General features: G+C 53.2%; 1 protein-coding gene across 7 annotated transcripts; it reads left to right on the plus strand.

Annotated features, from left to right (window-relative positions):
• Positions 1-3,679: 3,679 nt before the first annotated feature.
• Positions 3,680-45,022, plus strand: MTMR1 (myotubularin related protein 1; the record flags this gene model as incomplete). 7 transcript variants are annotated; one of them, XM_084258856.1, is made up of 18 exons in its annotated part: positions 3,680-3,834; positions 8,606-8,711; positions 13,997-14,020; positions 14,587-14,613; positions 16,077-16,130; positions 19,657-19,732; positions 21,267-21,361; positions 21,500-21,607; positions 25,023-25,124; positions 25,684-25,767; positions 26,568-26,717; positions 27,594-27,782; positions 30,152-30,337; positions 30,718-30,924; positions 35,137-35,229; positions 39,953-40,066; positions 43,216-43,392; positions 44,861-45,022. In XM_084258856.1, the coding sequence occupies 18 exons, from the start codon at positions 3,680-3,682 to the stop codon at positions 45,020-45,022; spliced, it is 2,109 nt and encodes a 702-aa protein (XP_084114982.1). The 7 variants fall into 7 exon arrangements, with proteins under 7 accessions (XP_084114982.1, XP_084114983.1, XP_084114985.1 ...); XM_084258857.1 differs by having other exon boundaries at positions 16,077-16,127; XM_084258859.1 differs by lacking the exon at positions 16,077-16,130.
• Positions 45,023-70,444: the final 25,422 nt, after the last annotated feature.

Consider the following 70,444-nt stretch of genomic DNA (forward strand, 5'->3'; position numbering starts at 1 on the left):
TGTATGATTGACTCCACACTTTTGTCCATAATTGTTCCGTCTGCTTCGAAGGTCTTAACTTCTTCACCTGATCAAAGAGTACTCATCTGTAGGGTAAATGAGTTAATCAGGCTTTTTACGTCCTCCCGCCACTAGCCTCTGCCGGCACCTGTGGTCTTGCAGGCCCTCCCATGATTATGGGCACCTGGGCCCTGAGCACGGGCGCGTGCATGTGTAAGTGCGGACACCTGTGCTGAGAAGCGAAGGCTAAAAGATGGTGTCATTCTGAGGCAAGAGTGAGACTAATAGGAGACTACGCAAGACTGAGAGGGAGCGCGCCAGGGAGAGGTGAGAGGGCGTGGAGACTCACAGGGCCAGGGAGGCTGCCTGCCTGCTTGCCCACTGGACAGCCTTTAAGTTTCAGCCTTGTGTAACGTTTTCTAGGAAGGCTTCTTAACCCCTCCTCCCCCAGATGTGTTATGTGTTCCGATAGTCCCACACAGTCACCTCCATCCTAGCATTTAAGAACCTGTAAGGGCATCCCTCATTTGTGTGTTGACTTGACCTGACCATGAACTTCTCAGGCAGGGATTTGTCAGATCCCATCTCTGTACCCTAAGTGCTCATTTGCTTAACTAAAGTGAAAGTGTAATAGTGTGACGGTGAGTTCCTCTTTCACCTACTCCTCCTTGAAGAATGTGCTACTTAAAATATGTTTAAAAGTCCACCATTTTCTTCCTGACCAATCTGTGTGACTTGGATGTTTGCTGTTCCTTGGAACAAAGTACTTGAGTGAAAGTGGCAACTCCATTCATTTGAACTGCTGCAACGTGTGCCAGAGACGGGTCACTAAACAGCAGACACTCATATCTCACAGTTCTCGAGGCTGAAGAGGGCCAGATCAAGGTGCTGGCGGGGTCAGCTCCTGGGGCAAGCCCTCTTCCTGGCCTGCAGACAGATGGCCTTCTCACCGTGCCCTCACGTGGCGTTTCCTTGGCACCTGCTCTGAGAGAGCGAGACCAAGTTGTCTGGTGTCCCTTAAAGGTACTAATTCCATCAGGTCAGGGTCCTGCCCTTACAACCCCCAAAGGCCTCTCCAAACACCATCACCTAACTGAGCATTAGAGCTTCAACATATGGGGGTGGTGGAGGGGGAACACAAACATTTAGTCTGTAATAGCGGGCTAAACATTTTTTATTAGCTTTTTTTAATATATATTTTTTGTTTTTTGTGTTTGTTTTTTTAATTTTTTTTAAGATTTGATTTATTTATACAAGAACCGGGGTACAGGCCAGATGTGTGGGAGGGTGAGAGGATTCACCAGAGACAGAGCGGGGAGCAGAACAGGCAGACTGACTGAAATACACTGCTGAGGGGAGCAGCGGGCGAGACAGGAGAGGTCTGCTGCGCCATGTGGGTGTCTCCAAGGCCAGCCAGGATCGAACCGGCACTGCGGAGGCTGCAGACAGCTTCACAGCGCTGCGCTCAACCGCCTGCGCCACAGGGGAGGCCCATAAACATTTGACGGTAATTCTGGAGAACCCAAAGCCTAAAGGAAGTGGAACTCCAGCGTGTCAAGATCTTTCCTACTTCCTCCCAGCCTTCTTCAAGTTGGGGCCCTTTCACCCTATGCTCATCCACTCTTGGGTATAAGGCAGCTGCTGAGGCACCAGGAATCCAGGTCTCAAGGTTTAGTCTGAAATTACTGGGTGGGCAGGGTCTGGGATGGCAGCTGGTGCCTCTCTGTCTACAGCCCCACCTTTCATCAGGAAGCAAACCATTTTCTTTATATTTTCCTGGCCACACTTGGGTCAGAGGTGTCTGTCCCTACACGGGGCGGTCCAGCTAAGGGGCTTAGTCATTGTTTCCACTCCAACTGAGACGGGAAGGGTCCTGGCACAAAGACAGAACTTTGCTGTTTCTGTTGTTTTTATCAAGCTGATAAACAAGAGGTTAAACAACCTGAAGACTGTGGGGCCAGACACCCGCTGCCATCAATTTCCTTGGCCCATGGGTTTTATTACTAATTTCCCCCAGCTTGTGCATTCCTGAGCTATTTCTTTACAGCTTATCAAGTTGGTTGTTGCAGAAGGTAGTAACACCCCTTGAGAGCAGACTGGTTTAAAATGGAGCTGCTGGCACAGGGCCTCTGAGAGATAGTCACCCAGAAGGTGGTCACCAGCCTGTTCAACCATGGAGCTGTAGCTGAGTGGTGCCCACTATTAGCAACAATAAATAGACTCCAGGCAATGGACAGAGATTGAGGCTGTAGAATGAGGCTCTAGGCAAGCCTACGGCCCTTGCTTTCTCAGCCAGTAAAGTTTATTGCCTTTGTTCTCAAATGTCAGTCATAATCCTACAAAAACCCCTGGCCTTGGCACCTGAGGAAGTCTCTTATGCCCAAAGAGGTGTCCAGAGTTCTTTTCTGGGTCTTTCCCTAATCAATAGGCTCTGATTCCCGGCCTAGCCTGGCCAGTGTCTGTGGAGGCCTCTTTTCAACCTTGGCCAGAGGGCCTCAAGAGCCCTTTCCCTGTGTGGGAGCAGGGTACCTTGGTCCATCCGTCTGACTCCCAGTGGGTGGAACAGTGGGCAGTGGGTGGTTTACTCCCAGCAGGTCCTACTGTGTCGTGAGTGAGTGGGATCCGGCCCCCCCGGATCCTCCCCCTTGTCCAGGGACACTACCCCAACAAAATCACTGTCCAGTGACACAGCCTTGAGAGGGGATGAGCTGGTAGGTCATCAAATCCCAGCAAAATGAGTATGGATGGAAGCCTAGTGCAGGAAGCAGAAGTCCTAAATGCTTTCCTCATCAGATATTGGCTTGATTGTCCTGGTGGTGATTTCACCAGCCGAAGTTAAATGTTACTACTCTTAATATAAACCAAGGGCGGAAGTTCTGAGGGTGGCATCAGAACACTCGGTTGCCCTACAGATGGCGGGGAGGTGGGTTTGTCGGGGCGGCAGGGCGGAAGAATGGGTGGGGGAGGAATAGCTGAAATGTGTGCCCTTGCTCAAGCTTCAAGATGTCAAGTCCAGGGACGCCCCGGGTGGGGGGCGGGGGGGGCGGAGCAGGGCCTGGGCGTCCCTTACTCCCCAATTTCACTAGGAAGGAAACTTGAGAGAAACAAATCGTTTGTCATCCTTGAATTTCCCTCAGGTTTTTAAATAGCCCTGGCTGTCTAGTCAATGCGGTTGTTTACCGAGCAAATCACGTCCTGCAAAATCCGGTTGTAGATTTTGACCCCAAGGGGCTTGGGAGCGGTCTAGGAAGAGTCCCGCCCCCGCGCCCCGGCTCCCAGGCGGGCGCCCGGGCGGGGTCGAGGGGACGCGCCGGGACCCGCTCGCCTCGGCCCCCGCCCCTCCGCTGCCGCCCCCTGCCATTCCGTGCACCGACGCCCCCCGCCCCGCCGCGCGCCCCCTCCTCCCCACTCCCGGCGCCCCGCCCCCGCCCCGCCCCCGCCCCGCCCCGCCCCCGCCGCGCGCCCCCTCGGCCCCTCCCGGCGCGCCGCCCCGCCCCCGCGTCGCCCCCCCCCCCCGCGCGCGGCCTTGTGGGTACCGCGGGGCCGCCAGGTGACAGCTAATGGCGGCGGCCGCTCGAGCCGGCGAGCGGTGACGCGGGGCGCAGCCGGTAGCGCGGCGGGACCTCCCCGGGCGCAGCTCCCCTCGACGGCGGCTTCCCCGCGGCGGGCTCAGAGCGCCATGGAGCGGCCGGCGGCGGCAGCAGCAGCGGCGGCGGCGGGTAGTGAGGGCGGCGGGGCCCCGGGCCCGGGACCGGCGGGCGCTCGGAGATCCACTCGGGTCGCCGGAGGCCCCTCCGCCGGCTCCCGGCAGCCCAGCGTGGAGACCCTGGACAGGTAAGCGGGGCCCGGGCCGCCGCGGCCGCCCGCGCCGCGATCCCTAGGGCCCCGCGCGAGGCCTGGCGGTCCCTCCTGGCGACCCCCGGCCCGGTCCCCCGGCCGGCCCCTCACTCCCGTCCTGCGCGCCGGAGCTCCCCGCACCCCGGGAGCTTCGCTGCCGTCCGGCCTCCCCCGCGCCCCCGCCTTCTGTCTCTCCCGGCCGCCAGACTGTCCGCGGCCGGCCGCCCCGCGCAGGGAGGACGTGTCACCCGGGGCTCCTCTGTCAGGAGGCTTGGCCGCCCGTGGTCTGAAGACCCAACTGCCGCCGCCGCTGCGCGGATGTCCGCTGGCGCGGGGCGCGTGCTGGTGGGGGGCGGCACCCGCGGCTGTCGGAGCGGGCGCAGGTGCAGGCGGACCTACCCTGGTTGGCAAAGCTGGCTTGGCAAAGTGCCCGGCGGTGCCTGCACGAACGCACAGGGCTTCACCTTTCAATTCCTCAGCCTTGCAGGGAGCCGGTGGGTGGTTTTCGGGAACAAAAACGCCCATCCCTCGGTAGGCAGTTGCAGAACCAAGATCAATCAGCTCCTGGGAGGGCCAGCTCAAGGCTCGTGGCCCAAGGCCTGGGCCGGCCCACAGCCCGGAATATCCCGTTTCTCCACCTCTGGCCGTGGCGCTGACACGGGTGCAGTGAGTGAGGCCAGGGGTGTTGTTGTAAGGTGCTGGGGCGGCCACGCATGTTCCTTCCTGCCCGTCTTAGTCATACCAGTGCCATGAACTTGGGGGAGTTTCCAAAGGCAGAGGAACAACAAGAAACACTCCTTTTGTCTCTCCCTCAGTGTGATGACAGGGTATTTTCTGGAATCGCCAATACTCAGCCTCACTGAAGGTGAACGGCAGCTCAGAGGATGCAGGGAAGGGGCAAGATCCCACTCCTCTGCCAGGTGGGGGTCAGAGGCCAGCAGGAGCCCCAAGCCCAGGGCGCTCTGGTTCGCCATCTTGTGGGTCAGATGCAATCACAGCTGCCGCTTAGGTGGAAGGTGCTCAGTGCCACGGCTCTCCCTGGCAGTCCTCCCAGACGTTTTTAAAGAATTTCAGGTTCCCACCCCTGAGATTCTGACCCAGGAGCTGGTGGGGGGTGGGGTGGGGGGTGGGGTGGTGGGAGTTATTTCCTCCCAAAGTCCTGTGGTACTTGGATATGGGGTACTTGGTTTCTTTTTCCGAGGTGGCAGTGGGGTGGGGCCAAATCGGGGAGCATACACTAAGCGAGGTCCTCTGACACTCACACTGAAGGGTGAAGAATGACAAGTTGGTTACTAGTCGTGCTGGACAGGGCGTTTGGGCCCTGGTGAGCAGAAGACATGAGCGCAGATGCGGGCAGGTCCCGAAGGGGCTTGAGTGCCTTCCTGGGGACTTGTGCTGGGGCAGGGTCCTGCATTCTGCATGGCCAGAGTCGGAACCCCCTCCAGTGCTCCATGGACATGCAGATTCTGGGTTCCCACTCTAACCCTTAGCACCCCCCCCCCCGCCCCGGGACAGAGCCGGGACCTGTGCTTGTCATGGCTTCAGCATGGGTGGTGTGGACCGTGCAGTCTGGCCCAGGGCGGACCTGATCTACTCTGGCGCCGGTGTCGTTATTAGCGACATCCCCCTTTGACTCACAATAGTGCCTTCGTTCCCATGAAAAATTGATATGGTCACCCTGGCTCTGCAGACCGCAAAAGGACTTCCTTCAGGGGAGCTGCAGGATGGGGTTGACATGGAAAACGACTGCTCTGCAGGAGTGAGGCAGATGGAGGCAGGGGCCGGCTTAGCGGGTTTCCAGGTGTGCACAGCTCAGTCATTTGTCCTCCAGGTACGAGCGCCTGCTCCATGTCAGGTGCTCTGCTGGGCCTGAGGACATAGCAAGGGACACACCCCGGGCCCCGCTCTCACAGAGTGGATGTTTGGCGGGAGAGGTAGACAAAGAGCAAGTCAGCTGTGTTCTCTGCTCCGTGGTGATGGGGGCTAGGGCACAAACATCAGCTGGGAAGGGGGTAGACATGCTGGGGTCCTGCACCTTGGGAAGGAGTTGTATTTTAGGTAGGAGGGTCAGGCAGGCCGAGCTGACAAAGGTGAGTAAGGCCCCTAAAGAGGCGAGGGCACTAATCATATTGATAGCTGGGGCCAGAGTATTCCAGGTGGAGGCCTGTGCACTCCGGGGTGAGAGGGGAGTGAAGAGTTCAAGGGTTATCAAGGAGGCCGGCGTCATTCGTAGGGACGGAGGGGACAGCCGGGGGCGGTCAGAAGTCACAGGGGCAGCTGGTGGACAGTCAGGGCACCTTGGGAGTTTGGAAGCAGAGGAGCAGCCTGCCCTGGTTGGCTTCGGTGAGCGCTCCAGGGCTGCTGTGTGGACCACGGACTGCAAGGGCGGGGCAGAGCAGAGAACAGGGGTTGGCGGCCTTGCAGTCAGGGAGGGAGGAGGGTCTGCTTCTGGATACCACTGGCAGGAAGCCTCCAGGGTGGAGCCTATAGGGTTGGCTAAAGACTGGTTGTTGGGCAACAGAGAAGAATCAAGGAGCCCCCAGGTTTGGGCTCATGGCAAAATGGTGCTGCCAAAGAGGAGCCGCAGTGGAGCCGGATGAGGAAGCTAGCAGGCTGGCAGCTGAGCTTGGCGGTCAGGACTCGCCGGCGGCCGGCTGGGTATCCCGGAGCAAGTGTCAAAGAGGCAATAGGCGCATCTGAGCCTGGAGTTCAGGACTGGTGTCTGGGCTGCAGACCCAAACTGGGGCATCATCAGCCTGTAGATGGGGCTTGAGTTCACAAAGCAGGAGGGGAACACTGACTGATGGGAGTCTGGGAAAGGGAATTGGAATAGGCAGATGGTCAGGACACTCACCCATGGGCGCCCCAGCGTGGTGAGCATTCGAGGTGAGAGTGAAGGGGTGGGCTCCAAGGTGAACCCCGGCTTGGGACCCGGGTGGCCTGGGTGACTGGCTGTGCTTTTCTCTGACTTGGGAAATACAAGCGGTGGGCGGGGTAGATAGGTTGGGTTGGCAGGGCCTCTGGACCGTGGGCCTCCCCAGGCTTCTGAATACTGTTCTTCTCTTGATGACAAAGCTGCGGTCCTGCAAGAGGATGTGGCTTGCTCAAGGCCACAGAGCGAGCTGGTGACAAAAACAGGACTTGAATTCAGGCCTCCTCTCTATCAGCCACTCACGCTAGCAGGCTGTTCGGAGCTGCGTTGACTGGGACTTCTCTGGTTGCCGGCGGCATAAAACAAGTCATTCTAGTTCAAGCCAAGAAGTGTCCTGCCTGACATCGCCCCTGCAGATGGGGCTCCAGAGCTGCACACTCTGGTCAGGGCCCCTGTGGCTGCTTAGTTCTTATCTCCGGTTTTTATCTCTGTGGGTTCCCCAAGGTGGGGGTGGCTTGGGGCATGGGACACATCCCTGAGCACCACAAGGGTGGGTTCCAAGAACTTGAGCCAGATGGCTCCCCTACAAGGGGGCAGGAGGAACAGGGGTTCAGCCCCCTCCTCCGCTGGGGAGCCAGGAGTCAGATGGCAGCCACAGGTCACCCCCAGGTAGGCCCCTGCTGTTGGGTTTGCAGTCTGGGTAGGTGCTGGCAGAAGGAAGCACAGCCCCAAGAAGCGTGATGAGAGCAGGCAACAGGGGTGAACTAGTCTCTAACACGGCCCCAAACTCCTCCCTTCCTCTTCCTTCCCCCGCCCCCAGCTAGAAATTGTGCTGATTCTCACCTGTGATGGGAAGGCCTGCCTGAGTTTCAACCCCACAGGCGGCACTGGGCAGGCTTGATGAGAGACTGCAGTTCAGACCACTAGTAGAAGACGGCAGTGGCCTGGCACCTCCTGGTATGCCTGTGTGGTCTGTGGGGTCAGGTGAACACTGCTCAGCCACTTAGCAGTCAGGTGACTGTGGTTCCACCCTGGCCCCCAGCTTCCCGGGCTGTTCAATGGGTCACGTGCACTTGGGGACTGGTTTTGGGGGTGGGGGCTGAGTGCTAGAGCACATGCAGGCAGGAGGTGCCACCGTTGCTGTGTGCTGGTGTGTGCAGTGCACCCCTCAGCGCCATGAGCTTGTTGGGCACTCTTGGTTGTGCCCTGTCCTGGAAGGAGGGCCCCAGTGGAGCTAGATGCAGGCTGGTGCCTCTGTGCCTTAGTTTCCTCATGTCAGAAACCAGTTGGCTAGTGCCTGTTCTGCCTCCTTACCACACCATGCTTCTGAGATAACAGACTAGAAGAATCTTTTGCGAATTGTCAAATCACTTATAAAACCTAAGGCAGCCTCACGACCACAGGCGAGACATCATTTTTCTAGTCTGTTTAAAATCATAGTTAACTTTGTTCCATTAAGAGTCACTTCAATTCACTTGGAATTACACTATTTTCTAGATTCAAAACTACCAACAAAAAAGAATATTTAAAAAGCATATGCTATAAGATAAATATTTCACTTTAGAATTAATTTTCTGTATATAGAATGTTAAGAATGTTCACTGTCATTGTAATAGAGTAAAGTTCAACTCCACGAAATGATAGGGAATGGCATGCTTGGCTCTCTATAGTGTCTAGAATCTTAAACTTGAAAAAAGTTAGTGGCCGTATTTAAGATCAGCATGGAGCTAGTTGTCAGTGTTTTAGTTCTTACATTAAATGTAAAGGTAACTGAGTACTCTAATAAAAGTTCATTTTCTAAAAAACGAAATGTGCATATATCCCTAGTAAGTGCTCATTAGTCTCACCTGGAGCCTGTGTGTATTAAAATTTTTTTAATAACATGATTTCTTTTAGTCCTACAGGATCTCATGTTGAATGGTGTAAACAGCTTATAGCTGCCACAATTTCTAGTCAGATTTCAGGTTCAGTGACATCAGAAAATGTATCCAGAGATTACAAGGTAAGCGACACTGAGTTCTTAATTCATTTCTCAATATGCCAGATAGCCAAGAAGACTTGCAATGTTAATTCAAGGGCATTTTGGCCCTCTGATGCTCATTTGGCCATTTGCTTAGAAATGAGGGCGAAGGGTTCTCTGTTGTAAGACCTGAAATTTAGAAGAGGAATTTTACTGGAATCTAGTATATGTGCTCATAGTTTTATAATTGAAAGGTAAAGGTGTCTTTAGATTATGATCATTCTTTAAAAAATCCAGTTCCATTATTTTAGAATAAATGTGTGTATTTTCTTTGTTAATATTATGAATTTTAGAAAATATGTGATGTACATTCTGCATTTCCGTGATACTAGAAAGAAAAAAAAAAAGAGAGAGAGAGAAAACTAGCAGACTCTCAAAGGAGTGTTGTATGGGTACCTTCAGTTTGCAATCCCAACCGAAGTGAGACATCTCTTCTAGGATTCCTTGCTTATTCTAAAGCTTAGAGTGATAAGCTCTTTGTCAGCAGAGACTGGGGCGCCTTTGCTCCCCCCTGGTGCCCTAGCACGGTCCTAGAACATAACGTGTGCAATAAATACTTGTTGGCTCATTTAACAAATAAATAATATGCCTGGCCCTTTTTCTTGAGGCCCCACACAAACTGTTTTAATGTGCGTAAGCTGTTAACAGGTGCCCGAGCCATGTTTACTTTCAGTAGTAGTGTTTGCTTGGATGGAGGTTTCAGGTTAATGTAGCCATTTCTGCGTGCTAATAACAAGATACTTGATTTTCACAAGTATGCCGTGAGGCCTCCCTCGTCAGCCATGTCTGAAAATCACAGTCCTTGCTAGACAGCACATCTTGCAAACACTGGAAGAACAGCAGTAGAAGTCCTGTTCATTCATGATAGCTGCCCCTCGCTTAAGGCCTCTGACCTCAGTTCCTCCTCAGGCTATACTGTAATAAGTATGGAAACTGCGTCAGGAGGTCTCACCATGGAGAGTGGGCTGTCCTGCTGGAGGGCTGGGTTGTAGTTAATAGGTTTCCCTGTGCTCTGCTTTTCACGTTTGCCCACTTAGGAGCTGAGGCTCTTGGTCCTCAAACCCCATCTGGGCGAATAGGCTATCCCCAACCGAGGGAAGTGTTTGCTGTCACCGAGGCCTCAGTCACCGAGGTGACTGAGCAGCTGCTGACCCTGCAGCCGGATTGCCCTCTTGCCCCTGCCCTTACTGCCCACCCTCAGAGTGGAGAGGCTCGGGGACCCACGTTAGCAGAGCTCAGCGCTCAGAGCTGCAAGGGGTCTTCTCCACCGACAAGAGGCGCTCGCCGCAGGGGCGTGGCGTGGGCGCCGGGTGGCTTCTGTGAAAGCCCGCGTGTGGGTGTGCGGCTCTGGCCGCCACGTGACCAGATAGGGTGGGCCCCAGCGGATTTTAACATGCAGCAGCTACAGCTTTTGACTTTAGTCTACTCACACATATTGTTGGCAGGATTAGCTCGTGTTGGAGTGGTTTAACAGATGGTATTCAGGAAAAAATAAGCCTTTTCTGTATTTTGGAAATTGAATTTTAAATATCTACAGCAGATTATAGCTGAATCCTTTGATGAATTGCTGTATGAGAGCGTGTTTATTATTGTCTTTGCTCTATTTGCCCTGTGGCCAAGTCTGCAAAGTTGGCGCTAAAGTTATAATCCAGGAGTTATGTTTACTTAAAGGAGAGTTTTTTTTTTTTTAATAATGAAAACATGTTTCTAAACCACAGGAATACTTTTACACCCTGCTTATAAAGTGATTCTTAAAATCAAGTTAATGAGATGTGCTTTGGGGACCCTTCTGGCCTTGAGGCCATTGTGTGGGGCTGTCCCTGAAGGTCCAGATACAATTTCTTGAGGATTTATTTGTAGTCATCAGTCCAGGATACTGAAGTTGTCTATTGTACAAGTATCTTATTTGAAATGCACGCTTGCGGGGGTGGGGCATTGATAGCATAAAGCTCGTGTCAGTAATTGCAAGGAGCAGGCAGTGCTTCTGGTGGGGAAGTGGTGTTTGTGGAGCAGCAGGCTGCTGCTCGGCTCTGCATCACCAGCCTCCTCACTTTCTGGCACATGCTGGTTTTGTAATACTTTTTGACACATTCATGTCTGCTTTAAAAACAACCCAGTAAAGTGGCTTTTATTTTAATCCCCATTTAATAGACGAGGAAACTGAGACTCAGAGAGGTTAAGTGACTTGCTTAGTATCACACAGTTAGACTTGGGATTTGAACCCAAGACCTCCTATTGGAAAGTTAGTGAGTGTTTAAATTTTGTGTGCCCCCTACACACGCAGTGGCCCTTGGGTCTTTGCGTGCCGGCACTCCCTGGTGTGCCCGCAACAACGCAGCCTCCTGGCTTCCCACCCCCTCAGTGTGTGGGCATCTCCGAGGAAAGTAAATGCCTCCTGGATTTCTTAACGTACCATAAAATTTGAAAAACTAGCTTCCTAGATTTAGATCTGTTAAAATTGGTGATGGGCCATGCATTTCTGGTACATTTCTACAAATGTGCATCATTAACATCTGATGTTAGATTTGGAGGACAGTTGTTTTATTATTTAAGCATATTTTCAATTGACAGCTGTTAAACCCCCCAAGAGTGGGAAGAATGTCACTGGTATCACCTGAGGTGAGTTTAGACGCCGTGGCCAGGTTTTGACAGGCTTTGTAATTATTTTAATGCATATGCAAAGAACTAGCACATCAAACTCGTGATTTAATGGATGATACTGCTTAGAGTCTGGCAAAGTATGCAAAAGGAGGGCCTTTAAGTTAGTAGGAGGGCAAACAGGCCGAGGAGCTGAGCCTGGTGGTGCTCAGGCCGCCAAATTAAACTCGCAGAGTTGATTTGTGAACTGACAGAAATCTGGGAAACGCGTCCCTGCTGAAAGAGTAGGTAGCTGGTAGGTTGAACTGCCCCTGCTCTTATGCCGAGGCATCCTGAAAATCTGCCCGGTGGTTAAGACTGTTAGAAGAAGTGTAAAAAAGTGATCTGCTTTGTCCCTCTCCTACTACCAACTCAGTTACTTTTATTTTTTTCTGGGCTAACACAGACCAAACATCTCACCCTTGAACTTGTCAAAAATGTTAAGGATAAGATCTGAAGGTAATGTTCCACAGGTTAGGTGAAGTACTGGACTTACAAGCTGTAAGGAAACCTGACTAGGAACTATTAGTACCGACGGCGGCTGACAGGTGTCCGTTGTTTGGCAAGTGGAGCGAGGCTAGGACGAGGTGCCGCCCGCAGTTCTGCACCCTCCAGAAGCCTGCAGGGTCAGCGTCCTCATTTGTAAGGAGAGTTTGGATTGGAATATAAATCTCTAAATCGCTTTCTTTCTAGAATATTCTTCAATTCTGTTTTATCTAAAAGGGTTTGATTCTGGCCAGTCTTCAGGAAAGTAGAACATTACAGTTTTCATCTGGTCCCTCTCCTTTCTCTGGCTCTCCTGGGCTCCTCCCATCTTGGCCTCTCTGTTCTGCTGCTCCTGCGCCCTGGCTACCCTCTCGCAGTAACCAGAGCTCTTGTTTAAACACTGTGAAGTGAAGGGAGAAAATCGATTCCTGTACTCAGTTTAATGATTTACAGTGACTGCATTCTGGAGGCTCAACACAAAAGCCTTCCTTCCACATGCTCGGCCTTGGGTAATACAGCCTGAACTGAGTACTAACCTAGGGAAAGGCAAACTTATTTTCTCATCATTTTAAAAAAGTGTTTTCAAGGGCCTCCCGGGTGGGGCAGCGGTTGAGCGCTGGGTTGCGAAGCTGCCCGCAGCCTCTGCAGTGCCGGTTCGATCCCCGGCCCCGGGCGAGGGTCCCACATGTCGCGCAGACCTCTCCTGCCGCGCCCGCTGCTCCCCTCAGCAGTGTACTTCGTCACTATGCCTGCTCTGCTCCCCGCTCTGGCTCTGGTGAATTCTCTCACCCTCCCACGCTTCTGACTGTACCCAGTGCTTATATAAACAAATAAATAAATCTTTAAAAAACAAGTGTTTTCAATTGGCAAGTGGAGGAGCAGAGACGTGACCCCATTCAAGTTGTGCAGGTGCCACCCAGCGCTGAACGGACGCGGGGCTGGTCTGGTGTGCTTCTCACTGGGCGGCACATCTCGGGAAGCAGACTTGGATTTCGGGTTTTTATTGACATATGTGTCTCATTTTGAGGTTTTTGAAATCAGCCTATGCACGTGTTTTATTGATTTTCTGCTGGCTTTTTTGAGATGTAATGAATGGATGATAAAATGCACATAGTATTTCGGATTATTTTTAATGATGATACAGCCTCTATCCCGTGGTCTTTATCCTGAGTAAAAGTTAGACAGCTAATGAGAACCTTGGATGATCTGTTTCCATAGAACTTCTAGTGAGGAGATGACTGGCTTTCCGACTTGGGAATGGGGACCAGAGACAACTGGAGTCTTCCTCTGTCACCACTGTTGGCTTTTGCAATGCCCCAGCCACTCTGAGGGCTGTCCCTCTGCCCCGGGCTTCCTGGTGCACCCACTGTGCATACACTTCGGGGTGGCGGAGGTTAGGGAGGACAGCACCGGAAGCGGAAGCAGGCTCCGGCTCCGGCGTGAGAAAGCTTGCCTTCTCCTGGCGTGGTTAGCAGCTGCAGGCGGGGCCTGTGCCCCTGCCTCCCCCTCCCCCTGAGGACCAGCCAGCTACCTTTTTGCACTGGGTGCTGCCCCTTTTGGGGCAGTAGGCGCTGGGTAAGGGGTGCGCGCCTAGCTCTCCGTGGGGCCGCCACATCAGGGAGTTGAAGTCTGGAGTCCCAAGTACGACTGGAAATGTCATTTCAGTACAAGCCAGGTTACGATTTGTCGTAACCGAACTGCGCTCTGGGTCAAATGTGGGGGCTTTTGTGGATTTGGTTTTGTTTCTGTGGGAGCAGAACTGCCTTTTTATGCCATTGTTTCCGTGGGGAAAATACATCCAGTATTCCAGACAGACACAGGGACTGTTTCAAACCCAGCCGGCTCACAAGGCTTGTAATGGCGCTTGACAGAAGGAAGGGGTGTGGCGCTCGCAGTAATGTGTTGGTCTCAGCCTGAGGGTGGTGAGTTTCCCCAAAACATAGACCTGCCTGAAAATTATGGACAAATGTGTTAGGATTGACTTAATACCAAATAAAACTTAAAAGGGCAAATGTGTTAGGATTGATCGGCTTGGTTTTGTTTGGCGGAGGAGGAGGTTTCTTAGGGCATGGGTGTCTTAGGGAATGGCTCACAGGACGATAGCCGCGTGTCCATGACGATGATTTCTGTATTTTAACTGACAGGTTTTCAGGAGGCCTGATATAAGGGTAAGGATATTTGGCTTTCGGCAGAGGGGCCTCCTGCTCGTGTGTCTCTGTGCTTTATTGAACACTTAGTCTATTTAGTGCTCTTTACTTTCTCCCTGTTATTTACGAGCCACTCAGATCAATTTGCTCTGCTGTGTCAAAGCTTTAAGTGTTCACTAGAAATGCTTCATCTGTCATGACGTTGTGTGCAGCACAGCCGCTGTGTGCGAAGGCCAGACGCTAGACGGCGCTGCTCTGACTCTGTCTTTTGTCGCACGCCATGACTTCCAGCGAAAGAAAGTGTGTTAGTGACAGGGCCCACAGCGCTCTCCGAGCCTTGCCCCTCCTGTAACTCATGCTAAAGACTATAGCAAGGGCAGTTGCTAAGTGGTCAGGTGAGGGCCATCCTACCTAAATGAGATTTCAGGCCACCTTTGTGTTTATACGAATCCAAAAGCAGAATTAGTTTGCAGATAAATAGAGTGTAATCAGACCCACTTCGTATTCCTTAAAACATAGATGTAACTGTCACAGCTAGTGGGTCGTAGCTTGCCCTTCCCTCACGACTTTCCCTCCCTTTATTTCAGAGTATTCATAAAGCAAGACAAAGATCGGTAATGTGCATGCAGTGCAACCTGAGTTTCAGCTGTCAAAAATTAACCTATTTCCAGTCTGTGAGCAGTGTGGGTTTTGACAGTAATTTAATGACTTCGATTTAGCATGTTCAGTCTTATAAAGCCAATGGAATCATACAGAAATAAGCAGGTTAAGTCAGATTCTTGGTATTTTAGTTGGTTTGTCTTTGTCTACCCTTGCTTTTTTCTGCTCTTGGGGATTATTTTCTTTCACTGGTTCACATTGTTATACATCCATATTTGGCTTTACACTCGTGCATGGACTTGGAAATACCGGGTGCCATTGGTTTATTCATTCATTTTTCTGTTTCTAAGAATTTTGCAAAGAACGATAACGTTTTCTTTGTATTTTGGAAAGTGGAAATTTCAAGAAACTGGCTGCAATTAAAAAGTTGCACTGCTTTGAACAGCAGCAGTACCAGCTGTGTAGGACTGCACTCTGCAGGGGCATGGGCGTGTACTGAATAGCTATTGTCCTTCATGCAAAACGAAAAGTGGGGGATGCGGTAAACTCTTTGAAGCCTTCACTCCCTCTTCACTTGTTGCCTTTGGAGAAATAGTCTATGGAACCAAGGCTTGGTGAAGGAAACATTTATTCATGCTAAATTTTGATTCAGCCTCAAAGACTTGAAACAACTTTTCAAGGGGACTACAGATTTGATCTTCATTATCCATATTCTTTAGATCCCCAGTGACCAAGTCCAGTTTTTTAAATTTCAAAAAAATAATTGATTCTATGAGGAGATTAACAACAGTTTTCCTTTAAAGGAATTGGAAAACTTAAAGTCAGTTGACTTTTTAGCTGTTCGAAGCACGTTGATACTGTAATTAGAAATATTCATTATGGTGTTGATTCACATATAAGTAGTAATAGGTTATGTATGTGTATGCTGTGTCTCTTGGCATGTGACATGTGCATGCGCATGTGTGTGGGCATTTTGTTAATACCAGCGGCCTTGACCCCGGGCAATATAGTTCTCTAGAGCAGACGGACACTTGTGCATGCGTGTATATGAGCTGCCTTTGTATTCTGGCTTGGTTTGGCCCTTTACCTGGTTTCTGTGTTGTGCTTTATTTTCTGTGAGCGTATTATGTGTCTGATTTTTTCTCTTTGCCGTGAACATAGTTTGCCGGATTTAAAAAAGATAGTGTGTCCTTTGAAATCCATGATGTTTATTTGCCTTTCATCTTTTTACCTCAACACAAACACAGCAGATGCCCTGTCCTAGGCCCCGGAGGCTATAGGTGCTTGCCCGTTATTTCCTTTCCTGGGGGTTGGGGTGGGTGGGTGTTGAGACTTGCAAAGCTGTGACAGGAGTGTCGACTTTTATATGCTTACTGTCTCTTTAAAAAAAGAACTTCTGTCCTTTCACCTGTCTGTTTGCACGTGTTTCTCTTTCTCCTCTTTGCCTTTTCTTGTCCGTGCACCTGGTGCTGTGCAGGAGCCTCAGGAAGAGCACAATGGCTACCCTTCCGAAGCTGAAGCTGATCAGGTGGCAAGTTCTACATGTTCATCTGTTTGTAGCTACAGAGCGTGTATTTGGAAGCCATTTCATACTAGATCTCTAGGCGATAAGCAAAGCTTTCCAAATGCTTTCGCCACTACCGTAGTGCCCTCCTGTCCAAGTTCCGTAGATCCCATTATGACATTATTTGCAAGAATTGGTTTATCCAACATTTTGTCAAGCAGAAACCTGTTCCTCTGTGTTCCTGGGCATTCCCAGAAAGGTTTATTGATGAGGTTAGCCCGCCTCCTCCCATGACTGGGTTCTGAAGCACCTTTAAAAGACTTAGAGGCACAGGTGCCCGGGGACCCCTAGTGGTGAGGATTTGGCTTTTTTCACATTTGCGTGCTCCGTGCCCAGCACCATACCTGGTGGCTGGTAGGTTTTTGTGGAATGAGTCCCTGTATTTCATATTTATTCATCAGAAGGAAAAGCACTCCTTGAGTGCTTCGTCTTTCCTCAGTACCGCTAGACCCTCTGGAGTCTTTTAAAGCTGCAGAACATTCCCCCAAGCTTGTGTAGAAACTCCAGGTGTGACACTGCTGGGGGAAGAGCCCCAGAGAAGGCTGGCAGGAGGCTTTGGCCCAGCCCCATCCTCCACTGGGGACCCTGGAAGCACTTTGATGACCTGATTTGGAAGCCCCTGCCCTTGGCATGTGGTCGACACAGAAACTGTCCATTTTGCCGCCAAGGGTCGGGATGAGGGGCAAAGCCATGGAGAAAACAGGGCCATCCTGGTGGGCTGGGGCCCTCGGGCACAGACCCAGGCAGCTGGAGGGCCTTCAGCTTGGCCCTCCATGGTCCCCGGAATAGGGTTTAGATGGGAGCAGTTGAGAGCTGTCCTCAAGTGGACAACACTCAGAAGCCAAGAGGAGTGAGCGTGCTCACCTGATCAAACTCGTCCACACAGACACTCCATTCTCTGATTGTGCAGGACGTGGTTGGATAAATCAAGCGTCAAATCATGTTCCATGCAACTTGGTGGTTGCAGTCAAAGCCTGAGTCCCCTCTCCTAACAGCAGCTTTACGAGGGAAATGTGCAATGCCCACAAAACAGTGAGCCTTCAAAAACTGTTCTCTTGAATTCCTATGCTAAAGCTAAATATTTCCTGTGCAAAACAAACCTTTATGGGGAAAAGCAAAACAATGGAATCATTTCTTTGTTTTATCTGATAGTTGCTTTTTCGTCGCTTAAAAAACATATCTCAGATTTAATTATTACCAGTGGAAGTTTGTCTCACCACATTTGCCCCTCATTCAGGTAAATGCACAGGTGTTTCAGGCCAAATTTAACAGGACTCTCAGAAGAGGAGAGGAATGTTTAGCTTCAACCTTTATCTTGAGAGCTGTGCGCACCTCAGAAGACTCCCAGTCACGCCCTCTCCCATCTACAGCCTTTTATCCACGAGTCCTGGGTTGCGGACTTTAAAGCGCTTGATGTGGCTGGAAGTGGATCTGTTTCCTCCCACCACTTCCAGATTCAGCTGATCAGCTTATGTTAGTAAATAGATGCCAAAAGAACCTGTTCCTGTTTATTTTCAAGTGCCAATTGAGGAATTAAAGTTTATGTAATATATATGATTATATTTAGCCCTTAAAATAAACTCTATTAATGTCACATTTGAAGTAATTTAAAACCTGGATATTAAGGTAGCATTTTTGCTTTGTAACTAACTATACCATAGTTAGTCACTCGTTTGAGTAATAAAGCAGACTTTCAAACTAAGACTTTTATGAAGATTGGTGACATTTTTAGTGTTTCTCAAACTGGACATTTAAAAGTATAGCTATTGGTTTATACTTTATTGTGTAAAAGTATATTTCCAAATCAGATGTGAGTATAAAAATGGATCCTCAATTGCTTCTCCATGTCCCCTTTAGCAGCTCTCTTCCCACAAATTTTGGGTGAAGAGTGTCAGTGTGGCCTAAAAAATTTAAATGAGTAGAATTGCTTGGAGGTAGCCCTAAATCCTAATCTCTGTTCTTTCAAGGATGCATCTGGAGGAGGGGATGGAGGGCACCATCTGGCATCCTCCCTGTAAACAGACTGACCCTGACCACCGTTGAGCATTGAATTTGCTCTTTATATTTGACTTTCCCCCTCTATTTTATTAAATTGGATTAAACTGCTCTCTAGTGTTTTTTAAATTGACCTCTGAATCCTGTTAATAAAACATCAAAATACTGTTATAACTGAAAAACAACTATTTTGAATTTTTGATAATTTAGACTAGAGTTAGAAAAGATATCCATTTTTAATGTTTTGTTTCACCAAGTTATGCTGAAAGTTTAGCGTTGTCCATGCTGTCACCAAACACCCCTGGCCTCCCGGCATCAACAGGTATTTTCTGGAGAAAACTGCATGCTCTGGCGCCCTCTTGCGGATTCGGTGTGCAGTAACACTAAAGACTTGTGTCACTAAAAATGACCAATTTGTTTTCTTTAACTCAGCGTTTCCCAAACTTTTTTCTTTTAAAGACTTATTTATATCCCTTGGGAATTTAATGCTCTGTGAAACACAGCTTGGAAATTGCTGGGCTTTTGAACACCTCTTATTTGTGACACATCACATTGGAGATGCTAGGGAGAAAGTGACCAATTTCTGTGGCAACATCTCATGGGGCTGTAATACCTTAGAAGAGGCCTCGAATTCAGACTCTCTTCCCTGGAGATGTAGGCACCATTCCTCAGCTCCCCTGAGTTATCAGTACTATCCAACCAAGCTCAGAAGAGATCGACCAGTGAGCTGCAGCACCAATCTGGACATTTAGAAATGTGCGCATGTAGCTTCCTGGCCATCCCAGACATCCTGTTACCAATATCATATTGGCCAGGAAAGCTAACCACTCACTAGCAACTTGCAGGGTGAACTAGTTGGCTGGGAGGAGCTTGATCACCCCACCTGCTGCGCTGTAGTGGTTGAAATACTGCTGTCTGCCAGGTGAGGGCGCACTCTCACAGCCTGGGTTGGATGCACCCTGACGCAGCCCTTGCCAAGTCTTTGCTCCTCCGCTGTGTGCATATGTAGCACACAGGGCTGTAGTACAAAAGTCTAGGACCTTCCTTAGTAATGTTACTGCCCCCTCCCTAGCTACTTTTCATTAGACTTCAGGGATGCCCACATTACCTCATAAGCTGGCCCGTTTCTACAGTTAGCACCTACGCCACATGTTGATTTGATTTGTGTTAGTTTTCCGCTTAGAAGGTAACCTTTTTCTGCCCTTGTTTCCAGATTCGGGAGACACCTCATAATAGCTATCTGTGTAATGATTATAGTATGTGTCATGTCAAGCCATTTCTGTATTAATGCTTTCTAACTGTGAACTTTAAATATGTGTAACAATTTGCTAGAACATTCAGCATGGTGTCCTGTGATGCTGAGCTTTGAGATTGTCTTGTCAGGGGAGGGGCCTATATTTTGCACACTGCTGTAGCTTTGTAGCAAGAGCACAGGGCCCCCCCTTTCCCCAGGTAGACAGACGGAAGTGAGTCTTACTCCTGTTTGTTTTCTTGCCAGGCTCTGAGGGATGGAAATAAGCTGGCACAGATGGAAGAAGCGCCACTTGTTCCAGGAGAATCAATCAAGGCCATTGGTAAGTGTAACAAGTTCCCATGGCTGGTAGGGACCTGGGAAATGAACAGCACTTTATTTGCAAGCACAGGTGACGTGTGTGCTGGAGACCAGCCCGACCAGTTTAATCAGGGCGCAAATGGACTTGGTCTATTTAGTCTTACTAATGTCATCCTAAAAGCTCGAAGCTATGGAGGATCACTTTAAGCTCCAAATGAGTATTCCGTGGCGTTACCAGCAGGACCCGACTTCCCGACGAACTGAAAGTGATAAGACACTTGGAACCCTTCACTAGAAAGGAAGTGTACCCAGTGGTGATCCACACCACGTTTTAATGACAGTTCTGAGAATTTGACAAAGGAATTTTAGTGGATTTTAAGCTTTTTAGTGCAAGAAGAGGGCATGTGTTCTCAACCTGCATTTGGGGGTCATGGCCTGGCGGCCAGCAGCCTCCCTGGGCCAGGCGTTTGTTCCAGCAGGTAGACCACCTGGGGGTGGTGGCAGCTTCCCGCAGCCTTTTCGTTTCACAGTTGCCAGGCTCAGTGGCCCGGTTTGGCCGGCTAGGCCGAGTGTCGCCGCCGTCCCTCCTGGCTCTCCCACAGATGTGGCTCAGTCTCCGCGGACAGGCCTCGGCGTCGGGGACGCTGGCGTAGCTGGGCTCACCTCCTGGCCTCCCAGCACGTCTCCCACCGACAGTCCCGGTCTGTGTACCCCGCTTCGCCCCACTTGGGTGTGGAGCTCTGACTTTGGCATCTGGAACTTCATTCACTCCTGGTGGCCCTCTGGCCTCTCTGGCCCTTCCCCGGGGTTTCTAGTCCTCCTCTGCTGCTTTCAGAATGAGCTGTTGCCATTGCAGGGCTGAGTATGCCACGCCTCTGTAGCCGCCCGCCCGGAGGCAGGCTGCACAGACTTCATGCATACGACGGGAAGAGTTCAGACGCATCACCCACCGGGAACGGCATCGTCCCGGTCAGGGTAGTGAACATATCTGTCACCATCCAGAAGTTTCCTCGTGCCCCTTCATAGTCCCTGTCCGCCTGTGCCTCCTGCCCCACCCCAAGCACTAGAGACTAGTTGATGTGTTCTAGAAAGGTACTTGCTGGACATGTTCTTTTTTGGCAAGCTGCTTCCTCTCGGCGTGCGTGGTGTTGATGTCCCTACACTGTGGCGTGGGCCCTCAGCCCCCGCCCTTGGGCGGCTGCACCATTTGCTTATGTGTTCACCTGTTGACAGCTGTCTCGTTGCTTCAGTTTAATTAATGGGTTTCTGAGGATGATTAATTTATCATTCAGGAAAAATGTTAACCACCTGAACAAATGACAGTTGTAACTTACTATGGGGCTCTTTACTTAAAACCTCATTAAGTAGCAAATCAGAATTTTGTTTTAAAAAACGGGATTTTATTAGAAGACGATCCATCTGTGTCTGTATTTTTAAAGTACTAGCACATTTAAAGTTCCTAGAAAACTCGAATCATGATATGTCTATCTGGAGATGGGGTTAGGGCCGATGCCGCGTGTGTGTGCACGGCAGTAGCGCCCGGGTTTGTCTTGCAGTGAAGGACGTCATGTACATCTGCCCGTTCACGGGCGCCGCGAGCGGGACGCTGACGGTGTCAGACTTCAAGATGTACTTCAAAAATGTAGAGAGGGTGAGTGCTCAAGATCGTGTTGTGCTTCTAAGACCACTTCCGAGGGTAAACAAATGTGTTTTGACCTAGTGAAGACTTAGTGTCTGTAAGCTGTGTTGGCTGCCACTGGTGCGTGTGTATCTGAATTTTCAACCCTAGGATCCGCATTTCATCCTGAACGTTCCCCTTGGAGTGATCAGCAGAGTTGAGAAGATCGGGGCGCAGAGCCACGGAGACAATTCCTGTGGCATAGAGATCGTGTGTAAGGTACGTCCAGACACAAGTGGAGCAGAGCGGGCGGCGGGATCCGAGTCTTTCTGATGCCTTCCTCTGGTCTCCGAACTCAGAGGAACTGGTACCGCAGCCGACTCAAATGTTTTCAGGACAGATGTGTGTCAAGCAGTACCTGCCATTGCGTATGCCCCTGAAGGAAAGTGCTTCTCTCTCGCGGCGGTGTGCTGCTAGACATGGAGCTCTGGCCTAAGCACCAGTAGGATTTGTAACATTTCAGAGAAATCAAGCGCAAAGCAGAGATCAATATTTTTTCCAGTTTGTCATTTTAAGATTACTTTTTTTTTAGAACAGTGGATGGTCATAGACTTTGAAAGGGCAGCAGTATTGGTAAATTCTGTGGTTAAAAACTCGGCGAAGCTTCTTGTCGGTTCTGGAATGTCCAACTGAGCCACCCTTATTTTCGGTGTGTGCCCGTCTTCCAGTTAAGTAGAAGGGATGACCAGCCTTGAGGGGAGCACCTTAACTGACCTCTCTTCATCCCTCTGACATTACCCTGTGGAATCCAGCTTAATGACAAAGTACCGAGAAAGGGATCCACCTGCAGAATCATCAGGGTCCTTTCCAAAATTGGGGTGTGCATTCCTGCCATGTGTTTGCTGTGGTCACATCCCTGAGGATAGCTCCCCAGGTGGCCTGATACTGCAATTGAACCCACTTTTCTCACAGACCCCTTTACTAGTCCAGGTCACGAATCTGTTGGCCGGCTAGGCCCCATGAGCACTGCTTGGCGGTTCTCCCCCTGGAAATGCTTGTGTCCTTCTTAGGTTGGGCTGCGCTCGTGGAGCAGGCGAAGCAGCTGCAGAGTATCCTTTTTGTGGAGGGTAGCTTGCCTGGCTCTGCGGCTTGGGAGCATGTAGTTCCCCTGTCAAAGTTTTGGCACGGTCTGTAGGCTGGAGGGAACCTCCCTTCCTGCCCCCATGGACCCAGCAGCCACCTGCCCGCCTCCTTGCCCTCCCAGTCTCTGGAGTCGCTCACACTTGCCCCACTCACTGCCCCCAGCCAGCATCTTTACACATGCCCTTCCCTTCGCTTGTAACAGTTTGCGCCAGAGCAATCCTATGTGCAAATCAGCCTACCAGCATGATGCACGTGTGAGCAGTGTGGCTCAGAGCTGGGCACGCTGGAAGTCATGCTGCTCAGGTGGCTGTCCTGTGGCTGACTTAGTTAAGATAGTAAAAGAAAAAAAATCAGTTGTTCAGTGAGATTCTCCGTAATAGCAGCTTGGGAGGGTCAGTGCCACCTGCAAGAGCAGTCAGCCAGGGTGTCCTGGAGCCAAGGACCAGCTTTGATCTTGGCAGAATTTGTGAGCCCACAGCTTTCTGGTCAACCTGGTGCAACTCTGTCATCTGTTTTTCTTTCTCTGCGTGGAAGAGCTCACCTTCCTGGGGTCGGGCCTCACACTTCTGCTGCTGCTTGAAGTCATCACCAGTGAGCTGTTCAGGGATTTTCACACCATGTCCAGCAGTTTTGTAGGGGTGGCAAAGACACATTTCTGGTGTGTTCTACACAAAGGAACCTGATGGAGGGACTGAGGTCCAGTCCCAAGCAGCGAGCTGTTTTAGGAGAATCCCCCTCCTGCCACTGGTGTCAGCGAGGGTAATCGGAAGGGCCCAGGAGTGGGGCTCGCTTGCAGTTTTCTCACCTGCTACCGAAGGGTCTTTGCCCAGTGGCTTCCGAGGCCTGTCCTCAGCAGGACAATACCTAATCACTCGGGCACCGCCATTCTTGTCACCATCAACTGCTTTTTCTTTACAATCCTGGATTTAATGCTAAATATTTCCTCTCGTACATGGTCTCTCTGCAACACATGGCACACTGGGGATCTCTGGCAGTTCCTCTGGGTAGGACAGGTTTTGGCTGTGGGGCTTCCCCTTCTTAGGCACTTTGGCCTTGGGGTTCCCCTTCTTAACCTGGCTGCCAGCATCAGCGTTCTTGGCTTCAGGATTCTTCTCTTGAGTAGCCACATCTCATCTTTCTCGCCTGCCGTCTCGCAAGATGGGAAGGAGCACTTACTAAGCTATTTTTATCATGGGGATTAACATTTGCTAATAGCTGCTTTAAATTGTTTTCCAGCCTATAACGACTAGGGCTGTGCTCCCAGCCCTCAGCTCATCCCTGAGAGCCTGGTGAGGTGTGGGGTTTGGTTTTTAAATAGCTGATACCCAACTCAAAAGGTACAAAAGTTGTGTGGGGGGGAGCGTCAGGCTCCTTCCACCTAACACCCAGCCATGCTGCTCCACTCCCTGCGGGCCCCCGCTGTTCCTGACTTCCACATGCGATTGTACGTGTAGTCTGGAAATGTGAGCAGAAGCATACGACACCTGCTGTCTGACCCGTTCGTTTCCCCTTAATAGTATGCCTTGGGGTTCTTTGAGCTCTCTACATGAAGAGCTGCTGCTTGTTTGCAGCAGGTCCTTAGTACCCCTGAGCTGTGCTGCACTGTAATTAGCCATCCCCGATCAATGGACATTTAGCTTGTCTGTTCTTGTGCTGTATAAATATCACGGCAATAACTTCTGATTAAAGCTGTTGCTTTAATGTTCATGGTCATATTTATTCTCACATTTCTTCTAACAAACAGCACAGGAACATAGGTTTAAAAAAGGTCTGGGGGCAGAGGGCATGGATCAAGCCAGGCCAGGGAAGGAAGCACACGTCAGAGCCCCCTGACTAGGTGGCTCCTCCCCGCTTGACTTGCAGGGGTGTGTGGGGCCATGTTAAGAACTTGTGATCTTGGTAAGCAGCATTCTGAGTGCTGTCACGAAGTCACTGCGGGCCGTGGTCTCCATGTGACAGAGCCCTTGCCCCGAGGACAGGGAGAAACGTCGTGTTCCAGTGGGCTTCGAGTCCCATAGTTGCTTCACACTCACAGCTCATTCTGTGGCCAGCCTGCAGCCAGTGAGTGCACACGACCTGCCGGCACGTCTTTGATGCACTAACCTTATTCTTGGTTCCATCTGATGAGTTTTCTCCCCAACACGTCCCCTTGGCTTCAGTTTCCTTGATTTTATTTTTTTTTGTTTTCTTTTTGAAGTTTTTAATTATAATTATTACAACTGACAGTTTAGATACAGAATACAAGGAAATGGAGGAATCAAAGAGTGATTTCAGGGTAGAAGGCCAGGCTGGAGAAAAAAGTCGTTTGCTTGGATTTTTTTTTTTTTTTTAAATCAAGAAATGTGGCTTGAGAAAATCTAGGATCCTGACAACACAAAGTATAAAGATCAGATGTTTTGTTTGAGGTGATTTCGTTCATTGCCGTATGTTAGTTGGAGCAAGACAAGAGTGTAACATGAGAAATGAATAAAAATATTTACCTGTTTATATCGTGATAACTGGTCCACACTCAATGCGTGTTGAATAAATGAGTTTGATGATTGTTTGACAGGATATGAGGAACTTGAGACTGGCTTATAAACAGGAAGAACAGAGTAAACTGGGGATATTTGAAAATCTCAGCAAACACGCATTTCCTCTTTCCACTGGGCAGGTAAATACACCCAAATAAGCCTCTTTTGCATGCGTTTGTGGAAAATTTCATGTTTAATTCTTTTTTGTAACTTCTGTGTAATGATTAAGAAAAGCTGCCAGTTTGTTGTTTCAAAATTTACAGATTAAAATGAGAGTCTTGGGCCTCCCCGGTGGCGCAGCGGTTGAGCGCTGGGTTGCGAAGCTGCCCGCGGCCTCCGCGGCGCTGGTTCGATCCCCGGCTGCTCCCCGGCCACCGGAGGAGGGTCCCACATGGCGCGCAGACCTCTCCTGCCGCCCGCTGCTCCCCTCAGCAGTGTCCTTCGGTCCTTCTGCCTGCTCTGCTCCCCGCTCTGGCTCTGGTGAATTCTCTCACCCTCCCACACTTCTGACTGTACCCAGTGCTTGTATAAATCAATCAATCAATCAATCAATCTTTAAAAATAAATAAATAAAATAAAATGAGAGTCTTAATATATTCAGCTTGCCACTGGGTGACAAGCTTCAATGTTGGGTACATGATTTAGAGAAGAAATGGTGATGTGTATTTTGTGGTGTTTTTTTTTTTTCTTTATATCCAGACACTATTTGCATTCAACTATAAAGAAAAATTTCCAATTAATGGATGGAAAGTTTATGATCCAGTATCTGAATATAAGAGACAGGTAAAGTATGTTGCTCATCAAACTGAAAATAATAGGTTGAACATCTTTTTCTTTTGTAAAAGGTTAGAAATGTAGTGGAGAAGAAACCTTTTAAAAGATGGTGTATGTAGGTATGATCCACCCAGCTGGCAGGCTCTTCACTTGTGCATGCCTCTTTCCTCCAGACCAGACCCTTGCTACTGTTTGTCCCGATGTCAAGTGGGATGTGAAGACAGGGTTTAGAAGTGAGCCAGCCAGATAGTTTTTATAAGCTGTTCTGGTAACGAGTTGATGAGTAAGGATTAAGACCAGTGGTCTGAATTAGGGGTCAAATGCATGTTGCGGCCACATCGGCCTGACGGGAACTCCTATACCTCGGCACTCCTTGGTGTGTTGTCTGAAGATAGACCCACATGATATTTTCATGACATTTGAACTTTGTCCCCACCTTATATTTGGTATGGTAATTTATATACTTATTTTAGACACTTGTAAGAAGTTTGTGTCACTAAAGAATCTTCATGAGTGTTTTCAAAAATAACATTATGCTCATTCTTGAGAGAAAACACACAAGAGGTGGGACTTGAGAGCTGGTATGTAGTTTTCATTTTATAGCATGTTTGAAAATCTTTGTGCTTCATTAGGTTTTTAAAAATAGGTCAATATGGCTTATGTTAGATGAGTGTATATTTAAACAGGTAGCAGTGAATAACGTGCTATATGTGGAGTTTAGTAGAAACCAAGACTTGGATGTGGTTCGTGGTTAGTACTTGTTGAACGTGTAAAGGCATGCTTTGCCCCTTGTTTCTTCTCCCCTGTAGGGCCTGCCAAATGAGAGCTGGAAAATATCTAGAGTAAACAGCAATTATGAGCTGTGCGACACCTATCCTGCCATCATTGTTGTGCCAACTAGTGTAAAAGATGATGACCTTTCAAAAGTGGCAGCCTTCCGAGCAAAAGGCAGAATCCCTGTGAGTAATAAGTGCTGTCATTTAGACATGAATGAACCCTGCTTTAGATCTAATATGGAAAGAAGCAAAACGGGAAAAGCCTAGTGAGTAAAAGGCTGAGTAGAAAAATAAGCCTGACAACCTGAACATAGCTTTGCTTTTCAAGAACTACCTGATGATGTGAGAATTCTGTCTGCTCCGCCTCACCTTGCTAAGTACTGGGGGGCTTCCGGTAGCTGGGAACTGTAGTAGAGGAACTGGGGGCCACGAGATGGTGCGGCCTGCTGTCACTGCCTCTGCCTTAACAGTTAACATTGCTGGGTTCCCCAAATCCTCCTGGAGAAACTACCCTGTGTCTCAGATGCAGCGTGGAATGCCACAGCTGCACAGGGGGGACCCATTACAAAAATAAACATAGCCAGCAAGGCGGGGGTTGTGCTTAACAGCTTTATTGAGGTTTCAGTGATATATCAAAACCCCCTCATGTGTTTAATGCATAGAATTTGACAAGTGTGGACATATGCACACACCCGTGGTTCCATCTGCATCACCAGGGGGGAGGGGGAGGACACGCACACTTTTGAGCCCAGAACATGCAGTCCTTGCTGCCTGTGTCATTGTCGAGATACTAAGATGTCTTTAAACCAGGAGACAAAATAAAAGTAGTCAGTCCAATAGGAATGGGGCTTAATGTTAATAATAGTTTGACTTAGTTTCTGCATTTCTTAGCCACATCAAATTTTGGAGGTAGAAGTGTTGGCCTGATGCTGATTGGCCTGGCCCTCTTGCCTTGTTGAAAAACATGCAGAAGAAGCTGTGTTTGTGAAGAGACATTTACTAGCTCGTGCACATACCGTTTTCAGAACCCTACTAATATGTGTTGCTTACAAACACTAGGTGTTGTCATGGATTCATCCAGAAAGTCAGGCGACCATTACCCGCTGCAGCCAGCCACTGGTGGGCCCCAATGATAAACGCTGCAAAGAAGATGAAAAATATTTGCAGATGATAATGGACGCCAATGCGCAGTCACACAAGCTCACCGTCTTTGATGCCCGCCAGAACAGCGTCGCCGACACCAACAAGGTAAGTTCCCCACCGTGTTGTGGAAGTGGCATAGTGGCTTCAGGGCCTGGAATCTTCTGCAGGTTGAATCCCCTGTCCAGTTCCTCCCTGCCCGAAGCTGGGACCCTGTGAGGGAGCCCAGCGCTCCCCGGTGTGTGACTGTGCACCAGGCAGCGTCCCACGCGGGCTAGGGTCTCATCCCTCTCGAGGCTTCCTCACAATCTGTGCACTGGATAAATTAAGCAAAAACCCAGAGAGAGATTATTACGGAGCAACCTGGGCAGACAGCTGACGAGCCGCAAATAGCTCTTCTGAAATGAGGGGAACCGGGTCTGTCCGTCAGCTGGTTGCACCTGAGGAGTGTTTAGCTGTCTCTCCCATGAGGTTAGGGGATGGGGTAGGCACCACGCCTCTATCCCATTGTTCTTGGGGGGCCTTGGGAGCAGGTGGATGACAGTGTCCCATCACTGGCTTATCTCTGAAACACTGCTTTGTCCTCCTAGACAGATCTGGTCAGCCAGTTCTTGCCTTCCAGAACTTTCTGAAGCAACTTCAACCCCCTCCCCCACTCCCCTACCCCCCGCATTCCTGCCTGGGTAGAGTAGAAACCCTCACCACCCACTCCCCCTTCTCCTGTGTTCTGTGTCCTGGCACAGAGAAGGCACTCTTACTTTCTTCCAGAACCCCATGTTCTGATTGGCATTGGTCTCAGCTGCATCAGTTTCTAGGCAACCAGTCACTCTAAAGCTTGTTCTACTGGTTGATACCAACTCTGAGCTCGCGCTTGCTCTGTGCTGAAGTGCTTGGTAGGCAGATGGTCCAGCTGCACCCCCAGGCCCTGCTTCCTGCCCCTGAGCACTTAGCAGATCCTGTGTCCTCCCGTCCTTCTCCTGACTTTGTACCTGGCGGGTGGCTGGTGAGCTAACAACAGTGCCGAGTATCTTTGGCTGGGGGGGGGGGGGCAGGCATCAAGCTTTGTGTGGATTAGCTTTCATTCCAGCCACTTAGTTAGGGAGCAGTTAATCCCCATGTACCCTCTGATATTTTTATGGGTGAGAAAGCTGAGGGGCAGAGAGTGGGCGAGGCCCCTATGGCTACTTGGGTGGCAGAGCCAGGATTATGTATGCCCTGTCCCTGGGCCCTCGCTGGCTATGTGGGCAGTTGCCACCTGAGTCAGCAGTGTCCTCAGGGGCTGCCCAGGTTGCTTTTTTAGGAACGAAACTATGCCATGAGGGCAGGGTAGGGCGCTCCACTGTCCACAGTTGGTGTTTAGAAAGTGTTTCACTGGCAGTGAAGTGTCTCATAGTTCCGTGGCATGACTCAAAGGCTAAGCTGGTGAGCAGATTCTCAGCTCCTGCACTGACCCCCAGGTTGCCAGGCTTCCAAGCACACTGGCTCTGGGCCGCCCTGCAGTGGCCTCCCTCTGACCCCTCCCTCGGCGCTGCTGTGCACCTCGGCCTCCGCCAGCCCCCAGGCTTGCTCCCCAGCTTGTCCATGCCCTGCCCGGGGCCTGCTGCCCCGCCTCTCTTTCTTGGGCCGTCCCAGCCCATGTCCTGCCAACACCTTGGCTCCTTACCCTTAGGCACCTCTGCCTGGCCCAGCTCTCCTGCCCACTCCCTGGGCTGTGGGGTTCCAAGAGAACAAAAGGCCACCCCTGCTCCAGCTTGAGAGCTTCCCCCCAGTCTCCTCAGGGGCCACTTTGGCCCCTTTATAAAGACTGAGTGTCCAGGTCCCTGCCGCCCCCATGGCTCCAGGCCTGCCAGTGTGCCCCCCACTGTGTGCTCCCCACTGCGTGTGCCCCTCTCTTTACCCACCGGCCCCACCAGACTATGAGTGCCTTGAGGACCAGGTCTCCCCTCGTTCCTCACCGCTGCCCCAGTATTTAGCTCAGAGCATTCATAACCACTGAGTAAATGGTAGAAGAGTAAAGGAAAGTATGGGCTTTGGTTTCACTGATATGTGAATATCACCTCAATTTCAAAAAGCCCAGGAGGGGATGGTGGTCACACCACTGTCCAGGAGCTAGCTCCGCGGGGCTGTCCCCAAGGTGGCCATGGGACCCCAGGCTTTTGGCCAGAGAGGTCCTGACTCAGTAGTTCCCTGGTGCTCAGTGACCAGTGGCCCAGAAACAAGGCTCCTCCCCAAGGGCATTCTGAGGAAGCACAACCCTGCAAATGCCCTGACTTCCAGCCTCCAGAACCCTGAGAAGACATTCCCGTCGGTAGGAGCCCCTCGGCCCGGGTGCTGTGTTCCAGTGGCCACAGGAGAGGCAGCCAAGGGTGCAGGAGGCTTGTAAACAGCCATGTGGCTTGCTGCTTTCATGGTCTCGGGTGACACTGGAGCGAAGAGTTAACTCAGACGAGGCCACGCCGATCTTGTGTCTTCGGCAGGCGAAGGGTGGAGGATATGAAAGTGAGAGTGCGTACCCAAACGCGGAGCTGGTCTTCTTGGAGATCCACAACATTCATGTGATGCGGGAGTCTCTGCGCAAACTGAAGGAGATCGTGTACCCGTCCATCGACGAGGCCCGGTGGCTGTCCAACGTGGACGCCACGCACTGGCTGGAATACATAAGGGTAAGGGGCAGCCCGCATGGGCCTTCGGGTGAGACCTCTGTGCGCCCAGAGCTGTCCGTCATGTGTCTCTCAGCACGTCTCTGTGGACTCAGCAGGTGGCCTCGGGACTGGGCTCCAGGTTGGGGGGCGGCTTTTGTGACAATAAAAAGGGACAGCGGTGGCCGGAGGCAGGTTGTAACACTGTTTTCCGGGGCATTCGCAAAGGGCCCTGTTTGCTGCCATCGTTTTTTGAATGAAAGCTTCCCCCTGCGCTGCTCACGTGTCCTAGAGAGTCAGTCACATACTCGTTTGGCTAATTGACCAGAACTTCCAGCCCCCTCCCCCAAGGCTTTTGTGCTGGAGTAGAAGTGAGATGTGGCCTGGCCTCACATGCCTTTTAGATGCTTCTCGCTGGTGCGGTGAGGATAGCTGACAAGATAGAGTCCAGGAAGAGCTCGGTGGTGGTACACTGCAGCGACGGCTGGGACCGCACGGCCCAGCTGACGTCCCTGGCCATGCTCATGCTGGACAGCTACTACCGCACCATTCAAGGCTTCGAGGTGCTCATAGAAAAGGAGTGGATCAGCTTTGGACATAGGTTCGCTCTGGTAAGTGGGAGCAGCGGGTGCGTACTTGACTGTTTTGCTCTACCATCTGCACGTGCCTGTCACACACGACACGGACACACGCGTGCCTGGGCTTTCTGCTCTGCATAAGCTCTCTACGCCATACTAATGCCATGGGCCACGGCACCGCGCATTCCTGGTGGGCCATTCCCCTCTGTATTTTTTTGTGTAAGGGTGCCTTTTAAAAAATACTGCAAAATTCCTGTAACAGTCACCCATCTGAAGCGTGTAGTTCAGTAGCATTGAGTGCATTCACAATGACGTGCAGCCCCCACCCCCTCTGTCCAGCGCCAGGACATTTTCATCAGTCTGAAAGGAAACCCCATACCATGGCAGTCACCCCCTGTTCTTCCCTCCCTGGCAACCACTAATCTGCTTTTCAGCTCTCTGAATCTGCCTGCTCTGGGTGCCTCAGGTAAGTGGAGGCGTGTGTTTGTCTTTCTGGGACTGGCTTCTCTCAGTCGGCACGAAGTTGTCCAGGCGCCTCACGGAGCAGCATGTGTCAGCGTCTCGTGGCCGATAGTCTTCCAGTGTGTGTATTTTGTTAGTGGCGTGTCCATCAGGAGGTGAATGGATCTTTTCCGCTCTGCGAATGTTGTGACTAGCGCTGCCGTGAACGCCAGTGTGCAGGCTTGGCCATGCAGGCTGCACAGACGGGGCTTACCCAGAAATTTGTCTCACAGTTCTAGAGCCTGGACATCCAAGATCAAGACTGTGGCAGGTTGGTTTCTCCTGAGGCCTCTCTCCTTGGCTTGATGACAGCCACCTTCTCCCCTTCTCCTCACGTGGCAAGTGGTGTCTGTCCCATTTCCTCTTCTCATGATGTCCCAATTTCTTCTTCACCGAGACCCACCCCAATGGCCTCATTTTAACATAATTGCTTCTTTAAAAGGCCCTCTGTCCAGGCAGTCACATCCTGCCATACCGAGGGTCAAGGTCAATGGTTGAAGTTTGGTGGACACAGTTCCACCTGTAACAGCCTGATTTCACAAACGGGCATAAACCCAGGAGTGGGATCACTGGGTCATCGGGTGGGGCATTCTGGGTTACTGTTTTCCCCATTCTGTCTTCCCCTAAGTGGCAGCCACTTTCAGGTGAGTCGGACCATTGAATGGTTGGGGTTTGATCTGAATTGTGTACGGAATCGAAATAGCCCGATGTGTGCTTGGCCCCAGCATGGGAGGCAGGACGGTGAGCAGAGGACTCCAGTGGACAGGTGCCGCCTCTCTGCCTTGGTGTCCCTCCTCTGAAGTCAGGTGTGTGGGGGCCTGGGTTTCCATACCAGGTTCCCGGCTGGCACCTGCCCTGCCCCATGCTGTCTCTGTTTCAAACCTCATTGTGAGCCCCTTTGTTGAGTCTGCCCCCAGCAGGGCTGGGCCCTGGGGAGCAGAGAGTGGCATCTTCCCCGTGTTTGCCCCCTATCAGCTCTGAACACTCAGAGCCCGTTCGCTCCCTGTCTCCTCCCCAAACTGCGTTTTGGGGAGGGAAAGCTGGCAGGGCCTTTTACCAGAGGTGCGGGGGATAAGGCCACGTGGAGATCTAGGATGGTGGCAGGCAGTGTGCCAGCACACCTACAGTGCCCTGCTCCCATGCCCACTTGCTAACACCGGTGCTTCCCAAGGCCATATGGTCACAAGCTTTATACTGGCACCACTGTGTTTCCCACAGTCGTGCAAGACTCACCTGGTTTAACCTGCGGCACCCCGTGAGACAGGCGCTGTCATTGACACAGGCGGAAACTGAGGTTTCAAGAGTGTAAGTTACCAGCCTCAAGTCACCCAGCTAGTTAGGGTGGAGCCAGCGTGTAACCAGCAGCTTCCAGCTGCCCACCTGCTGGGCTCTGCCCCTTTTCCCTTGAGCTTCTATGGATGAGCCTGCTGAGCACCTGCTGAGGCTGGTGCCCAGCCTTGCTGGCCTGCTCCATCAGCTGCCTCATGGGCTGTTTTTTAACCCTTCCTGCCCCCGCTTCCTTCTCCCCTAGGTCATTCCCACTGGTCAAGAACGTGTTATTTATCCCACCCTAAAAAAATCAATCCTCTTGACCTGCCTTCCCCCTCTGGCCTTCAGCCCCAGGTATCTGTTCCTCTCCACAGCAGCGCTCCTTGATGCTGTTATATGTTCTCACTGTCGCCATTTACCTTCTGGTCAGTCTTGAACCCATTTCAGCCAGACTTCCTCCTCACAGCCCCGCCTGTCCCCAGAACTGCTCTTGTCACGTTGTCTCCGATGATTACCACACTGTCAGGTCCTCTTTTTGGTCTGAACAATGAGGCCTCATCTCACCTCCCTCACCTTGCCTCGTGCCCCGAACCTCAGCTGTGCCCATCCGCTGCTAGTGCCCTGGGGTTCCTCGCCGTGTCCCCACTGCCCCTAATGGACTCTGTCTGTGTCCACCCCAGAAACAAGCACCTCTCTGTCCCTTCAGTTTATCTCAACTGCAACCACCTCCATGATGGTGACGTGCGTGACTTTCCGTCCTCGTCCCCCCTTAGCCCCACCCTAGGACGACCTGCTTTGTCCTTTGTGGCCCAGCTCAGACTTGGAGGCCCTTAGGGCATTTTATCACCCTCATCATCTACCAGTTTCTCTCCCATGGCCAGACCAAAGGAATCACTCACAGGGCACTCATCCCTCTCGGTGCCCCGGGTGCCTCACCAAGGCCTGGCTTGCACTTGACACCATGCAGACGCCTGGACTCCGAGCGCCAGGCAGGATGCCTCATGCGCACTGTAGGAATCACTAAGTGGTTATTAGCAGAAAGAGCGAACCGTAAATTGTGAGCTGTCCGTGCAGATTCATTCCCTGCGTGCCCTAGTAGCCCAGCGTGGGGTCTGCGTACGCTGTAAAGGAAGCGCGGGCAAGGCGGCCCGGCAGCTGCTGCGAAGACGGCGTGGCGCTGCCTCACAAAATTAAAATCAGAACCACTGCTGGTGTAGACCCAAATGAAGGCAGAGACTCGAAGCAGGGACTCACGGTAGTCACACGCTCGTGTTCATCACAGCACGAGTCATGGCAGCAGCCCCAGTGGCCCTCGACAGGCGAATGGATAAACTGGACGTGCTCTGGCCGTACGGCGGGATGTTACTTGGCTTTCAAATGGATACACTGTGAGGGCATTAGGCTGAATCGAAAGAAGGCACCCACAAAAAAGACAAATACTGCGTATTTCTACTTGTACGAGGTACCTAGAGCAGCCAGGCCCAGAGCCAGAAAGTAGAACGGTGGGTGCAGGGGGCTGGGAGGAGAGGGCTGCGGAGTTGTTTCCTGGAGACAGACTTTTAGTGTAAGGAGAAAAGGTTCTGGAAGTTGGGGGGGGGGGGCGGGCGGTGGTTGCACAATGTGAGCACTCCATGCCACCAAACTCCCTGTGCACGGGTTAAGATGGTAACTTTGTTCTGTGGTTTTCACCAGGTAAAGGCGTGGATGGCCACTCGGCCGTTTTCTTGTTTTGGTCTTTGCCGCTGCCAGCTTCATAGACCCAGGGACTCTGTAGCTTTCTAAAGTTTTTTGTCTCAGCCCTTGGCTTCATCTTTAGATTATTTGAAGCCTCTCATAGAATGATCGTTCTTGAGCTGGTTTTCAATTTGACATTTTCTTTGTTTTGTTGATCCTGTTCATACATTTGAGATTACCTTTTATGTTTTGGGATGAACCTTCTATCTTAAAATACCAAAAGATGTGAAATACAATCCTGGACTGCCCTGAGGAAGAACTCCCCATTACCATTGTAGAGTGAGATTTTGGGGTTCTCTGAGTCATGCAGAATTGGTTAAATCTTATAGATCGTTAATCACTGTTTTGACTGTCAGACTGCTGACGTTTCTGAAAAATGGAAAAAACTGTCCTTACGCTTGGAGAGAAATGCCCTGTAGAGCACGCCCTGTGACCCGCCACTGCCATCGTGCGTCCAACCCTTGCGCTCCACAGGGCCCAAAAAGGTAGCCAGCTTATGCCTACAGCTTCTGGATCTCAACTGCATTAAAGAGAAGTTATAAAACTCTCAACATGTAAAACTATTGGCCACTTAGATTTTATTTCTGAAGAGTAATGGAAATCACTGCAGTTCAGTGACTGAGAGCTGGTTTGAGTTCTGTTAGGCCTCAGGACATACAAATGAGACATGGTTGTTGCCACTAGGCAATTTAAAGAAACTTCGAGAAGACCATGCTTACCGACTTTTTTTTTTTTTTTCAGCGAGTGGGCCACGGCAATGACAACCATGCAGATGCTGACCGATCCCCTATATTTCTTCAATTTATTGATTGTGTTTGGCAAATGACAAGACAGGTGAGAGATTTCAAGTGTATTTCTGACCTATGCAGTCTGATTCAAACCTCTCTTGACGTTGACGGTTAGATACTTTCATTTAATATCATTCAAAATGAAGACGTGTGTGTGTGTGTGCTGTGAAATGACCCTTCAGTTTTTTGTTTTTAATTCAGTTTGATTCTAACTCAGAATTATTGTAGAAAATGAGAAACAACCAGCTTCGCACCAAATATTACTTTTTTTGTGCGAATGGTTTTTGTCAGTCAACTTTTTTTTTTAATATGTATTTATTTATGCACACAAGGGCTGGGGTACAGGCCAGAGATGCGGGGGGTGAGAGGATTCACCAGAGACAGAGTGGTGGCTCCTCTTGCTCCCTTTCTGTCAGTAAGGTCGCCGCCCTCTGCGGAGTGGCTCCTGTGATTCACCCAGGTGTTAGGAATGGGATGTGACCCAAAGGCCTGCCAAGGGGATTAGATGAAGGACTACAGGCCCCACCCTGCCATCCCAAGCTCACTGAGGGAATGAGTGTCTGAGAAACAGGGGCAGGTAGGAAGCTTTGGGGCATCTTGCCATTTCCTGGTGCTTTATTTCCAAGTCCCACAGCCCAGGGACTTGGGAAGCAAGCGGGCCATGGGGGGTGCCCCTGGCCAGGCCCTGATGACCTCAGTTCATAGTGGGTCAGAAGACCTTGTGTCTCCAATATCCAAACTGAGTGTGGGGTCTGACTCCCAACATAGGAGATAGTGCCAGGAGATGGACTTGGAAGTAGAAAGAACCAGGGTAGGCACGCCAGAGACAGCTGAAGTGTCAGAGACGTAGAGGGAGGTACAGAGATGGAGACAGCGAGAGAGCCTTTGAGAGAGCACAGCAGAGTAGTTGTCAGGCTGGCTGGAGATGGCTTGTGGGGAATGGAGACGGGTGGGGCATGGAGAGCAGCGGTCCGGGCTGTCTCCCGGGAACCCTGGCCTTGGCTGTTTCAGTCCTGTGAGGGGACCCACCAGAACGGCGAAGACCTGCAGTGACTGCACCAGCATCGACCTTCCTGGCCTCCTCTGCCCCCACAAGTCGTGAAATGCCCGTCCTGTTTCTCCAGTTACCTATAATAGAGTGTGTGTTTTGGGAGGGATGGGGGTTTGCCCAGCCTCCCTGGGGACCACCTGGAGGGCACAAATGGAAACTTTTAAGTCATGCAGGCTGGGGCCTCTGCTGGGGGCAGGGTCTCATCTGTGAGGTCTCAAGGTCCTCAAGGCGGTTCTGATGTGCAAATGAGCTAGATACCAGCCAGCCCAGGTCCCTCCCCTCCCCTTTCCCGGCCCCACCCAGCCCTGCAGGCTCTGGGCAGCCTGCTTCAGCCTGGAGCCCACCAATCCCCAAGGGGCTGATAAAAAAGCTTCTAACAAGCTGGCTCCCAGGTGGCACTGCTGGTGCACAGACCATGTTGGGGTAGCGGGGTGTAGACAGGGTACACAGACCTTCAGAAGCAAGAAGAAAAGGCGGGACGGATGTTCTGAGTTGCTGAAGGCTCTTTGGAGTCCCCGGCCCCTCATAGAACTTTTAGACCTGGCCTCTGGGCACTGATGATTTTGGAGTCCCAGTTAGGGGGAGCCACCTGCATACCTGGGTGGGGCAGGAACGCTGCCCCCGTGTATAGCAGGCACACCGGAGGCTCCCTGCGTCATCTTGTCACAAGGCCTCACACTTTGCTGTTTGTGTTGAAGCCCAGCTGGTAACAGTGAAGTGAGCGTTACACTCAGGTTAAGACAAAGTGTGAAATACACTTTAGAGGGCCTCCCTGGGGACGCAAGTGGTTAAAACGCAGCCTATGAAGCTATCCCCAGCCTCTGCAGCACGAGTTTGATCCCTGGCCAGGGAGCTACCCACATGGCATAGCAGACCTCTCCTGACTCGCCCGCTGCTCCCCTCAGCAGTGTTTTTCAGTCAGTCTGTTCTGTTCCCTACTTTGTCTCTGGTGAATCATCTCACCCCCCCACATCTCTGGCCTGTACCCCAGTTCTTGTATGCAGAAATAAATAAATCTTTAAAAAAAAAAAGAAAGAAATACACTTTAGAAATTGCATGAAAAGGTTGATACAAAACTTGGAATCAGTGTTTCTGAGGAGATGAGTGCCATTTCGTGGCTGTGAAGTAGCTTATTCCCCCCGAATGCCTAGAAAATGTGTGTGTTTTAACGTCTTCAAGGTGACTTTTGTTCTTCATATTGCTGAGAGCCTATTTCCGTGTCTGTATCCTTTTTGCACTGTTTATTGGATTTAAGAAAGAAAATAAGGGCTTTGCACTGGAAGATGTCAGATGCCTCTCATAGCTTAGAGGTTCTTTCCATGGAATATGTGTATGACTTTCTTTTAAAAACATGAATGCATTAAAGCATGAACATGATGATCGCTCTTTATCAACTAAGTCGCGTGTGAACGAGACGTAGCTTATTAGAAAAGGCGCATTCATGCAGCCAGGTAAAGCTGTCGGAAACCTCAGAGGAACACGACCTTGACTGTGAGCCCGGGTTGCTCTAAAGGGAACAGAGGGAAAGGAACCGGGCCAGCGGAGGGAAGGCTGTTACACTGGGCTTATTGCGGGTCTTTGCAGTTCTCCTGCTGTGGCCCCTCAAGTGCTTTCGGGCAAGATTCATAATGGTGGCTATTTTGCTCCCTCCAGAGGTGCAGAATTTTGTGCAGAATTTTATCATAGATTTCTATGGCGTTTCTGAGCCCATGGTTTTTGGGGAGATAGTGTCATTTCCAGAAGCGGCCAAAACAAACTGGGGGGCACAGGGACTTCGTGTTTTCTTTGGGTCACTCTCGCTGTTGCTACTTCTCCTGTGACTTGTGCTGAGTTGAGTTGGATGCCATGATGCCCTCTGAGCTCAAAGAGCATTCCCGTGTTTGGGTTTGCGGGCACTGATGTGCTCGGGCTGAGATCCCATACTTGCTACCTGCCTGGCCAGAAAAAGGCGCTAGAGCGTGCTCAGACAAGCTCCCCGCTCCAAGAATGTAGGCTGGGGGTTAGGAATGAGGGTTCATGCAGCTTCAAAAATGGGCTGTCTTGTGAATAAACATCTCTGTTTCAGTGTTTGAAGATAAAGTGGAGACCATACATTTCTGTGCTTGATTTAATAAGGCCCTCAGTAGACATAAGTGGTACATAGTTGCTTAAAACTCAGAGTTCATGGTACCATTTCTTTGTAAATGAGCATAACTAAGCTGCATAGAAAAATACTGACAAAAGTGGACATAATGTATTTGGCCTTTTTTAAAGAGCATTTTGGAATGTGAGGCATGGTGGGAGTCGCAAAAGGGCAATGCTACACTCTGGAGAGGGAGGCCAGCGGCAGTCATTAGCATTTTAGCCAGATCCCATTGATTTAGTTCATGATCAATTCCTTCTAAGGACAAGAATACTACTTAGAAGCCACCACAGCTGGCTCCAGGGAGGAGAGGTCTTCTGACAGGCTCCTGAGGAGAGTATTGTCATTCAGAGGTAGATGAGCACAAGCTAAGTTGGAAAATATAATAGCCTTGCAAGGAAAATACCAGTTTCTGGTGGTGTTTGGACAGTCCTAGACGGCTGTTTCTAGTTCAGAAGCTTGTCTTTGGTCTGGAAAAGTAATAAACTAAGCCGAACAGTGAACTTGCTGACCAGACCCCTGCCTGTCTCGTCAGCGCCAACAGGATTAGCTGTGACTGCACACGCTCACTCCGAGCAGCAGCAGGCCTTTGAACTGCCCTCACAGAGAGCAAGAGGGCTGTCGTATTTGCTTGTCTTCTGCTTGGCTTTGTTTCAGAAGGTCAGGGGTATTTCACTGGGCTTTATAGTAGAATTTTGGCACGTGCCAGGTCCCCAGTCCACGCCTGCTGCTAGGATCATTAGTACCGTTTCCACATCCTCACCTCACGGCTACTGAATGAATGCCCCTGCTGCTGGCTAGAACCTCCTGGCCGTGCTAAAGCCTTCACTGGAACTCTCAAACACCCCGTTAAGGGCTGCCTCATGGTCCCGTGAGGTCTTTCCTCCTTCCATTAATATGGTAAGCTGTGGTCATTGATGTTTTTTTTTTTTGTAACATTGATCTTCAAATGCTTAAACCAGCCGTGCATTCCTGAAGTCAGCCTCATTTGGCCCTAGGAGTTACCTTTCGCACGTGCTGCCTGACTGCCTTAGTGTCAGGCGAGGCTTTGGACATGTGTGTCCACAGAGCTGTCTCTGTGGGAAGAGCTTCAACGGCGAGCTGTTTCTTGAATTGATAGAGGTATTCTATGTCTTCTTGAGCCACTGTTAGTGCCTGCCTCCCCCCTCCCTTCTCAGCTCACCACCAGTCGAAAAGCTGGGACAAGATTAGGGCTCCCCTCATGTGTCCCCTTCTCTCAGGAGTCACAGTCCCAAGCTGCTTGTTGCCAGTGTCTGCAAACAGCTGTTTCATACATTTTTCTCCAGCTTTCTAGTTGTTTCTGGCAGAGGGGTGAGTGTGGGCCACCATCTTGAGGGGCCACGGAAGCTTTTTTAGGCATAGGAGAGCACAGCGATTCTTGCCTCAGGTTTTCTCTCAGGCAGACCTGTAGGTGTGGGCGGGAAACTCCAGGTTGTTGAATGCTATGTGGACTCGGTCTTCCTTGTCATCTTCCGCTTTACTCCAAGTGGCATGGAGCTTTCACAAAAAATGTGGGACCGTTTTGTTTCAGAAATTGAACTTTAAAATTAAACCTTATTTTTCTTTTCATTTAAGTTTCCTTCAGCCTTCGAGTTTAATGAACTATTCTTGATTACAATTTTGGATCACCTTTATAGCTGTCTCTTTGGGACTTTCTTGTGCAACTGTGAACAGCAGCGACTCAAAGAGGTAAGTGTGTTACAGCCTGTCCGCCCGCCCCACCGCTCGGCCGGCTTCCTCATTAAGCTCCCCTGCAGAAGGGCGTGTGTGCAGAGGAGGCGGGTTTAGCCCTGCACTGGACACCCTCCAGGGTGTCCCCTCCACCCCAGTGCCCGTGTCTCATTTTCCAGCTGACGTGGCACCCCCCTTGATGGACGCTGGGGACGGGGACCCAGCGAGCCCACAGCTCTCAACAGCCTAAGCTCTCGGCAGTCAGTTCAGGCCCTGGGCCTCTAAACTCCAGGTCCGCGGGCTTTCCACGCACTGACTCCAAAATGCCACGCTTCTGCTCTCCACTGCCTGTGCTGCAGGGGCTGGTGACCTTGGGAAGGGGCGCCTGTAGGGGAGCCCAGCACCTCCTCTAAGGAGCAGGCTGGTCTCTTCCATCCAGCTGTGAAAGCAGCAGCCACCAGCTTCTCAGTTATGTCTCGCCTCTTCTTCCTGTTCTCTTCACTGGGGGGCTGAGACAGACATGATCAGAAGTGAGGGGAGCCTTGCAGAAAGACAGCTCAGAGCAGCCTCTAGCTAATAAAAAAGAAGTGCAGCCCACAGACTGAGTGTACGTATTAGAACAGCGTAAAAGTTAGGGCAGTGCAAGTCACCGGCACCTGCCTCCCTGTCTGTTCTTGAGGAGCCTGCCCTCGCTCTGTGCCGCCTCACCCCAGTTCTCTGGCACCAGCCGCCCCTGCTCAGTCTCCTAGGTTTCCCTGACACCCACCTCTGACCCTGGAGTGACCAGGGTCCAGTCTTGGGGCATCTTCTACCCCCAAACTCTGATCTCTAGGTGACTTTGTCTATGCCAGGGACCTAAAGGCTGTGCTCCTCCCCTGCCCCTCCCCTGCTCTCTGCCTATGCACACGGGGACCCCTCACTGCTCCCCTTCCCCAACCGCCGCATCCAGTCCATCCACAAGTCCTGCTGTCCTGTCCCCCAATTAAGTAGCCTCTTAATCTGCCACTTCCCCCTGCTTCACGGCACCGCCTGCATCGGGCTCCGCTGTCCCGCACCTGGGCTAAGGCGTGGCATCCCAGGAAGGGGCTTTGGTCCCTGATTTCCACCGCCCCCCCCCCAGTCCACTCCAAATGCCCTAGCACTTCCGACGTCAGCCCCACGCCGGCCTCTGCCCTGGCGTCCCACTGCTGTCAGCTTCATTCAAAAAGAAACAAAAGTGAATTTTAAAAATGTTAGGAAAAGAATGAAGTTCATACGCAGAATTTAAATCTTTTCTGGTCTTCATGTTTTTGTCCAGATGTGTTCTTTACAAACTAAAATGGGTCTCTCAAGGTGCTGGTACCAGCCGCACAAGTCACCTCTGCAAAGTGCACGGCCTGTGGTTTGTGGCGCCCTCCGTGCACGACCACCGACACCGTCTAATTTCGTGACACTCATCACCCCAAAAAGAAACCCGGGGCCCACCGGCAGTCGCGCCCTGTTCTTCCCTGTCCCGCCAAACACCCACCCACTTTCTGTCTCTGGGCCCGCCTCTCCGGGCGCCTCACATGACTGGCGCCTTGCGATGTGTGCCCTCTCGCGACCGGCGGGTTTGCCTTGGCGTGTTTTCAAAGTTCACCCAACCGGTAGACTTCCCGGCCCTCCATTCACGCGTGTGACGGACGCCTGGGCCCTTTCCGTTCGGGGCTTGACGCATCGTGCCGCGGCGCAGGGTCACGCGCACATCCGCGTGCGGACAGGTGCTGCATTTCTCTGCTCATTTGCCCGGAGGAGGACTGCGGGCGGATGGCGACTCGACGCTGAACTTCTGAGGACCCGCTGGGCCGTTTTTCCAAGCGGCCACCACAGCGGCCATCCCCACCGGCGGCGTCCGCGGGCCCCGCTCCCCCGGTGCTTGCAGATGCGTGCGTTCGGGGGCTGATCCCAGCCGTGGCGGTGCGGTCGGGTGGGATGGCGTCGTGGGGCTGATGGGCATTTATCACGTGGCTACGGGCCGCCTGGACAGCTTTTGGGGACAAGTGTTTGTTCAGCTCCCTTGGCCATTTTCAGTTGGGTTATTTGCCTTTGTTGTGGAGTTGTAAGAGTCCCTTATATATTTTTATATATTATATATTGATTATTTCACTGTAATGCACATTGTAGGACTAAAGAATCACTACTAGTTGTCTTGCATTTTCCAAAAATCCATTTGAGAGGCAAACAATGCCATCTTACAGTGGTACCAGGGGGGTTCTGCCTGCACTGGAAAATAGCTCAATTTCTTTCAAGTGAATTCAAGGAGATCTGTCAACATTAGCAGCTCTCTGAGGGAATTCTTTGTTGTCCAGTTTGTAGATTAGTCAGAAAGCATCATTGTACCCTATCTATTTTTAATTCCCACATTTTATTTAAATCCTGCTATGTTCCAGATAGATCTCGCGGTTGGAAGTACACAGTGAAAGAGACATAGTAAAGCTTCTGTTTGAAGGAACTTTTATTTTGGGGGAAATAGGGGGAAAGGTGTGATTTGCAAAACTTTCTCCATTTCTATGCACTGTCAGTTTTTTGGAGTGGCGTGATTTGAAGCCCACAAGTCTTTAACTTCGATGAAGATTCAATTTCTCTTTTTTTGAGATTCTGTTGCTTGTACTAATGGTTTCTTATCCAAGAAACCACTGCCTAACCCAAGAGCATGAAGATTCCTTCTAAGGGTCTCAGCTCTTACATTCCTGTCGCGGAGCCATTTTGAGTGAGGGAAGGCTCCAGCTTCATTCGTCGGCGTGTGTTGTCCCGCTTTCCCGGCACTGTTTGTTGGGAAACCCCCTCCTCCCCAGTTTTCCTGGCACCCTATTGAGAAGCAGATGACTGAAAATGTGGGGTTCATATTTGTGTTCTCCATTCAATTCCACTGGCCTAGGGTTCCTGTCCATCCCGTGTCCGCACCGCCTCTGTTGGTTACTGTAGTTCAGTCATGGTTTTGAAATTGGGTGGTGTAAGACTTCCGCTTTCCTTTTCAAGACAGTTTCTGCAAGTTCCCCTGTGGCTGAGGGGTGGCATGGGCCTCGCTAAAGGCACCCGGAGGCACATCTGAACTCCATTCTTCAAATCGTTTTCCCTAAGTGATGCTAATTCTGGAGGCCATGAAGAAAAGTCGGCTTTATTTCCGGGTGTCCTTTTTTATTTTGCAGGATGTGTGTACGAAGACTGTATCATTGTGGTCTTACATCAATAGCCAGCTTGATGAATTTTCTAATCCCTTCTTTGTGAATTATGAAAACCACGTCTTATATCCTGTCGGTAGCCTGAGTCATTTGGAATTATGGGTAAACTATTATGTGCGATGGAATCCACGCATGAGGCCTCAGGTACGTTTTTGTTCATGTGAAAAGCGTGTTTTTCCTTCCGAGTAGAGCAGAAGGGTGCGCAAGCTTGTAGCATCTCCTCCCAAAGGTCCTCTGCCCGCCCTCCTGGCGCTCAGGCCCTGGGTTAGCGCTGAGTCTTGGCGCCTCTGCCTTCTTCCAGGAGGCTTGGTCAAGCTGCCATGGGCCTTGCCTCCTGGGCTCTTGCCTCTCTGGATGATGGGGGGCGGCGGGAGTGCCGGGGTGCAATCCAACCCGCCCCTCTGGGCTCTTGGGGAGGCAGCGCGGGGCAGGACAGCGGGAAGGGGTCCGCCAGGTGGGGCCGCCGACCCCGCCCACCCGCCTTCTTGTGGGGCTGGCCTGGCACGCCTGCCTCGCCAGTGTCGCGTCTGAACCTGCTCCCTTTCACACCTCCTTGCGCTTACTCTGTCCCGTCGCCTCCCTGCCCGCCACCTCTCTGGGCTGGCACTGCGGCCGCCTCCTGCCGCTAGGAGGCCGCTGCCTCTCCTCCCCAGCCTGCCGTGCCCTCCCCGAGCCTCTTCTGCCCCGTTACCCCGGCGCCAGGACGACCACACGCTTGCCCTCCAAACAAGCGTGTTCACAGAGAAAGGGGGTATCCTGGTGTGTGGCTGCTGCCCCCACAGACGATGAGCTTGAAACTGCATGGGCCCAGCCTGATTCAGTCGGGTGTCCCCAGCACCCAGCCTGGGGTCCAGCAGTTCCTGGGCTCCTACAGGTGTGGCCTGGTGAGTGAAAGTGCACGAGAGAGGCTGCCTCCGGCTGGTCCCCCTGCAGTCAGCTCTGACTGGCTGCCAGTCACCCGCCCTGAGCTCCCAGGTTCTGCTCAGCAGGCTGCGGTGAGAACATGGCATCTCACCCCTCAGCCTCTTTGTGCCTCGCCACATGCCCTCTTTGTCCTTGGATCAACCCCCCGTGCTCCCCACAGTGAGGCTTGTGTTCGGGGGAGCACTGTCTTCGCAGCGGCGGCTCGCAGGCCTGGGACAGGCGCCGGGGCCCCGCTGTCCTTTCGCTAGGGCCCCTGGCAGAGGACGCAGACGGGGGGCTTAGGGGCAGAGCCAGCACCTGCCCTCTGTCAGCTCCCCGACGGGTGTGCGCTGTGGGCTCCACGGGCACAGCACCCCGATCTTCACTGGGCAGGCCTAATCTCGGCCACAGCCACCGGGAAGATGCGTGCGGAGAGCCGGAAGGCACTGGACGCCGGGGCCCACAGAGGCGACCGATGGCGTGTGGGGAAGCCCCGCGCGGCCACCTGAACGCGGCGGCCTGCGCTCGCCCTGCGCTCTGGTCTCTGCAGGGCCCGCGTGGCTGCGCTGCATCTGGGGTCTTGGGCGCGGAGTTGACATGCCGTCCCCTGGCCGCAAAGGCGCCTGCCCCCCGCACGGGCCCCCTCTGCTGGTGGCGCCCCGTGAGACGCGGTGCCCGGGAAGGCCGTAACCAGCTGTGTCGTCCCCAGATGCCGATCGACCAGAACCACAAGGAGCTGCTGGCCGTGCGCGCGGAGCTGCAGAAGAGGGTGGAAGACCTGCAGCGGGAGGTGGCCACCCGCGCCTCGTCCTCCTCCGAGCGGGGCTCCTCGCCGTCCCACTCGGTCACGCCTGTGCACACCTCGGTCTGACGGCGCCAGAGGCGCAGAGGGACCTGCCCATGGGCCGTCGCTTGTGATGTCTGTTAGGATTAGGCCTGGTGCCCCCGCATCTGAAGGGACTTCCAGCCCCTGACCCGTGTGGTCAGGGCAGCTCCCCCACTGTTGATGCTTCGTGTGTTGTGAGCACTCTGTCTCCCTCCTGTCGGCCGTCTCAACAGGCCGGCCGGCCCGTCCACCCCGGCACCGGCTTCCTCTCGAGCCCCGCGCGCCCGCCCCTTGGCCAGAGAAGCCTGCGGAGACAGCCGCGTGCTGGGCCTACGGGGTCGCCCACAGCTTCCTGTAGCTCTGGGCTACCGTCGGGGAACTGTTCTGGAATGAAGTATGTGGTGGGGAGGCAGCCGATGGCCTCTGTTCTGCACTTGTTTCCATGCAGGGGGTCCGTGGCCCCAATTTAGCGGCGCATACATAGAAGGTATTTTTTAATAAGAGAAACATACCTTTATTTTCCTATGTCCTCTTAGGTTCAGAATGGCCGCCCGAGCAGGCATCTGCTTGAGCAGACTGCGAGGCACTCTTCAACCCTCGCTCGGGCCCGCCTGTCCATGGTACACGGACGCGCGGCTTGCGGATGGCTGCGTGAGTGGCAACGGCTTTTGTCCCCACCGCGCCTTGGTACTTGCCTCCTGAGGTGGCTGGGCCGTCGACGGCATGACGGAGGGGAACCGAGGGTGCTGGCCTCCCTGAGGCACGCCTGTCCCCTCCTGGGCTGGCTGACGCCCGTCTGCCCTTTGCTGCCGCTGCCCACAACGCGGCGCCCCTGCTTCCCACGGCCTCCCGTATGGGAATCCCTCTGACGCCGTTTCCTCCTGCACGTCAGCATTTTGAAGGAGCCAGCGCCCGGCTCCAGTCGCCAAAAGCACGACAGCCTGCCCCTCGGGCCTCTGCTCCTGCTTCCCCAGCTGGGCGCCCTGACTTGGAGCTCTGGGGCCCCCCTCTCTCCAGCCGGGCATTCATCTACACAGGGCCATCCGCTGGCACGAGACCACCCTCTCCTGGAGGCACAGGGTCCACTTGGGGTTGGCACTTGCCGGGTCAGAGCCCAGGAAACTGCCTGGTGGTCAGCGCCTTACGGGGCCCGTGACCTCGTTCAGGGTTTTTACAGTCAGTTACTTAGAATAGATGTTTTTTTTTAACTTGGAACCTTCTGATTCTTACAAAGGTTTTTCTGGTATAATTCCGTATTTATTCAAGGTAATTTGATAACCTGAAATCAATTCTCCATTTTTATCACCTGGGGGATTTGTTTGTACGTCATCGTTTCATCCTAGTTTGACTTATGTTCCCAGCACATGTGAAAGCTCCTGTCCGCAGGCGCCCCGGACGAGGCGTGCGCAGTGGGGCGCGGGGGCGGTCCCCACGCCCGTGCCCAGGTCTCACTCTGGCGGCCGCACTAGGCCCGTGGGCTTGATCTTCTGCCAGAACCACCCCAGCAAAGCAGGCTCACTCTCACTGAGGTCCGCGCACGGGGGGCACCCCTAGAAACTGCGGCTCCGCTGGGCAGCAGCCGGCCAGACACCCTCTGTCCCCAGGGCAGACGACGTTTCTAAGCCAACCTGAAGTCTAGTTGTGACCCAAGCAATTCCTGTCCTGTCTGTAAGTGTCCCAGAGTGTCAGCCCTTCACGTTTTTTAAAAACTGGTACAATATTGTATTTGCTGCATCTGATGCACCATATTTCAACCTGTAATTAAAATGTTTGCTCCGAAGTCTGTTTCTTGTCTCTATTTCGGTGGACTTTTCCCTTGCGGGAAACTTAGTAATAAAATGTCCACTTACTGTTTACATGTGTGAACTGGGCTTGGCAGATAAAGTGCCTTGTAGGATTTGTTCGTGTAGTAAATCAGAAATGCAAGGTTAGTAACCACGTGGCTGAAATGGCCCGCGACCTTAACCTGGAGATGTCGTCCAGGCCACGGGAAACACTGGCGGCCCCGAGGTGGGGGTCCTGAGGCCCGGCCCTGCGTTCCAGACCTCCAGGAGGGGCCCAGGTCACCCCCCCATCTCCAGAAGGAATGCAGCCTTTGGGGTTATCAAGGCCTGGAGGACAAAACACCGCTCCCTGTGGGTCACCCTCTTCAGGGCCTGGGGTCCCTGTCCCTCCCTCTCCAGACTGTTCCCAGCGCTGACACATGAGCCGCAGCTGCTCCAGGCCTCGGTGGCCTCTTGCAAAGGGGCGACATATGGCGGGTTTGAGGACTTGGGGTCCTACCCTCCAGGCCCTGAGACCACCTATCCTCCAGCTCTGGCCAAGGGTGGGGCCGTCGGTCCGGGACAGCTGATGACGGTCCCACCGAGAGGGCGGGAGGCACTGGGAAGAGGCCCGCCTGAGACCTGCGCCTCCCTGTGGGTTCATTTCCTGCACTTGGGGAGGCCACGTTCCCCTGCCTTCAGGGCCCACAGCCTTCAGACACGTGCCCCTGGCCGACCCGGGTGGACCTTGGGGGTGGGCCTGGCCTGCAGCACTACCACTGACCACTCAAACCAGCTGCTGCGAGGAAGTGGTCGGTGGTGGATCTCAGCCTGTGGGGTCTGTGGGGGAGAGGGCCACCCGTGCAGTGCAGGGACACTTGAGCCTTCGGAGCTAGGACCCTACCTTCCTGCCTATGTAAATGATGCTTCCAGAAGTGCTCTCTGACAATGCAAATTGATTATGACAGACTCGATCAACCTCAGTGCAGAGGCCCGGATCGAACCGCATGTGGGCCAGAGGGAACATTCCAGGAAGCCAGCTCTGCTGCAGTGCAAACCAGACAGCATCAGCCGGCCTGTGAGGGCCTATCCCGCCTCTCCCCCATGCTCGTCATCAGAACAGGCTGGGTCCCCAGAGACAGACCAAACAGGTGTATTTCACTAAAACAAGCAATCAGTCTCTCCCCTCAGCCACCCCTCATTTTTACAAGCAGCACGCTGCAGGCCTCAGTCTTTGCTCCTGATGTCTGAGGCTTTAGCGGCAAAACGAACACGTGGGGGGAGAGGGAAGCCCCTCTCCACCAGCATAAGTTCATTTCCAACACAAAAAAGGATCCTAAACCTCAGTGGGTCAGCCTGGAGCCCGTGCCAGGGCCCCTGTGGAATCAGATGGGCGTTAGGGCCTGAGAGTCGCGGCTTCTCCATCCTGGCATTCACGTTTACACTTCATAAGGAAAAGCCTGCATCTCCCGGGCCAGCTCCCCGGGAACCCAGGGTGGAAGAGCAGGAACTGGAAGGGTCCTAGGGCAACCCTGGGGGAAACGGGGATCCCCGGTTTGAGGCCTTGCCCAAACACTACACTTGGGCCAAGATCCAAAAGCATGCAGGGAGAAATTAAAACCCCAAAAAAGGTCTTATTGACGAGGGGATTGAGAAGGAGGCGAGAGGTGAATTGGCTGACACGTTCTGCCAGTAATGCCATCGGAGCCGAGACACCAAGGTCAAGTTAAAGCTGGAAAAGCAAAAGAGAGCATGGACGTGTTCAGCCCTTAAGGTCAGCAGGTCAGCATGGCCACTCAGCTCTGCCCCCAGGCCCCAGCAGCCCCCCCCCCCCCGTTTAGGAAGCCAGGTTCATGGCAGGCTAGGAGTTGTAATCCTTGGCACCTGAGATCTGGTCAGCGGGGAGAGGGGATGGGATCCAGGAGGATGTCAAAGGGTGGAGTTTGTTCAGTATCGTTCACTGGCCTGGAGTTTGCTCCTTCCAGTGCCTCTGGCAGAAGGACTGAACCCCCCCCCACCCTAGGGCGCGTGTGCGTGGTGGCGCCAGAGGCCCCGTGGCTTGCTCCTTGCAGGGCTCCCAGTGGATGTGGTGCCCTGAGCCCCGAGTCCTGGAGGCCAACGCCGAGTTCTGGAGCAGCACACACACCAAACTCAGACGCCGGGCTCGCGGGAGACTCGAGGAGAAGCGGCGGCATGGAAGGTACGGTGCGGCGGCGGGTGGGCCGCAGGAACGAGGTGCCTCAGATGTGGGAGGACTCGGCTGGCGGCTGCGCGGCCTGAGACGGCAGCGCCATGTAGGTCACTGCAGAGAGAGCAGGGGTGAGCGGGACCCGAATCCACATAACGGCCCAGCTGGGGGGCCCTGGGCCGACTGTTCCTTCCAGGATCCTCTCCCCGCCCACGGCCCCTCAGACCCCCCGGGCCTCCCCTTCCTGGGCTAATGTCCAAGGGGCCACCGGCAGGAGGACTTGATTTTACTAATTTGTGTTCCTTGTTTACTAATTGAGGTGACGCTGCCTTCTGACAGGACGTAAGGGTCAGGTGTTCGTTGCTGAGAATCAACCTGTGTGTCTACGACGTTCAGGTCTTTGCTAAGAGTCCAAATCTAGGAGGATTTTAGGGACGCGCTAAGGGCAGTGTAAACCCGTCTTCCCCGTGTTCGAATTCACGCAGTGTGCCTGGAGCCCTGGCCTCCCCATGCCCCGGCTGTGGTACCCCAACACCCCAAAGGCATCCCCACTGCTGCCCTTAGCTCCTGACTCAAGGTACACCCAGGTCCTGCCGACTGGCCTGCTCGCTCCCCTCAAGGCCTGCCCCTCCTCCTGAAGCCTTTCCTGGCCACCTTGCTGGCCTTCTGGGGCAACAGGCTGTACCTCCCTTGAGCGGCTGGCCACTGGCGGCCACAGGTGCGAGCAATTGTGCCAACTGCTGCAGAAAGTGCTGGATGGCCCTGAAGCGGGCACTTGGGGGTGGCATGGACCCTGACAATAGTCTCTGTGTTTTAACCAAATTCCCTCTTGCCTTAGGCAGTTTCCAAGCAGCGGTTCTGGGGGTCCAGGTTAAGAGGCCTGTGCGTGTGGGGAACTCTGCACATGCATCTGCTTTCACAGACAGGTGCACGTGGGCCTGGGGCTCGGCTTGAGCTGAAGCGCAATGAGAGGTGGAGCCCACCAGGCCCGGGAGCCCAGGCTGCGCGTCCAGTGTCGCTGATGTCACAGGGCTGGAGCCTGGCTGGTCACACAGTGCGGGGACCCCCAGGCCCCTGTAGTCCCTGCTCTGGCTGGCAAATCTAGAAACAGCGCGGTGCTCCCCAAGCATGGGGACTCAGCACGGGCCGGCGGCTGAGAAGTCCTCACCTTGGGGCTCCTCGCACACCACGGCTTCCAGGTTCTGTCCCCTCACGTAGTCCGCGTTGAGCCCCTCTGCAAAGGGCGAAGGGTGCGTTAGTGAAGACACGGCTCCCAGCAGTGCCCTGCCGTGACCGGGACCTCCTGCCCGAGTCCCACCGCAGCGAGAAAGCGCAGCTCCCGCAGGAACCCCGTGCCCGCGCCGCCCTGCACCGTGGGCCCAAGGGCTGGCCGGGCTCCGGGGGTGCAGGGCGGGCCAGGACAAGCGCGGCCGGGCCCTTCCCTGTGGAGCGGGGCGGGCGGTGGGGCCGGGGAGGCTGTTCTCAGCGCCCTGAGCCACCCGAGCGGGCCCCGGACCACGTTCCCCCTGAGGGACGACTGCCAGCGGGCACCCGGGTCCCACATGGGCCCCACCCCCGGGCACCGAGCGCAGCCGTGCTGGCGGGACGGAGGCTGTGGCGGCCGCGTCCTCCATGCGCGTCGGGACGGGGAGAGCTGGAGGCAGCGGGCCCAGTGGGTGTGAGGCGAGGGGCGGGGGGTGGCGAGAAGCGAGGGCGGAGGTGGGCAGGGCGCACAGCGAGGTGGAGGCCAAAGCGAGGGGACAATAAATAGAGCACGTGGTTACCTTGACCTTCCGCTGCATCTGAAGGCAAGACACAAAGCTTAGGACCCTGCGGTGAGAACTCGCCCAGCGCCCACACCCGGGCTTTCTGCACACGCGCTGGCCCTGGCACTCAGGGCCAAGATGGGGGACGCAGAGTGTCCCCCAAGCCCCGGCCTCCTGGGTGGCAGCGGAGGCCGGGGGCCCTGAGTGCCAGTGGGGACTGGCCATGCTGGCAAGCACCCCGGCTGCCGGAGGCGTCCCAGCGCTGGGTGCCACGCGGTTTCTGCACTCCCTCCCCAAGGTCACTCTGGGTAGAGCCGCTCAGGGGGCTCAGCACCCCACACATCCACAGGCTTTGGAGGCTGATGTGCCCGGACCGGCCCCGCCGAGCGCACCATCCCAGCACGGACAAGCCTATCGTGCCCGGTGGGCCCAGGCCAGGTCGGCAGGGGGCGCTGTGGCCGCGCGGGCCAGGCGCCTGCGCCCACAGGCCGCCCTGGGAGGCTTCCTGGGTGGGTGACCCCATGTTGGGGCAGTGCTAAGGGAGACAAGATGCCGGACATAGCGGGCACGCGTGGGGAGGTGAGTCTGGCTGCCAAGAAAGGCTTCTGTGTCCGCAGAAACAGTGTGAAGATGTGGTGGGAGCGGAAGGATGTGCCTGGAGGCGGGGGCTTGGAGTGCCGAGCGCGGCGGCTGGGCCACGGCAGGAGAAGGGACCCAGGGCGTCCAGCACAGCGATCCCTGTGCTTTCAAACAGGTCCTCTGGCTATGGGGGGAGGGGGGTGTGTTGCCGGCAGGTGTGGAGGGACTGGGGAGCTGGAGGCCTATGGAACCATCCAGACGGAGAAAGAGGAGACCTTGGCCCTGGCCTGGCAGGGGCCACAGCAGTGGGGTGGTGGAGAGGTGGGACCCCAGGATCAAGGGGATGTGGGGGAGAAGACCCAGGGGCTGGTGGGATTCGTGAGGAAGGCCATGAAGATGGGTGGGGACCGTTTACAAATTCCCCAGAGGCTGTGGAGCGCTGGTAAGCTCAGGGAGCGGACGTACAAACAAGGGAGAACTTTTCAAATTTGAGGGACACGCCATGCTCAGTTCCCTTTTGTGTACACCAGGGGTAACGGTGGTGCTAGTGCAAGTGTCTGGGTAAGGAACTCGGCAAGGTGTGGATTTAGCAATGACGTCACTGACAGACTGAACGCTGAGGGTGGGAGGGTGCAGCTCACAGGAGGAGGGTTCCAGAGGGTGAGAGGGGTGCAGTGTGAAGTCTGTGAGGGCCAGGGAGGGACCTGCTGGCCTAGCTGGGTCTGGCTAAGGCTCCTCCTACTCAGGGGGCTACGTGGGCTCAGGTGCCCCAAACTTCTGCGGCGCCATCAGCCTTGCGGGCAGCTTGCATGCAGCGGAGCCCCTGGCCGGGCCCCCCGCCCCAACCAGGCTCAGCCCCCACTGCCCTGCCCGTTGAGGCCCACACCTGAGGCTGTGGCCCCAAGAGGCCACATCCGCATCTGGCCGTCATCAACGACACCCCTGTTTTTGGTTGATTCACTGGCAAACATCGTAGAAACTGTTCCGCTTTACACACCGAGGCCTCCGTGCTTGCACCTTCCATTTGCCTTTGCAGGCTCATCCAGCTTGCAAAACCTCACGCCTCTTCGTTTTAGGGAACAAGCGTGAAAATAATGTATTTTCATTTTACCTTAATGCCGCATAGAGACCGCGGGCACACTTCCGACACCTGCTTTGGGCCGCAAGTTGACTTCTCTCACCCTCTCGGTTCCTACTATGGGCTCCCCTGCCCTGCTCTTGGCTCTCGGGTAGAAGGACGTCCCTTCCAAAGCCCCCGGAGGCCCCATCTCCTTGTCTTGAAGATGAGGGGTTCTCAGGGCGGTCACCCATGGGCAGCAGGCTCAGGATGGCATGATGCCTGGGGAGCCCTTCTGACTATAGCTATAGGCCCAGCTCTGATGTCGTTTCTCTTTCACCAAACGTGCTTTGGGAAGGCCTGAAGCCTTCCTTGCATGTGAGCCATCCTGGTGACTGGGGCCTATATACATCTCATTGTTCTGGGGTGAGTGGCCCCCCACAGGCACATGCACATCCTTGCGCCTGGAACCTGGGACGATGACCTTACTCAGAGAAAGAGTCCTTATGGATGTGACGAAGTTAAGGATGTCAAGATGAGATCATTCTGGACTTAGAGGGCCCTAAATTCAATGACCAGTGTCCTCAAAAGAGAGAGAAGAGGAGACACAGAGAGGCCATGTGAAGACCAAGGCAGAGACTGGAGGATGGGGCCCCAAGCTGAGGGATGCGTGGGGCCAAGACTTGGAAGTGGCTGGAGGATCCTCCCCTAGTCTCCAGAAGGAACCAACCCTGCTGACATCTTGATCTTGCACTTCCGGCCTGCAGACAGTGAGAAGAACACGTTTCTGTGGTTTTAAGCTCCTTGGGCTCTTTGCTCTTGAGCTGGGCAGGGAGAGTGCTAAGGACAACCCAGCGTCCAGCTCGCTCTCCTGACCCTTTCTGCTCATGCCACTCTACGGCCCAGCATCTGGGCCCGTGGTGGGTCGACAAGGTCTCAAGCAGGGTGACCACGAACATTTGTGCAGGTCGCACACTGGGATGGGACTCGTACCCATGGCGTGCTGCCGTGCACAGCTGTGGGGCCGCCTGGGGCACTGCCCTGGAATGTGGAACCAGAGCAGGAGCTTGGCTGATGTGCCGGCCGATGCCAAGATGGCTGGAGACTTGGCAATAACCATGCTTGAAGCATCGCAGTGCCCCCGTTTTCTAGAAAGGTCACCTCTAGGATAGAAGGGTGGGGGCCCGGAGCAAGGGCAGGGGAAGTCACAGGTGACGCCCCTAGCTTCAGGCCAGGGGAAGACTGGCCAAGTCGGGCTCTGTCCCGTGACCTGAAAATCACGGACCCTGACGCGGAAACACCCAGCGAGCCACCAACGCCGTGCTTGTGAGAAGAGCAAGCGCTTGTTCCCCCTCGACAGCACCCCCGGGGTGTTCTGACGTGGGGTGACTATCCCCCTATTTGTGGACTCGCAGCTGGGGCAGGGCCCAAAGCTCTCAACAGAACGCAGCCTGTAGGGGCAGGTGGCTCTCCGGGCCTTCCTGCGTGTCGGAAACATTTCTGATGGACCGGACTGGAAGATTCTCTGGCTCATGGGGGGAAGATCAGGGCGCCCGCGCGCTGGCACCTCAGATCTGACACGGAAGGTTCCGGAGCGGCAGAGCGCTGGCTGACCAGGGCCTCTGAAAACCCCGAGCCCGCCCCGGGGGAAGCCCTGGGCCATTTGGGGACTCTCGGGCTCCTCCTGTTCTACTGGCAGAAAAGTCTCAGGCCACCTCAGGAGCAAGAGCCCAGGGCGGGTCAAGGGCGTTGTGCCCGGCCCTGTCCTCCGCTCAGGAGGGCTGGCCCTGCGGGTCGGCTGAGATCCGGCCCTGAGGGTGTCCCCAGACGCCACTGCCGCGCCGCCTGCCCGGGGAGTCCGCTCCGGACCTGGGCTCGGCCAGGTGGGGCCGCGACTCAGCTCGCCTCACCCGTTTCTGGCCCTCCCCGCCGCCCGCCGGTGTTCCCGGCGCGGGCCGCACTTACGCTGGATGCTGAAGCAGAACTTCTTCTGCTGGTAGGACACGTAGCTGGAGATGGCGCCCACCAGGGCCATGGCGAGCGCGCTGGCCACGCCGGCGATGGTGCCCGTCTCTGCCGACATGCCTGCCGAGACAGGGAGGGGGCCGTGAGGAGAGGCGGTGGCGCACCCGGCGCCCGGCCCCCAACCGCGAGCTGGCCAGGCCACCTAGATCTCGGGGCGCTGCCATCCCTCGGGGCTCCCTGTTGAGCAGCTTGGGCGGGGCCGTGGAGGCAGCGCCGCCGCTCTCTATAGAGGCCCACACAGCCTTCTGGCGGGCCAGCACCCCGGGGGGCCCCATCTTCACACTTCAGTCCTGACTTGAAGAGTCCCTCTGCCACTGGCGGGGGCGGGGGGTCCCCTGGGCCCGGGTCCTAGTGGAAACGCACCAGATTCGGAACCATCGTTGCTGTCGTACCTGCCATCACCTGCAGAAAGAACACAAGGCTTAGTGGCCGCCGTCACCCCGCGTGGCCACCAGCCCCTGCCCGACAGCTCCCACGCACTGAGCATGTCATGGCCGGGGGGGGGGGGTGCCCTGGGGCCCCGCGCAGGGCAGGGACTGGCCACCGTGGTGGTGGCAGAGTTGGCCTGAGCAGGTGAGCCTGCTCGGTGCTCCCCGCTGCCGTAAGATGTACTGGTTCTTTCTCTGGTTGCACAAACGTGCTTATGTCAAACTTGCTTTAAAAATAAAAGGATGAATGAGCAGCTTACAAATGACTCCAAACCCCGCAGCCCCGGGACCGGCGGCTCACCTGCCAGGGCACCTCCCCCTCTGCCTGCCAACCCCCAAGCCTCTCTGCCCACAACTTCAGTATAGACGGGTCCTCATGGGGCGCCGCAGGATGCACTGATACAGGGGGGCCCTGGTAGGCCTTGGCTTCCAGCTTGGCCTAGAGTTGGGGTTATCCTGGGTACATTAGCACAGGCAGGCTGGCAAGCCCTTGTGCAGACACAGAGACCAGATCAGAGGTGGGGGTGGGGCAGGGAGCATGCTTGGAACCGAACAGGATCCTGGGAGGGTGACTTGTGGCCACGAACTCTACGTGGTTGGACACCCCACACCGCGATACTATCTCATGGGCACCCATGCACGCACGCACAGGGCAACTTCCTTAGCCAGCAGTGCTGACTGGTCACTGATACCATCAGGACACTTACTGGCCGTGAGGGCGGCCTTGCCAGTCGCCTCTTCTCATTAGCACGAGGCGCTGTGACAGCCCTCACCAGAGTTGAGGTGGGGCTTGGACTGTGCATGTACCTGGGGCAGGCGGTGCCGTCGAGGGGGCGGGTGTGGGTGTGGAGTCAGGGGCAGAGGGAACTCTGGACTTCGGCTGGATATTGCTGGGAAACTGTGGCTGCTCTGCCCCCAAACAGTGCTCATCTCTATTTAAAAATTGAAAAAGGGGGGTACACGAGGCTCCCTCTGTTCCCTCCGGGGGCCAACCCTGCAGCTCAGCACATCGTGCGGACCCTGGTAGGGTGCAAGTGATTGCCTGCAAAGAAAGAACTGCCAGCTTGTGAGACCACACCCTCACAGGTGTCCTCTGCTGACGTACTCAAGTCTTGGGGTCTCCAGAGAGACGTGAGGGATCCAACCTACCCCTCCCTCACCTTCAGGTGGAATGAAGCGTCGTATTCCCAGGTTAAGGCTGGGTCACAGGGCCCACTGGGACTGGACCCTCCCAAGCCGTAGGTGGCGCTCCGGGGGTGTCACAGGGAGCATTACCAGGGTACCCTGCCTGCGGGCCCTCTGCAAGCCTGCCACCCCAGCTGTACTGGACAAATCCTAGGGCACATTCAGCAAACAGACCGTGCTTCAGCAACGTGAAGGCCGTGCATGACAAACAAGCCTGAGAAGGACCCCCAGGTCCGAGAGGCCAGGGTCTTCCCATGAGGTGCTGGGGGAGAGAGGGGCCCGGAAAATGAGCACTGCTCTGCAGCTGCCAGAGGGAGACTCGTGCACTGCCTCGTCATGGGACATCAATGGCAGGAGGAGCCACAGCCCCTCAGTCCATAGGGCAGGCGCCGAGCTGGGAGCCAGGGAGGCCGGCTGAGGGGGCACACAGCCTCAGGTGCCCTGCGGCTGAGCACGCTGCCGGCAGAGACACCCGGTATGGGCCGAAAGAGCGCCCTAGACATGGATGGAGCAGAACAGAGAGTCCAGAAGGAGGCCCCGAGGCTACGGTTGGTGGGTTTTGGGCACAGGAACCGAGACAATTGAACGGGCAAAGGACGAGCTTGTCGACGAGTGGCGCCGGACAACTGGCTGCAGAGGGGCGGACTCGGGCCCACCACAGACCAAGGAGCTGGAAATGGGGAAAGACGCACGTGTAAGAGCCAAAGCTGCAAAGCTCGCAGGAGACGACATGGGGAAATTCTTCATGACCTTGAGGGCCCTCAAACACCCAAACACAGGTCCGTGCGAGCAAAAATTGAAAAATGGAATTTCATAAAAATACTTTCATTCCTCACACACTTAAAGGGAAAAGAAAAGCCACAGGCGAGAAGAAAATACTTGCAAACTCATAGACCTCATAAAAGATTTATATCAGCTTATATAAAAAATCAATTTTTAAAACGGGCAAAATAGCTGAACAGAATTTACCAGAGAAAAACATAAAAAGATGCGCGACGTCCTCTCTCGTGAGGGGTCTGCGAAGGAAGGCGAAATTGGCGCAGTCGCTTGGGACCACAGCTTGCCAGCCTGCCACGTGACCCGGCAGGCACGTCCAGGTATCCCCCCCAAATGTAAGCCTTATGCCTACACAAAAACCTGCAGCTGCGTTTGTGAATCTTTAGGGCAGCCTCAATCACAATCACCAGACCCCGGACGCGAGCCAGGGGCCTTCGAGAGGCGAACGGACAGGGTCCACGCAGACGATGGAAAGTCACTCGATGCTGGCAAAGAGGGAGCTGTGAGGCCCGGCGCTCCCCAAACGCGCACTGCTAAGGGAAGGGGCCAGTCTGGAAGCCAGTGCTGTGTGGTTCTGGAGATAGGGCGCTCTGGATGAGGCGAAAACGAAACGGCAGGGACAGGGAACAGATCAGGCTGCGGAAGGGGAGGCAGGCCGCTCTGAGAGGGGAGGGAAGTGTTCCCGGTTCCTAATGCTGTGGGGCCCCCGGAGCTGGGGTGTTGCAGTGTCTACGCGCACACTCTAGTTTGGGGGGTCCCTATCGCTGTGGGGGTCACTATTTCTACAGCAGCAGCAAACCCTAGATCTACGGTGCTCCACAGAGCCTGTGTAGAGGTTTCTGGCCCTGTAGAGGTTCCAAGGTCCTGGAGAGGGCCGCTTCTAATGTGATCGAGGCCGCTGCAGTGTCTTTGGTAAACAGCTGTCAGCTCAGAAGGCAGGTGGGGAAACAAGTTGCCCTCAGCAGCAACAATCCTGCCTGTGGCCTGAGGCCTGAGGCCTGAGGAACAGCCTCTGTAACAGCTCCTGCCACTGCAGGAAAGTAATGTTGGTTAGACTTGCATGGGGCTTACACACTTTAAATATATTTTTTTTTAATTATAGGAAACGTACTTGCTTATTATCTAACCATCTAGAAGGCTCACCAGGATGCCTCTGTGTTCGTGCAATATTTTTACTATACATAATTATGCCTTGGTATATATTTCTGTTGATTTTTATAGAAATGGGATCCTTTTTAGAGCAGTTCCTATTTAATATCCTGAATCTCTTTCGCTGTCATGGAATAGTCTAAAATGCCATGTCAATGGCTGTGAAACATGTGACATACCTAGTCATCTGACCAGCTCCTCTAGCCCCCCTCAGCCATCTTGTGCAACAGGTCAAGCATTGAGGATGCAGTTAGAATCATCTGCCACAGTCTACATGCCACCACGGGCTCCCCCACCGCCTATAAGACGTGCGCAAGGAAGAGGCAGAGAAGTCAAAAGCCACAGCAGGGCCACAGCACTGAGGGCTGTGGCCAGCAGGAAGTCATGGGGGCCAAAGAGCAAGTTCAGGGGAGAGGGAGCGGAGCTGCCATGTGCTGGCGTGGCAACGACAGGGGCCATGAGGAGCTGTAACCCAACAACTGCAACTTTCTAGCTGGTGAAAGTGCTGGAACTGGAAGCGGAGGGTGGGTGGTGTGGAAATGGCACCTACAGAGCCAGGGGAAATGATTTCTGGAGAAGAACGTGTCAGCACGTACTTCAGAAAGAGGCTTCAAAACTAGAGTTGAGTGGATGTGCCCAAGCGCTCCGGTGAAGACTAGCTAATTGGGGTTCTTTTCTGCTGGAGACCATCATCGCTTTCAGTATGGTATTTTGTCTCTGCTCACGGCATTAGTGTGTTTGTGAATTTCATCATGGGCTCATCAGGGCCACGTTGCAGTTTCACGCTTGTATTTTCTGCTGGACCCACCCCCCCCCCATTTTCTTTTGCTGACACCTATAGCGACAGAGGGTATAACTTAAGCTAACAACTGATTACTCTTTACAAGAGAAGTTCAAATATGAGCCTAATTAAAGAATTTCCTAACACTTCCTCCTTACTAAAACATGTACTTTTAATAAGGACCCCCCCCCCACTCCCAGACATGTCATTCAGACTTTCACTTGTGTGTGCCTGCACACCACCACTGCCCTCGTCTCACCATCTGGAAATACCATTTGTCACCCACGAGTAATTGGCTAATTTGCAAGGTTTGCCCTTTAAATGTCCCATGTTCTCCTGACACCCGTGAGCTTCATTTAAAGGCTTTAGAGCCTTTTACTTGAGATGAGACAGTCTGGAAAGCGTTCCATAGGCCACACTGGACTACCACATCCTTCCGCGGTGGGCCCAGCTCCTGCGTGAGATGGTGGCAGGTTGCAACCAGGTACGCCGCAACTTCTTCCACGCACACCCACAACAACCTGCCATGGGGAAGGGCTGCAAGCACAACTCACCATCACAACGTACCATCACCACAGGTGCAATCCAGAACACTCACCATCACAACAGGTGACAAGCACAAGTGACAATCAAAAATTACAACCAGAACCTGTTCGGCCACATGAAGTCTGGCTCGCAATGTCACCCTGCTAGCATCCGACCTCAACTGGTATTATGGTAAAATGGTAAAGATTTAAATGAGGGCCTCCCCTGGTGGCGCAGCGGTTGAGCGCTGGACTGTGAAGCTGCCCGCAGCCTCTGCAGTGCCGGTTCGATCCCCGGCCACCAGCGAGGGTCCCACATGACGTGCAGACCCCTCTTGCCGCCTGCTGCTCCCCTCAGCAGTGTACTTCGTCGGTCTGCCTGTTCTGTTCCCCGCTCTGGCTCTGGTGAATTCTCTCCCCTCCCGTGCTTCTGACTGTACCCAGTGCTTGTATAAATAAATAAATCTTTAAAAAAAATTAAATTAAATTTATATTTAAAAATTTAATTTTTAAATTAAAAGGGCAATTTAGGGGGAACCAAAAATATCTGGGGGCAGAGGTGACGCTGAAGGGCTAATATGGAACACGTGTGCATCCTTCATGCAGGTTATGGGCCTGGTTGCTGAAACCTCCACATGACAAATTTCAAGGATGTGTACACACACGCCACACACACACACACACATGCAATGCGAGTATGCAAAATCTGATGGACTCTGAACAAGAGCTGCATTTAACCAGAACACTGCACCAACGTCAGCTCTGTGGTTTAGACAACATACTGAGACTACTGCAAACGCACTGTGGCCTGACATCATTAGGGGAAGCTGGGTGAAGGGTACCCAGGAATTTTCCTGAGCAATTTCACAACTTCTTAGGAATCGAACTATTTCAAAATTAAAAAAAAAAAAAGGATTTTACAGTGAATTTTGCTTCTCTTACCCCAAGGGCGACAGGACCCGGTTTCGGGGCTGTTCCCAGAGACCCTGACCCCCAGGGACTGTCACTGGCGTTTCTGCGGGATGGAGACCTTAACCTGTGCAGCACGCGGCCATAGGAGCAGCAGGTGAGATATGTGGCTTTTCCAAATGGCTTTGTAAACGCTCCCACCACGAGCTGCACGGCCCATGTCATTCCAAGTGAGCCCCAGCTTTCAAGCAGGGGTGTCTGGGAACTTGTTACCCAGAGGCTGAGCCATACAGCTCAGTCAACCTGTGCTCATGTGATCATGTTTTAATGAGAAGAAGGGGGCGCTGCTCCTACCTTTACCCTTGTCGGGCTTGTAATCCCCTAATATGTCTTCAAGATCCTGGTCCGTAATTCCTGGAGAAAACAAAAGAGACATTTCAAGGCCCAGAACCACTTTTCACCAACAGGAAACTTGCGTCGATGTGGCTAATATCCCTGGAAAATAATTGCCCCTCAGAATGTTCTTGAAGACTGTGGGAGGCACAACTCCCGAGAAGTGCACGCCTGTATCACATGCCCTGAGAACGGCAGTGGGACAGTGAACAGGGCGCAGAGCACCTGTGGTGAAGGGAGCGGGGTTTGCAGATGGAATGTAGGTGCCCAGTCAGTTTGACGCTGCATTATTCAACAGACAGATTAACCTGGGTGGGCCTGACTTAATCATGTGAAGCCTTTACAAGAGAGTTGAACCTTCCCCAACTCAGGCACCAGAAGCAATAGTCTTCCTCTCAGCCCTCCCACCCCCCTGCTGATCTTGACAAAAGCCTGAGCCTAAAGCTCACTGCACCTGAGCCAACGTCAGCTGACACCAGACACCTCGCTAACACCTGGCTACACCTGGCCAACACCCTGAGGCAAGCCTCAACAGAAGACCCACTGAGCTGTTCTGGGAAGTCCTCACAAAGCAAATGGGAGATATGCAATAAACAAGTGCTGTCCCGACTCGCTTTGGAAAGATCAACACAGGGAAACAGCAAACTGACGTTTAGAACATTCCATGTGGTGACAGTGAGTGTTCTGAGAGCACTGCTGTTCATCTGAAAGCACTGACGTCACCCCAGAGCACGCGTGTGAGCCCAAGTCACTGTGGAGCTGTGCTCGCTCCTGGTGGCAGGGGAGGCCTCTGTCACCAGGAAGAACAGCGGTGGCTACACAGTGACCTGTAGCTGGGACATCTAGCAGATGTATTCTGGACAGTGGCCACAATAGGGCCTCTCAAAGAAAGCCACTGGTGGTATTTGTTGCCAATGATAAGACTTCAAGAAAAACTAGAATTTTGAAAATCTATATGTCCACTACTGTGAGCTTAGCAGCTTCCCAATACCGAGATCTTTCTCGAATGAGATGGATGGCGATGCTAACAAATGTGAACTTGTCTGCACAGTGCTCTGCGGCATTAGCAGGAAGCTGAACCATCCTCCGGCCACCATGTCTTACAGGTGAGCAACGCCCAACGTTCCTCAGCCTCGAATGGGAAAAGCAGAGCCCTGAAGAGCAAATTGGGCCACGGGGGCATCACTGGAAAAGAGCACGACAGCTAGCTGAGGTGACTGCGTGCCCACGCCACACTCAGCCCGCATGAGGCTCCCACCTCTGGCGTCACGTGAAAGAATGTCCACGTGATCTAAAAGGTCCATCCCTTTCCCAGCGGTGTCTGTGAGGCTGCTGCCCCTGCATCTACTTCAACCACAATAACACGTCACAAGTGAATCCAGAAGCAGATGTGAGCCCCGCTCCTCCGCCAAGTGACGTGATAGAAATGTGCAAACAGGCATGAAAAAATCTGATTCTTTTTTTCGACTTTGGTTCGAAGATGACAACTAGTGACAGCGGTGGCCCACGCAGAGCAGCTATGGATGTCCTCCAGAATCACAGGGCCCTGACACCCACTCTTTCAGACCCACTGTTTCGGGGTGGCCCCATGCCTTGCAGTGCCCCAGCTCTGCCCGGCCAGGAGCAGCACCGTGGCCTGAGGTAGTTACTGAGACGCAAATGACAGAGAGATCCAGGCTCGGCCTGTGTTCCCGCCACCTTCCACTTACCTCCCCCTCCCGCACTTGGCTTCCTAAGGCCATCATCTCGGTCGTTTCGATCGTCCAAGGCATCGGCCAGGTTGAAATCATCTTCGCAGTCCCCAGCACACAAAAGAGAAAGTAATTAGTTCCACTACAGGCATCTCATCTGGACACTGCGCCAAGGCGGCTCCACGGGCCCTCCGCCCTTGCGGCCCTCCTCAGAATGGCCGTGTTACCTTCAGGCTTTGCAGGCGCTCTGGTCGTTCCTGGCCTCTTGGTGGTGGTGGTGAAATAATCCCTCCTCTCTGAGCGGGGAGGGCAGACAGTGAGAGAGCACATTTAGTATCAAGACATGGCAGCCGCTTCACGGCCCGGGCAGTCCTATCACGCGCAGAGCGCTAGCTCGCTCCCCGAGGCCCCTTCTAAGGCCTCGGAAGAGTCCCTTCAAGGATGACAAAGAGATGTACAAGGTTAAAATGAGATGGGTTCTGCTCATTTTCTTCAGGGCCGATGGTGGTAAGGCAGGCCTGGTCCTGCAAGTGCGGCTAGAGCTTGAGTCCAGATCTGCTGGACACGCTACATGGCCCAGGGGGTGCCGCAGCTTCCGTATGACCCCGCAGCGCTCGGCCGCTGTCAACCTGGCACCATAGTCATAGATGAGACTTCCCAGGGAAGGGTGAAGTTATAGTCCAGCATCGTGAGGGCGTAGCTCAAAAACTGAACATGGTTATAACCCATACGCACAAGGTTTTATTAAGCGTGGTTAGTATTGCAAGTGTGAGGTCTTTGGGATCAACCAGATTCGTCTAAAAACATGGGTTCCTTCCACACCAACTACATGGCACGTGTGCGTGTGCACTAGTTTCTTAAATTTCAAGAATATGCTGTCAACTGTTCCTACAGCTGGAGGTAGAAGAGGAAAAGGAAATTTGAGTCATGGGACAGGCACAGCTGAGAGAGGGTGACCTTTCTATACAGCAGCCACTAAATCACCAGCCGCTCTGGCAACTGATAGAAACCGGCCGAAAATGGAAGGATGGACACAGCAGACACTATGCAGATGTCAGCCACAGAGAGCCGGAGCAGCCTCTCTGGATACTATTATCAGAAGAACAGATTGAAGAAAAAAATAATTATTACTAATAGATGAAAGAAAAGTTATTCCGAGAGTCAAAGAGTGGGGTTTATGGCGAGGAAATCATGTACCCAGCCACTCCTTTCGCATATCTGTCAAGAAGGCTCGCACGAAAGGGCACCTGCAGGCACTCTGAGACCGACTTCTCTGGAGGCTGCGCACAGTAGGGCAGCGCGATCCCCTGTGAGGTGATTACAGACAGAGAAAAAAGAAGTGTGGGAGCGTGGGAGGGTGGAAGGGAGAGAGAGGGAGGTTGAGAAGGAGGCAGGGAGATGGGGAAGGAGAGAACGCAGGAAGGGGCGGGGGAGTGACAGGGCAAAGAACGTTTTTGAAAGCAACATAGACGACCTTGAAAATATTATGCTAAGTGAAGCGGCCAAACAAAGCGCACACTTAAATATGCCTCCATGTCCAGGAAGAGTCCAGAATGCAGCCAGAGAGGCAATCAGAGGGGCTGAGGAGGAATCAGGGGACCAGGGAGGGATAAAGGGGGATGGGGTTTCTTTTCAGATGTGATGAGAATGTGATACAACTGGCCGTCGTGACACCTGCACAACCTTGCAAATCAACTAAGAAACTTCAGATTGTGCATCTTCTGAGTGAGTCCAGCAAATTCATCATAATTGCTTGCTCTTTATAGTTTAATTTACTACTCACGCTTTAGTGCGAAACCTTCTTTCAGTCTATCTTCCACATTGAGGCCATCACCGAAGTCCCCGGATGCTAAATATTAAAAAAAAAAAAAAAAGAAAAAGAAAAACTTTTAAATTTCTTTTTGCATGAAACAAAATACTACTGAAATATTGTCTTGTAGAAGTCATCTTCCCTAAGATAGCATCACGAAGGTAATGCTGCCAAAAGAAATCAGCTAAAGACACCCAAAGATAAAGACTTCCTTCCAGAAACAACTGATTCCCAACAAAACCAAAGAAACAGCCTTTGGTCACCACAAGGTTGAGGGATCAATTTACATGGAGCACAAAGTACAATTTTACAAAAAAAAAAAAAATGTTCTTCAATGAATGGCTTTTACAAGGGAGCGCCAGAGCCCTAATCTCCAGGTGCTGAGACCCACTCTCTCACCCCAGCCCAGGTCTCTCCAAGGCCGCTCTGCATTTTATCAACCCAGACACCTCCCCTCACCCCAGCACCTCCACCAGACTGGTAGCTCTGATGACACACAACTGAAGAGGCTCTGCAGAAAATATTTCCACAGGAGAATCTGTCCTCAGAAGTGGACCCAGGTGCCCGCCCCTGTTGCTATGGAACTTGACAACCATCACACATTCCTTCTAGGTGCCATATAGTTTCCCAGAGCATTACATTCACATTATTCATTCTCAAGCACACCACAGTGTACACACACTGGAACTGAACAAAAAGTACATAAATGGGGGATTATTGAAGTTTTTTCTTTTAGCATTTTTCTATGAATTAAAAAAAAATTATTTTATACGTTTTTTAACATCATTTTTCATTTTTGTACAATGTATGCATTTTCATCTTGGCTATAGTCCCTGTAAAAGTCCCACCACCCACTCACCCGTGAATATATCATTCCAGCCTCTTATGGCCTAAAAGGCTTCTGCTGAGAAATTCGCTGACAGCCTTGCGGGGGTTCCCTTGAATGTAGGTCACATCTTACACCAGTAAGAGAAATTCACTCAAAAAGGACTGAAGACTTAAATGTGAGATGTAAAATCATAAAACTCCTAGAACACAGGGGAAAATATCCGTAACATTGATCCTGGCATTTTTTTTTTTTTAAATAGGAGGCCAAAAGTACAAGCAACAAAAGCAAAACTAGAGCAGTGGGACTACAGCAAAACTAAAAATATTCTGGACAGCAAAGGAAACAAGTAACAAAATAAGACCAGCTATGGCATGGCAGAGAAATTCCCAACTGTGTATGGACTAAGGAATTCCTACAACTCGAGGAGAACCCCCCCCCCAAATAATCGAATTTAAAAAGAGAGGGCACAATTAGTTATTTTCCCAACAAAAACATACAAATGGTCACTAGGCGCGTGAAAATATATTCACTATAACCAGGGAAATGCAAATCAAAAGCACAATGAGATAGCACTTCACACCCACTAGAGTGGCTGGGACAAAAAAGACAAGAAATAATGAGGGCTGGCAAGGCTGTGGAGAAAGGGGAACCCTCGCGCCCTCATGGTGGGATTGTCAAGCGGTGCGGCCACTATGGGAAAAAAATGAAGACTAAAACTATCACGTAATCTGTCAGCCCCACTTTTGGGTGCCTGTCCAAAGGAAATGATGCCGCCCTCTCCGGATCGCTGCACCCCGTGTCCACTGAGCAGGATTCACAATAGCCAAGAGATGGAAACAGGCCAAGTATACGTTAATGGGTGAATGGATCACGAAAATGTAATCACATATAGTCTCATTGCGGTTTTGACTTACATTTCCCTGATAAGTGACAGTGAACATCTTTCCAAGCACCACTTAGATGGAAAGAAATTAGAGATGGAAAGATATTCTGTGCGCATGGATTGGGAGACCTGACATTGTTTTAATGCCATCTTATCTAAAACAACATCAAATTCAATGTCATTCCTATCAAAATCCCAACGGCATGCTTCACAGAACAAGAAAATCTGAAAACTGTGTGACACCGTGAAATACCCCAAATAGTGTGAACAGTCATGAGGTGGACAAGCCCTGACTGAACCTCAGCACCAGGCCCGGGCTCGAGTATTTGGCGATAAACTTGCTCCACTGCAGACAGTCCCAAAGATGTTCTTTTTTTAAAAAAAAGATTCAATTACTTATGCATACAGAACTGGGGTGTGGGCCAGAGGTATGGGGTGGTGAGAGGATTCACCAGAGACAGTGGGGAACAGAACAGGCAGATCCACTGAAAGACACTGCTGAGGGGAGCAGAGGGGAGACAGGAGAGGTCTGCTGCACCATGTGGGTAGCTCCCCAGCCGGGGATAGAACTTGTACTGCAGTGGCTGCCAGTTGCTTGACAGTGCTGTCTTTAACCCCTGCACCACCAGGGAGGCCCCCAAAGACATTCTCATGATGGAGAAAGCACGCTGCAAGCTGCCAATGACTGCCTGAAAATGTGTTTGCTCGTTGAACAGAACATTGGAAAAGTTAACCTGTGTGCTCGTAACGTCCTTGAGAAGATTCGGCTAATAAGAAAATGTCAGCTCCACCCACAGACCCCAGTGGTCTGGTCTGTCCTGAGGTGGGCTGAGTCACTTTGGGGGGAAATGTAAAGTTGACCTCACACTGCAGCCTGGCCCGCTGTGATGGGTGAGCGCAGTCTGGAGCGAAGCGTGCAATCTGACGAGGGCTGTGAGGAAATAAGGCAGGGCCCTGCCAGAGAAGTCTGCCCCACTGGCCGACGGAAGCGTGCTGTGTAGCCTTTCAGTGGACTTGATTCATCAGTCACCTACCCTCCTGAGGGCACCCCGAAAGCTCAGCCATCCCAGTGTGTGTTCACAGCCCTCCTCTCTCGATGCCTACCCTGTGCAACGGAGCCGCCACTCACCCCTCATGCAGGTCTGCATCAACACCCTATAAAATGAAGGTCCCCCTCCCTCACCGCACTGGCCATGGCCCGACAGCTCCCAGCTGGGCTGTGCCCCGGCTGCCCAGGGCTCCACGGGACAGCACTGCTCTCGGCGAGCTGCTGGCGGCGCACCAGACCCGGTGCTCTCCATGCCATGCTGGACGCAGCCCTGGCAGTGAGGAGGCGCAGCCCTGGCGGCGAGGAGGCCCACTCCACACGTTCGCGGCGATTCTCGAAACTGTCTGCATGCTGTCAGTGTCTCGCACCGTTCTCCCAGCATTAGCAGCACCTAGGGCATGCTGTTTCTTTGAGACACATCCATTTGGGCTTCATGCCAAGAGCAAAGTCATCTCTGCTCCCTGCTGGGGGTCTGGGACTGCGGGGGCAGGAGGCAGCCCAGACCCTGGCCCGAGAGATTCAGGGAGGTCAGGCCTGGCCCGGGAGAAGGCACCTGTCAGAGGCGCGCTCCATCTGCCCCTCTGGGTGAGGACGCCTTCTTGTCTACATTTTTCCTTTGTACGTAGAAGCAGCTTTCAGTATAACTCCTAAACAAATACTCCCCTAAACTTCTTTGATTTTCAAATTTTGCAGTCCTGACCCTTTCCTGTGGATGGCTAAGACCACTGACCCATGAGACTGGCGGGCCACACTGCTGCTGCCTCGGGACGTCCCCGGTGCCCGGTCTGACGTGGCTCCACGAGCAGACCCGCCACCCGCGGCCCCCTGAACAACATGGGCACGGGGGCGCCCACAGCTGTGCCGCACAAAGCCCAGGACCGCTATTCACCACAATCCACAGCTGCTCAAGATCTTGCATTTCCTGGGGGCTGCCCGCACGCTGCTAGGCAGCTCCCAGGCCGGTGGCGCCTCCTGGCTTTCCTCGACAAAGTGCCATTGACAACAGGGTGTGGCTAAGTGAAGATGCTCAGGCTTCTGCACCGCTGGTCTCTGTGGCTCCCACCTGCGGCCTCCAGTGCAGGAGGCGCCCGGGAGCGCGGGCGCGGGGCCCGAGTGCGGTGCGCGCATGCGTGAGTGGGCGCGCCTGGGCCTGGAGGCCGAGCACACAGGGCAGCGAGGACCTCTATGAAAGGAAGCGGCCGAGAGAGAACGCCGGCCTCCTGGCCCCCCGGCCCCCTGCCTTGCCAGCCTGCGGGCCTGCCCGGCAACAAGTGGTGTAGAAAGAGCATTGAAAGCCTGAAAAAGCCACGGAGGGCTCCGGGGCTCTCCCTTGCCGTCTGCCCCCATCGACAGGGAACCTGCCCTGGAGCCTTGTTGGCGCCGCGACGGGCTTCAAGCTCCGCGTCCTCTTACACTTCAATCTGGTTTTCAGTAACTACAGCGAGGTGCCCTGTATCGGGCTGACTCTAAGGGACCTGAACATCTGTGGATTTGGGGACCCCTGGGGTCCTGAAACCGACCCCCCTCAGATACCAAGGGACGACTGCAGCTAAGTTTTTGGAGCAGAGTTTGATTTAAGGGGCAGCGAGCTGAAGGAAGATGCTCCTGCACCCCATTGCACCCCGCACCCCCTCAGACACAAGTGTCTTGGGCCGGAGCCCTCCAGGCCAAGACTCAGAAACTGCTGCTGGGAAATGGCGGCCACGGTGCAGGTGAGATCCGCGCTCAGGTGTCTGGGGGAAATTTTTTTTCTTCCTCAACACGAATCCGTGCGGACCCTCCTGGAGAGGGTGGGTGCCAACCCCACATGCTGAGTGAGGTTCGTCCCCATCGCCTGGAATCTTTGCAAGGTTTTAACTCTTGTTGCCTCCATCTAATTCAAACCCACTTTCCTGACTGACGTGGCTCTCGCCCCTCGTGCGGGGCCTCTGACGTGCTCTGGGCGCGCCCAGCACCGCGGCGCCTCGGGAGGGAGCACCGGCCTCCATTCTGATGACTAAATGGAGTCGGCTCCTGCCACCCGAGCTCCCACTCGTCTCATGAATAAATTTCAAGCACTCCCGGAGAGGACGCTCATGACGTGACGCCAGCGGTTCAACGCGAGGCAGGTACGAGCGTCTCAGGCCGCGGCCGCCTGAGCAAGGGAAGGACAGAGGTGCAGGTGACGTGGCTAAGACCGGTCACGTATTGCGGGCAGCACACATGTGCTAGGCCCGTCCCGAGTGTGTGTGTGTGTGTGTGTGTGTGTGTGTGCGGGGGGGGCGGTTATTTTTTGCAAATGGCCTAAGTCACTTTGCTGATGAAAGGACTTGCAAGCTGGTTTTTGCCACAGAAAGGGGACGGGCTATGATGGCTGCTCACAAAGCATCTTGGGGGCGAGGAGGGGCACCTGTGATGCCCAAGGAAGTCAGCATGGAGGGCCAGGACCTCCTCAGCCAAGGAAAAGTGGAGTTTCTGTCGGGGGCTAGAGGCAAGGGGGCTCATTGCCAAAGGGTGTAGGGTTCTTGGGGGGGCGGGGTGGCAGAAAGATTCTAGAATTAGAACTGGTAGTTGCACAACCTATAGAGTATATACTAGGAAGCACTGAATTGATGACTTCAAAATGGCGACTTTTTGGTATGTGAATTACATCTCAATGAACACATGCAGTCCCTGTCCCTAGGTGTCATCCCGGTGTCCGCTCTGTGAGGGTTACCCCGAACCTCACCATTGCTGGCCTGATCAAGTGGGAACCCGAGGGCCCCCTGCAGTTAACCATTGGATAACAGAAACCTAAAGGGCCTGAAGCCAAAGGCTCCAGAGTGCTGGAGCGGCTCTGCCACTCGCTGACTAGGTGTCCCAGGGAACTGGACCTCACGGGAGGGACTTGCTCCCACAGGTCCCTATTGCTCCCCTCACCCCCACAGAAGAAGGTGGATGACACGATGGAAACAAAACCGCCATCGTGAGCCGCCAGGAGGCTTGGGGGTGATGATCGCCCTATGTCAAGTGCCGGAGGTGGCACTGCTGGTGTAGCCTCAAGATCTGCCGCCTGAGGCTTCCCAATCCTGGTTCTGGGCTGGCCAGAGACAACGTGAGGGGAAATCAATACTGGGGGCCCACTCTGGAGCCAAAGACCCTGGGTGTGGACCCCAGCCTGCTACTCACCAGCAGAGATACCTTGGGCAAAGGACTGAACAGCTCCATGCCTCAGTTTCCTCATCTGCAAAAGGGTGATAACAACATGTTCTATTGCAGTGTGCCAGTATGAGGACCAAATTGGTCATTATGTACAAAATGTGTTTAGTACCATATCTGACACATAGGCGTCTCCCAAATATAGGCCATTATTATTACTATATTGCATATTAAGTAGAATGTACTAGATCTAGTGAGTTTAAGGCCTTCAATTGCATGAGTAAACAACACATAGGGCAGTCTTATTAAAATGTCCCAAGTCTTAACAGAAGCAGAGAGAACACAGTCACATTCCCATCTGAACTCACCCAGTGGGTGATGAACCTTTAGATTCTCCCACTGTGACAGCCTGAGAAAGGGCAAGAATGCCACCAGGCCATACCAACACGCTTCTAAGCCACAGGCTCTTAATAACAGGCTCTTGATACCAATGCACGTGGCCTCTCCTCCCACCACACCCAATATAAACACAAACCGCAAGTGGATGCTTGTGTAGCTTCTTCAG

This window comes from Talpa europaea (assembly GCF_964194135.1).
Source record: "Talpa europaea genome assembly, chromosome: X".
NCBI classification, from domain to species: Eukaryota; Metazoa; Chordata; class Mammalia; order Eulipotyphla; family Talpidae; genus Talpa; species Talpa europaea.